Source organism: Dipodomys spectabilis, unplaced genomic scaffold, assembly GCF_019054845.1.
Source record: "Dipodomys spectabilis isolate Male_0828 unplaced genomic scaffold, ASM1905484v1 ptg000032l, whole genome shotgun sequence".
Lineage (NCBI taxonomy): Eukaryota > Metazoa > Chordata > Mammalia > Rodentia > Heteromyidae > Dipodomys > Dipodomys spectabilis.
Window position 1 is genome coordinate 13904546 of NW_024870709.1, and position 72089 is coordinate 13976634.

The following is a 72089-nucleotide window of genomic DNA, read 5'->3' on the forward strand; positions in this document are numbered from 1 at the left end:
TCTGGTCTTGACCTAAAACATTTTATTTTTATTCATTTGTAATGTTTCAAGCATCAGTGTAAATTCTAAATCATCTTGAGGAAAGATTTAATAGAATTCCAAGCAGTAATGAACTATACATACCTACATTTTTGAAAACTACTAGTTTAGTGCTATGACAATCTGGAATTATATGAAATAAATATGATGCTATACAGTTCCAGAAAATCAGTTTTGGCATAGTGAGAACCTATGTTCAAAAAAGATTACTTAATTTGAAAACAATGCAGTTTAAATTTTTCCTATAATGCATCATATCCCATGTTTGAAAGACTGTTCTCATTTGAAAGCATCTCAAAAACGTCACGTAACTGTTTTCAACTTTAGCAAAAATTATAACTACTTTACTTTTTGTGTACAGGTTGTTCCTCAAGCCTTATTCAGTCCCTTATCTTCCTGAAAAGATTCAAAGATAAGTGGCTACGTTTATAACTTTATTTAAAAATAACTGGAGTAAATAATATATGTTCTAATTTTGATAGTCTATAATAGTTTAGGTAAGTATAATGAGTATTCCGTCTGTAAATATTTATCTGAATTGAATGCTATTATTATTATTGCTCTCTTTTAAGGTTATAATTTTTATTTGAGTAGATTTATAATTCAAACTTTGTTCATTTTCACTTCTGCAAAACATTTTATAACATTATAGAAATAATGTTACTTATTCTAATGATTATATATCCCTGTTCAATTTTCAGTCACGACTGTTATTAAACAAGCTAGCTTCAATGCACCTGTGTAAATGTCTTTATGGTAGTCACACTGACACTGAAATTCTGCTCTACGTATGTGAAACTTGATAATAACACAAAGTAAACCCAACTGTGCAAAAACTGAAATAGATGTTAGAAGTGTTAGCTAAACACAAGGAAATATACTTTTCGGTCTAGATAATTATATAAGAGAAAACACATTATTTGTCTTTCTGATTTAGATTTATTTTACATAGAATGAAGATCTCCAGTTCCATTAATATCCTTATAAATTTCACAATTATATATTATTTTACAATAGAATAATATTCTGTTGTGTATATACAACACATTTTCTTTATTCTTTTATCTATTGATCAGCACCTAGACTGAATCCCTGGCATGGTTCAATCCCTTGGTTTGAATAGTTATGCAGTAAACATGGGCTTGCATTCATTTCATAATTTGTTTTACTTTAATTCAGATATATGTATCTCATGTTGAGGTGTTCGTATCCATGACCTTAATGCTTTAAGTGTTTGTCTTACACAGATTTATCTTTCATGCATATGTAAAACAACTTCTTCTATATCTGGCTTAAAAGGTCTAAGAAGAAAAATATCTAATTGAAATTAGAGCTTATTGCAATAAGAGGACATATTCACAATGTGTTTTGAGAGACATTTGTCAAATATTATGAAGCCTAGGAGTGAGATACTGTAAAACAATAATGGAGGAAACAATTAGCACTAGTTCGCAATGGCAACTACATTCATAAATTCATTTGGACTCTCAATTCCTTGACATATTTAAATTACCTGGCATAAACAACACAGTGATATAACAGAAATATTTTGTTCACCTAGATCTCTCACTCATTTGCAGGAACTGAAACCTAATATTTTCCATAGAATTTCATTGCTGACTAAGTGAATCTATAGAGTGTTGATCCTTGTTCTGGAATAGGTTAAAAACCTCTGGAGCAAGCTGGGTCATCCGTTTCTAGTGTTTATCCTTTTACTTCTGTCACACCATGATTTTGTCTTCTCCAAAGATTTTTTTTTGTTTATTTGTAAATAACTCTCCAATATTTTGTTGTTATTCACATTGCTATAACAAATTACTTGACACTGAGTATTACAAAAAGAAAAGAGCTTTATTTAACTCAGAAAGTTCAGAGTTGAAAAGTAGTCATGTCAAGGGGTTTATCTTCTGTTCAAGACTGTTTGGTTATATCATGTCTCAGTGGATAACATCACGCCTATGTGATCTGTGAGAGGTACAGAGATGTTAGAGAGCAGAAGGGAGATTAATATAGCATGCCCTTCTCTCAGGAAATAGGATGTCCTGAAAACTTGGTTGATCTCTTTTTCAGAACCGTGCTGACAATGCAATAATTAGTTTACACTCAGTCTCCCTCACCTTTTAAAAATTAAAATATTTCTCTAAACCACCATACTTGAAGACACAGCTTTGGTCAGATGCATCCTCTACAGACACACATGTTTCCAAACATGGCAAGTACCTTCAGCTAGGTAGGTGCTTATTCATCATCCATCACCATTCATTCCTGTTCTTCTTTGGTCTTTGTTCTCAGCACAAGGACTGGGCAAAACAAATAAGTTCTCCATAAGCAATGAAAGAGGTACTTGTCTATTTTAAAGTGATTTTTTGCTTCTAATTTTTAATTTTCATACTCAATACTTATCTATTTTATGCCAAATTTTCCTGTATCTTCTATGGGGTTACCGTTAATTATTTTAAACATGTATATGATTTTTTTATATCCTATATATCAGAATTCTGAAGTAACTATGGTTCTGAGAGGGCTATTTCTTTTTCTTTAAGGCAACTTCTTTGTGACTTGTTTTTCATATGTTCATCTTCATTGACATTTTATCTGTAGATATTTATGCAATCTTGCTTTCCTTTCTTCAGTGGGGACTTTTTGTATTTACTTTCGGTATGGTCATAGAGGTCTTATCAATGAAGAACTATTTCATACTTTTGCTTGAGTTATTTTCATATCCTCAAATGACTGAATTCTGAGCTCTAGTATAAATGATGATTCACTTGAAGTTAAGTAAGTAGGTCATCATGAAATGCTTTCATTCAAATTTCTTCATACATCTTAATGGAGCCAAGGTCAATTCAGGGAGGTTTTTTAAAGTCTTTCTTGGCTGCAATTTTCTTTTCTTCTTATCCCCCTTGCCAATTCTTCTTCACATGCTTATAGATTCTGTTTCTCTTAAGGATTCTCAAATCAATCCCATTTCTCACCCTTCAAGAGCATTAGGAATTGCCTCCTGTTCCAGACATTTGGCCCATTAAAACCCAGGAGATACGCCAGCCAAGTACTGGCAGTTAACACAAGGGAAATTCCAGAATCAGTTTTTTCTTAATTCTGTACATTCACACCTGATCTTATTTTTGCTGGAATCCATTGAATTTCATATAGTTGTCACGCAGCAGTCTTTAATGCCATTTGGAAGATATTTTAACCAGCAATTTCTCATAAGCTGCATTTAATTATACGTGGAAATTAAGAAATAGTTATAGGGATTTTTTTCTTGCTTCAATGCAGTAGCATTTCATCTGAACAGTAAGGTGCAAATTATTCTTATGTATATAATGAAATGAACTTGCTGTAGTATTTATAACACTAATGAAAGAAAATAGTACACAAATCAAAGGTAATTCAATAAACAAACAAACACTAAATAAGCTCATACAAAGGTGCAACAACTTGTCATTGTGACTATTATAATGTATCAGAAGGGTGGCATTATTTCCTATTTTACTATTTAGGATCTTTAAATTTCCAAATGGAAAAATAATTTATATGCTAATTTTTAAGTTTTGTCTATAGCTTCAAATGGGTAGAATTAGTTGCAATATGTTGAAAAATTTCTTGAAGAATTAACACAAGTGATTGCTGAAAGGATATATAACTAAATTTTCACCATAATTGTTATAATATATATGTACATATACATATGTATACATGTATAAAAATAGAGACAGTTATTGTAAATAATTGGTTTCTTTTGAGACTGAAAAGGAGATAATTTTCTGTGTGTAAAGGCTAATGAGACTAGGCTTGGAAATTCACATATAATCCCAGAACTCAAAAGGTTGAGGAGAGAGGATGACTTGGGCCTAGTTATTATACACCAATTTTGGTAACATTAAAAAAAAGAAAAATAAAACTGTCTCTAGAGCAAAACAAAACAAAACAAACAAACTGAATGGATTCAAGAGGTGATAGCTATTTTGAACTGCAATAACTGTTGCTAACTCAGCCTCTTCTCTTTTGATTGTGCTTGACCAAAACTAGTAGAGTATATACATCATACCAGAAATAATACTTTGGAGTCATTAGGTCACACTATGCTAATATCTATATATACATATATAGATATATATTTTTCCTTTTTATATTTAATTGTATTGTCACAGTGATGTACAGAGGGGTTACAGTTACACACATAAGGTAGTGAGTACATTTCTTCTAGAATTGTTATTCCCTCTCTCATTTTTATCCCATTATCCTTCCCCCAACTACTCCCCGTGCAAGTTGTACAGTTTATATCCAACATATTTTCTTGTGAGTATCACTGTTGCATTGGTTCACTCTATGTGCTTTGTCTCACCATTTCGTGTTCCCTTATCATTCCCTAATTCAGATAAATGTATATACAATACCCAGGGTACGAAAATCTCATACAGTGATAACAGGGGATAAACATTGGGGGGAAAGACACAAAAGAAAAAAAGAAATCACATAGTACATTAAAAACAATAACAACAACAGAAAACTCTTATTTCCATATCTTGGAGTTCATTTTGCTTAGCATCATCTTATACGGTCATATGTAAATAGCTATTGAGCTATTGTGATCCTCTTCTAGGACTATCCTAGACATATACTAATTATTACAAATGAGAGAAACCATGGAATCCATGTTTTGGGTCTGGCTTACTTCACTTAATATGATTATTTTTCCAAGTCTTTCCAATTCCTTATGAGTAGGGCAATGCCATTCTTTCTGATGGAAGCATAGAATTTCATTTTTTGTGTATATACAAATGTATACACATGTATATACATATATATACACATATATACATATCTAAATGTATACACACATATACATGCATACACACATACATATATGTATATGTATAAATATATATATACATATATGTATGTGTGTATCACTTTTTCTTGATACATTCATCTACTGTAGGGCTTGATTGGTTCCATATCTTAGCAATGGTGAGTAATACTGCGATAAACATAGTTGTGTTGGTAGCTTTAGTGTGACCTTGTTTGTGATCATTTGTATAAATGCCGAGAAGTGGAATTGCTGGGTTATAGGGGAGCTCTATGTGTAGTCTTTTGAGGAACCTCCATGCTGCTTTTCAGAGTGGTTGAACAAGTTTACACTCCTACCAACAACGTAGGAACATTCCCTTTTGGCCAAATCTCCTCAGTATCTGTTGTTATTAGAGTTCTTGAGTATAGCCATTCTAACAACTCAATGTTTTGATTTGCATTTCTTTTATAGCCAGAGAAGTTGAGCATTTCTTCTTCTGGCTGTTGGCCATTCTTATTGATGTAAGGTTTTAGGTGGAAAAAGGACCACGCAGAGAGGAATAAAAGATTGACAGGAAAGTTTATTGGGGTATGCTCCTAGGCGAACTCCCTGGTGGGGATCAGAGAAGTTGCACCCAGTGTAGTTGTAGCAGAGCTTTTACAGGCAGAGTAAAAGCAACACTTGTGGTGAGCCGGGACGTGTGGCATGTAGCTTATCTTGCCAGTCTGAGTGGTCTTAGGCAAGTGCACTGGAGGAATGGTTGACTCATATGGTGTTTTTGATGGGGAAAATGGTCTTTCCTGGCAGCATCCTGTTTTCTCCTTGCAGCCTGACATTTTTCCAGGCTGCCTACTTCTTCCAGCAACCTGACAATTTCCTCTTCAGAGAAGTCTTTCTTTAATTCTTTATTAATGGAACAGTTGTTTCTTTGAGGATTTATTTAATTATTTAAGGTCTAAATATATTTTAGAAATGAGTCCCTTGTCTTTTGGATAGCTAGTGAAGCTCTTCTCCCAATCTGTGGTGTTTATCTTTATCTTGCTAGCTATGTCTTTTGCCATGCGAAGCTCTGCATTTTAATGCAATCCCATTTGTCCAACTTTCTTTGATTTGTTGTGTTTGGGTCTTTATTAAGAAAATTCCGGCCTGTGCCAAGGAACCCTGGTGTATCTCCTATTCCTTCCTTTTATGAATCATTTTGATTTACAAACTCAAATATTTTAAGTATACAAAATACAATGCTGATGTCTGAAGGAATAGCCCTTGGATATATTTATTTCTTTAAATTGACCGTATATCCTAAAAGGACATGAAGAATATTTATGAATTCATGTGGTGATCTGCTTTAAAGCAGTATATATTCTATTCCACTGCTTGTCTGTTAGTTTAAGCATGTGTGTGTATATTTGTGTATATATCACATTAGATATAACTCTAAGAAAATAAAACTCATAATGGGTTCTTCCATCTCTAAGTGTGTACAACATTTTAAATAAGATAATTTCTAACATAATAGAATCTTACACATATCTGAAAAAAAATAATTCAAGGCAATTGTCTGTAAAAAGTTTGAGGAGAAAAACACATATTGATCAGTACTAAGCAGTAAAAATTTATTGCAATGTTGTCAGTTGCTTATTTCCAGATCAATACAAATCTCACCAAAAGCTCCTTAAATGCAATAAGAATCTGACAAGACCTTTTTGTCACAGATTAGTGTTAAAGCAATGAACGAGCCCCCAAGGAAAATTTTCTGTCTAGCTGAAATGCCAGCTGTATCCTCTTTCTTAAGCATTCTGAATGTATAGGAAATCCTTATTGATATTTATGTGTGTTCAAGGAAAAATAAGCTCATTTTTGTGCTGAATAATAAAAATGAGGATAACAACCTGAAAAATTAAGTATAAGTCCATTGCTTCTCTCGAAACTTCAAGATTTGAATAGCATTATATTGTTGAACAGAATTAGACAACCCTTAACTCAATGATTTTTGATAGTAGACTATCTTATTGATTCTAAATTAATAGATAATTAAATATTTTTCTTAAGCCATAAGAATAAATTTTGAAAAACTTTTATCTTTTTTTCCTAAGGATGAAAAGGTTGCAAATCCAACACAATCCTTTTTATTTTATTTTTTTCACACAACAATGCAGCCACACAAAATATTAGAATCTAATTTGAAACTGCAGAAGGAGTTCTCAGGCACTGGAGACTAGCTGCATTTCATGAATTCTGATAGAATGTAGTCATCTTGGCTGTGTCATGATGTCAGTATGCCTAAGAAAGCCCACTGAGGCATGCTGATTTCGGTACATGCTTCTTTTGGCATTTTCAATTATTTGGACAGAGAAGGAAAGCACATGAATCTTTCATGATGTTTATATGAATTTCATTTTATGATATGTATCAGTTTAACCATGGATAGATTTGTCTTTTTAATTAGAAGAATTTTTTTTTATTTGGAAAAATATAATGCTTAGTTAAATCTGTTGTTTTAACACCTTTTATACTAGGCAGATAAAAGGATACTTTCTCCCCAGTGGTAGGCCTGGTTTTTATTCTTTTTCTCCTCTCTATGTCTTTAGCTTTCTAATGTCTAATATTATCTTTTGTTTGTGTGCAACTAGTGGTATTTACTGTATTTTCTATTAATTATTACAATTAACTTGATTTTAAATATCATGTGAATATTAATATCTATGCTATAATACATTATTCTAATATCCAATACTGTTTTAAGATATGCAATTATCAAGTAAAACAGAATAATTCTGACAGTTATTAGAAAATATAAACCTATTAAATGCATAACTACGAACCTACAGTATATATATAATTGCATTAGATCTATCTCATTTATTTATGTATGTATTTCATTTTGTTGCTGTAATGAATGATGAAGACCTATACCAACATCAGTCTAAACACAGGATGCTGCTTTGTTACCACTACCAGTATTTAAAGTTAATGGTTTTCAGTTCCCTTAACATACGATGCTATTCCATAAGATATTCTAGACATAACGCTGGCAAGGGAAAACATGAAAACATATTTCACAAAGAATGTAAACAGTTCCTTACACTAGTTGCAATTCTTAGTCCTCCGTATGCTATCCAGAATATTATTTGTTGGAATAAAGGACAATGCATGTCGATCAATGGAATGGTTTACTTAGTTAACTATATCAAGAAGAAACTAGATTTTTTGTGTGTGAATATGCTGTACAGAGGGGTTACAATTACATGGGCAAGATAATGAGTACATTTCTTATCAAGCATTGTTGCCTCCTCCTTTGTTTCCCCTTCCCATCCCTTCCCACTCCCCCCTCCTCCCCCCCACCCCATACGCCTCCCTCCCCCACCAAAGTTGTAAAGTTCGTTTTTCCACATAATGACTTGTGCATCTCATTGTTGCAATGGATCCACTTGTATCCCTATTTAAACGATTTGTTTTTTTCCCTTCCCCTCCACAAATGATAACAACCTCAAATACAGTGAAAGCAGGGGTTATACCATGGGGGAGGGACATACAAAGCAACAAAGAGATAATCTTATAAATGTATTAGAAACTATCACCTGAAATAACAAAAAACCTTTGAATACATATCTTAGGGTTCATTTCCCTAACATCAACTTATCTGACCTTTTCTGCTTGACTCAGACAAACTAGACGTTTATACTGATGGAGTTTAAAAGCCACTATTGATGTCATGAGCCATAGTTGTAGGTTCTAATAAAATATGAAAAAGCATATTAATTACATAGAGGATTGTATTCCTCCAGGTTTCTGTAAATATTAAAGGACTGTTTAGCATTTTAAAGGTTCCTTGTCATTAAAATAATGGATAGCTATAATATACATTTTTGAAAAGAGAAATAGAGAATTAGTGTCCTTATTTGAGTATGTAATCATAAGTACACTATCTTCTATCACAGTTGAATTTCGAGTCCTGTCTTGAGCCTTTTTTTCTTATCTATCTGACTACCATTTCTAATCATTAGGCTTTCAGACTGGTTCGTTACCAGTTGGGTTTTTAGGCTGGATGTATATTCAATAGTAAAATTTGATAGTTCTCAAAATTCTTCAACTAGGGCTCAGATTGTAGCTTGTGTTGGAATACATTCATCTCTTTTCGTTTACAGCTTGTTTGTGGCTGTGGTCCCTCTGAGGATGAAGAATATGGCCACAAAGCCAAAAATGACTATCCCCTGCTTTTGTGGACCTCTGCCCTAGAAAATGAGATCAGATGAGGATCTTTTTTTTCCACTAGTTATTTCAAGTGGATGCATCAAAATGTATTCTGGAATATACTGCCAGGATTTAATGTCCCATTCCATCCTGCTCCTCTGCTTTCAGAGCAAGTATTACAAATCATTAAGTAAACAGATGATGGGACTAAAAAGAAAAGATTTTCACTCATCAAGGTAAGCATTTCTAGACATTGTGTTATTTCCTTTCATTAAGCTAGTCTTTAGGTAAAACTATTGGAACAAGAAAATGGATATCAGGGATTGACAAAAATTTAATTTTCAGGAGTGAATTTGTCTATTTCTAAACCAGTCACTAATGATGATTTTATTTTAATCTCAATTTCTAAAGAATCTTCAACACTGATAGAGCGTTAATTAGCTAGTATTTCTATTTAAGATGGTCATGTTGCTTGTAATTAACATGTTCTTAATTCTGGGGAAGTAATAGAGAATTAAGTTTCTATCCTTGTGAGTTTATTGCCTTTTGTGACTACTAACAGTTGTGCAAGAATCATTAAACAGATACATTTATTCACTGAGATATTATGCTCCTGTGGCTATGCACATGGAATAAATCAGTCTGAGCAGTCACGCTCTCCCTAAGGGCCTCCAATTGGGTTGAAATATCTTCCTGCCTGAAGTCATATGACTTGGAACCTAATCAAAATTTGGGGATTAGGATTCCTGAGCAGTTTTGACAGCCTGGGGCCAAATAGGACTGAAAAAAGAAAGTTTTGAGATAATTCTTATGCCAGTGCTATTTTCAGATACTGACAATAGTGGAAGTACATCATAATCTATTTTAATCTCCACTAAATCATATATGGCTTCCACGTACCTTGTCTATGAATCAGAGTGCATTTGTTTTATGTTTTCAAAGATAACTTTAATAGATGACGTACAAGAGAATAAACACACAATATATTAAAATGATTTATTTGGGGTAACTTCCATGACTTCTGTGTACCGCTTTATGAGACAATAGATTTCAAATAGAGATTCTGCTCATTTTTAAATACATACTATTGTATTCCTTTTTTCTGAGTAGGAAAAGAATATTTTACAAAGTAGAGATTAATCTTATAGAAAATAGCAATAAAAGGCTTTGCAATCACTAGATTTAAGAATAGTGAGGAATATAAATAATAAGTATGGGCTCTTGCATAGTAAGTTTTCTCAAAATTCCACTAATTTGCTATACTTTTTTATGTAACAGATACCCAAGAGTTGGTGGTTAGACTATCATGAAAAACAAGATAACATTTTTATTATTAATAAGATTTTTTAGTTGTAAAACTACTGTACAGAGGGGTTACAATTACATGAACCATGAGCAAAGTAATGAGTACATTTCTTACCAAGCATTGTTACCCCCTCCTTTGTTTCCCCTTACCATCCTTGCCCTCCCAACTACCCTCCTATTCCCCCCTCACCAAAGTTGTAAAGTTCATTTTTCGACATAATGTCTTGTACATCTCATTGTTGCAATGGGTCAACCTGAATCTCTATTTTAACAGTTTGTTTATTTCCTTCTCTTCCACAAATTATACCAATATCAAATACAGTGAAAACAGGAGCTATAGTGTGGGGGAGGGGCATACAAAGCAACAAAGAAATCATCTTACAAATATGTTAGAAACAATAGCAAGAAAGGAAAACAATTTGAGTCCTTATCTTGGGGTTTATTTCACCTAACATCAACTTGTCTGACTGCTTCTGCTTATCTCAGACATATACTAGTTACTGCAAATAAGGGAAACCATGGGACCTATGTTTCTTTGGGCCTGGCTTACTTCAATTAATATAATTAAAAAGTTTTATTTTTATTGTAAAGGTGATGTGCAGAGGAATTTCAATTATGTAAGTCAGATATTGCTCACGTATCTATTTGAACATTGTCAACTCTTCCCTCATTTTCTCCTGGTTGGTTTTATAGGTATGAAATTTGAGTGAGTTTCTTTGGTAACATCTTGGTACTTCATAATCATTCTTCTTGTTCTTTGGTACCATATGTACATCATTTTAGATAGTTAAACTGATTGACTGTACCCCTAAATCTAGGAGATCAATTTTTTTCTGTCATCTGGGTGAGAATTTTGATCCTTTTGTGTATATCTGCTGATGAGCATATTAAAGGTGGATTCTTCTTTCCTTTCCTTGTGCCTGCGATGAGATAGCACCAACAACAGCTGGTGGCTGGGGATTCCTCTCACTATTGAAACTTTAGTATATGACTAAATGTCATTCTCTGACAACATGGCATTTTCATGATAATCAGATTTTTCCTATGACAGCTAGCTTTTATCCAAGCGCATACAATGCAAAGCTTTTCTCCCCATCTAGATATTCTTGCAATATACACAGAGAATATTTATTTCATCCAATATCTAGTGTCCCAGAAGTCAATTTTACTATAGACTATTAATTGAATAATATTCTAAGACTGCACAGAATTTAAGAGGGATAATATACACTAGCATGAACATAACACACACATAATAAAAATAATCAATGATGGTGTTGATAATTTAGGAGACTAACAAATCAGCTTTGATGTTCTAATATAGTACAAAATATTACTTGATGGGGTTACTGAATATTTTACATCTATTCTTACCTCTGTAGTTATCTGCTGATAATAATATGAACCTCAAATTTTAAAGATAGGGAAAGAATCCAGGATTTTGGCACAAGAATAGGATGTAGGTTTTATAGCTATGTGAATTTTCGTACAACATATCATTCCTGTTACTTTCCTGAATATGTAAAAAAAAAAAGTATCACCTGTTTGATACTCACTAAACTGCAACTAGTATGGATTCTTCTATAGGTTTGATGTTTCTCTAGTCAGAAACTAAATCAGATGAAGCACATAGTTACTCACTTTTTAATACTAATTTAGTTTATTTTTTGTCCTTCAAGCTTAAATGGTAATACAACAGAAAGTTAAGTTTGCAAATATGGCTTGGATATTGTACTTGTATTCAAACAAACATCTTCAATAGATGGTTTGGAAGTCTTTTAAAGCTTCCATCAGTGAAGAATCCTTATGTTGCTCTATGAATTAAGGGAAGATTTGCAACATTGGTCAATGAAAGGCATGAAGCCTAACGTTAAGGAACATCTGCTGTATGCTGTTATGCCACGTGCACATCGTAAAACAAATAGTTGACATCAGTCACACTAAAAACAAAACAACAAAAAAACTTTCAGACTCCAGAACAAAACAGGTAACAGATGTTTCAGTCAGATGGTGGAACTAAAATATGTGTTATAAGTGGCATCTGAGGCAGGAAGTAAATAGGATTTATAACTTGTGTAGGGTTTAATTACACCATATTCAGCAAGTTTTATTATTATATTTAGTTCTTTCATCCAAAGGGAATGCATTGTTCCTCAGCATATCAATTGTGTTATGATGATCTTATCTATCAATATTAGTTTTTACCTTAACAATGAAAATTTTTTACATTAATTCAAATCACCTTTACATTTTTGTTCAATTATAATTTATATAACTCATTATGGGAAAGACAATCATTAGGATAAATATTCTCACCACCCAATTTAAAAAAATAAATGAACTTAAGAGAATCCAGAAAAATGACCATTATATGATAGGTATTTCTTAAACGTAGTAAATTACGTATTAGGTGCAATGATCTTATGTATTGATGAAATATAATTAGTTATTAGTATTTTTATAGGAAGTGTACCTTTTTCCTTTGCTGATGTCTTTTAAATATACATGTATAAAAAGCATAATAATGTAAGGATAAATTAGAAATGAGGAAATTAAGAACAATGAAGCTATTTATTTTCAGGTCTGAACCACACCAGAACATCATGTAAATGTCTTGAGGTTTTGCAAGTCTTAGTATAGCTAAACATTGTTATTTAAAAATATTTTTCAAAGGACAATGAAAATTTATTCACCTATAAATATGATAGAAAGCATAAATTCAGGTTACTTTGCTGTTCCAAAGAAAAAGAAATAAAGAAACGGTTTACATGAGCTCCTAGGCACAAGTGCCATTCCAAGCTGCTTCATTATATGTATCCAGGCAGCCGTCCTATGTGAATCTGCTTAACGCAGGATTATGTTTACTCGAATTTCTAACTCAGGGACTCATTGTGAATGCTATTGCTGTGTCTGTAGCTGTCTTTTTCCATCTAAAAACTAACACTGATGATAATTGCCTCGTCTTTCCACTGCTTAGTTTTTCAAGGAGTCTTTGACAAGGCGCCTGTATAATGTTTGCACCAGCCGTCATTTATAGAGACAACCTCACAAGTCACAAATAATTGGGACTTAATTGCAGGTGCACTCAGACCTTTAGGATATCAAAGCAAGAGGCCAGAAACCAATTGTGGCAAAATTATTATAGAATGCTATAGCCACAAAATGCATCAGAGAGGAAACAAAGAAATCTGGAAACATACGAAAAAGAATGTGCTTTTTAAAATATCTTTGTCTCCTGGAGTTCATTTTAATACATTTCTTTTCTCAGTTCTCAGTAATGCAGTCTTATCTGGTCAGTGTATTTGCCTCTGAACTGCTGCTGTGTTTCCTTTATTATAAAAACATTGCATGGAATTTTCTATTGGATGAAGTATTTCATCCTTTATTAGCTACTTTCCTCTATAGACACAGGACAGCCAGTAAAGATGTCATTCTTGTTCCCTGAAACAAGTAGATTAGTCTATTTTCCCATGGGGTTTAGCAAAGTCCTTCAACAGACGTGACTGGCAGAGGAAGAGACTGAAGATCCTGGCCCTAGGGAATAGATTGCTGACTTGATAAATCTTTGGGTCATAAAAGGTCATTGCTTGATGTTTGGAAGAAAGATTGACTTACTCACAAATACCAGCAAAAAATCTTTCTGTCGTGGCAAATATAAAGAAAGCAAACTAATATTGAAAGAACATTTGCAATTCTAGCAATGCTAGTACCCAAAAAGCACAGCAAAGTAATTTCAAATACAAATTTACTGTGAGTGAAATTTATACATTTTAAAGACATTGCTGAACAAAAGCATACTTCCCATTAGTTGTTTAGATCTCCAGTGGGCTGTGTATAAAATACATGGTGAGCCTCCAAACAGGAATTTTCAAGGAGAAGCAATTATGACCAGCTTCATGAAATGTTACTTTGAAATCTAAAGTAAAACCATGTGAAATTACACTAGGCTTTGATAAACCTTTCAGAAATTAAAAAGAACATCTGTTGACAATGAAATCTACTTGTTTATTATTAAAATGCACAAAATTCGCCATAATATTTGACTATAAAAGATTCAACATGAAAGATAACAGTTATTAGTAGAAAATTTAAAAAACACATGGGGATACAGCTATAAGTCCTCTTAAAATTAATATTTCAATTGTTGTTGAATGTTGAAAACAAATCTTATTACTGTTGTTGTTTTTCAATTCTGTTGTTTGAAAATTTAATTAGAAAAATGGAAATAGTGTGAATGTATGCATATATTTATTTGAATCTACCTTTAAGAAAGTTGCTGGCAATATAACATGGAACTATCTATATTTTTGTTTGTTCTTTGCTTTCATTTGTGTGTATGTGTGTGTATGTATGTGTGTATGAGTGTGTATACAAGTATTCTTTTGCTTGAGTGCCTACTAATTTAAAAAAAGGTAGACTATCTCAACTTTCCTTAATGACTGCTTTGTCTCTTTCCTTCATAGTGACTACCTTTCACATAATTCCTTTAAGTGGGAGCTGTATCTTAGAGAATCAATATTTCAGGATGTGCAGATACTTTATGCCAAAGAAAAAGAAGAGGATGAGTTGCCACTCTGAAAAAAGAGGTTTACTGCTAATAAAGGAGGCAAACACAGGTTATGACTAGAGGGGTCCTTGATAACACAGTTTAAGTCTTCTTCACATTTGCAACATTTGGTATCTAATTTGATGCACAGATAAATATACACACACAGATCGCTAGGATAATGAATCTGTTCTCAATATTCCTATATTTAATAAATGTCTGGACCCTGAAATTTATCCTAGAATGGATCTCATCCTAGAATGGTTTCTCATCAATATACAAGTTCAGAATACTAAATATATTAACAATAGTTCCAGTTTTGGAAATAAATATATAGGAATCAATCATATAGCAATTAGAAATGAAGCAAACATTCCTGTAAGTGCATACTATGGATATATGTTACCTTAAAAACACTTAGCAAAGTGAGATTTATGAAAGCAATATAGTAGTGTAAGACTGCACTTTCTGAAGGATTTTCAAAAACGTTCATGATAAATGTAAAGTAAGAATAGCTATGCTTTATTAGGCTTTCTGTATATCTCCAATCCTTACATACACTTCAATGAATATTAACTATTCAGTTCAAAATATGTTCTCTATGACTTACTTAATACACATTCTGTGTATTATTATATCCTGTGGTGTACTTGGAATCTGTTAACATGCTTCTGACTCAAGGAACAAATATGTAACCATCCTAACTCATAGGTACAGTTATGAGATAAAATACAAGTGTCAATAGGAGAATTTCTTTTGAGTTTTGTATGGGCAAGTAGCTTCTAAAAAGTGCAATCAGGGACATTTCAAGCAACCTTCAAGTTGATGATCATTCCTGAAAGTTTGATGCCCTGCATATTAACTAAAAATAATTAATCATGCTATATAGTCTGTGTAGAATCTAACTCTGGACAGAAAACTAAACCCCCATTTTAAGGATAACTGAAAATTATTGAATGAGACTCATGGAGAGAGAATGGGACTCAGAAAAATTGATCTAACATCTAATTTTACACGAAGGAAACTAAGCGGTATTAAGAGGTTAAATAATAGTACCATGTTAAAGAGTGCAAAAAGTCCTCTTACATCCCTTGTGATATTTGTATTACTCACCTTTGATCCTCATTCTAAAGACAATCATACTTTTCCTTCGGGTTGGAATTTCCATTTGCCACTTTGCTTCCTGAAAAACTGGAAAGCACTCTTTCAGACACAAGAACAAATTACCATATATCTTCTTGATTAAAAAAAATCAATGAGTATGTAACTAAATAAAGAATTGGAAATAGACTTTTGTAGCTTGGAAAATGCCCAAGTGCAGGAATTGATTCAAGTTTATTTAGGACAAAGATTGTGAATTTCAGTGAATCCTTACCTACAGCTTTCTTTCTAATAAGAACAGCCATAGACTCCACATGCCTAGGCCTGTATGTGTTTTTCACAGTGCCTTTATCATAGGAGCTTTATTTTACTATAGATTGACATGTGGTACTACTAACAAAAGCTACTCACATCAGAAAGAGCCATGTTTCAGTGTCTGAGCACTAGACTGTCTAGTTTCTAAGACATAGTCTGGTTAACAGAGTTTGTAGGTTCTGAGTTTCTTTCTTTTTTTCCTCTCTCCCTCACATATTTGAAGTTAGTAACTGCTATATAAAAGCATAAAATTGCATATACTCACACTCAATACATGTATATTTTAGTGAGGCTTGAATCAAGATAACCATATCTATGCTCATATTTATTATTTCTCCATGAATATAACATTTAAAATCCTTTTCTTACTGGGTACTAGTGGCTCATGCCTATAATCCTAGCTACTCAGGAGGCTGAGATCTAAGGATGGCAATTCAAAGCCAGTCCACGCAGAAAAGTTAAAGTGGTAGAGCACTAGCATTGAGCAAAAGAGCTCAGACCCTGAGTTCATGCCCCATGACTGACAAAAAATCCATTTGTTGTAGTTTTATATTTTATTTTATTGTAAAGATACTGTACAGAGGGGTTACAGTTACATGAGTAAGGCAATAAGTACATTTCCTATTGAGCATTGTTACCTTCTCCTTTGTTGTTCTTCCACTATCCCTTCTTTCCCTCCCCTCCATCACTGCTCCCCACCCTGCCCGAAGTTGTAAAGTTATTTCTAATATACTCTCTTGTGGGTATCATTGTTGCAATGGGTCATCCTGTGTTTTTGTTTCAGCATTTTGTTATTCCCCTCCCTTTCTCCAAATTAGACAAATGTCTATGCTAAATGCAGGTACCAAAATCAAGTACAATGACAACAGGGGATACACCATAGGGGGAAGAATATACAAAGGAACAAAATTTCACATGGTATATCAAAAAGAAAGACTGCTCGTGTCCATATCTTGGGGTTCATTTCACTTAACATCATCTTATATGGTAATATGTACTTAGCTTTTGTATTCATCTGGTAATAATGATCCTAGATATATACTAATTATTGCAAATGAGGGAAACCATACCATAATAGGATATTGTTGTAATCTGTAGTTATTTGACTGTGCAACAACAAGCCAGAAATTATAACTCCCATGTGACTATAGCACAGCATCTGTTGTTAGTCTCTCCCCATTCTTCCCTATCCTTTTCATTTTCTTTCTTTTAGTAACTATAACTGGATTTTCAACTTATAGTGCAAGTGCAATGTTGAATCTTGCATAGTGCTTTGAATATTTTGGAAAAATAGTAGCAGAAAAATGACTCAGGAATCTAATCACTATAGTGGCAGAGAACTATGGAGGTCTCATGGACACAGACTATTGGATGACTAGGAAAAGAAGGAAAGGTATGGACAGAAAGGCATAACTGGAGGTTTCCTGGATATGTAGCCTAGATGTTTTTCTTACTTTTTTAAACTGTGCATCCTTATGCATAGATTCTTTCATCTCACAAAAATCACTTGATGAGTCTCTCTCTCATTCAGTTGGGCACTGGGGACAATTATGTAGAGTTAGTGAGAAAATAGGGCCCACTCCTAGAGTGGTCCTCAGACAGGCTTAAAGCACTTATCCCCATCCCCATCATGAAAGTTTAGTTTCTGTTTTCCACTATAAAACTAAAACCATTTCATTAAAGGACAACATAAGATATTTGAAAGTATTTCCAAGTCATTTTCATCTCTTTACATGTAATGAATCTTTCTTTTTGTACCTTTTGCAAATAGCAAGTGAATAAACATTTCAAGCTATTTTGTAAGTTAGATGAGACATTATAATGATATGTGGTAGATTCTTCATACTCCCGTTAGTATTTCCTCACTAATCAAGAAAAAAATATTGGAAAAAAAGAGGGTAAAAATACATTGTTAAGTTATATTTATTGTGTTTACTAATGTAAGATTATAGGGCTCTTTATGAGGAAAACAATGTATATATTTAAATTAACTATGAGCTACAAACTATGTTTTATTGCTCAGAGCAATATGCTAAATATATTTCCCCAACAAATTATAAATAGAAATGTAAATATCACAATTAATAATAGACAGCAAAGGCATTTAGTTACCTCACAAACAGAAACTAATTTAAATATATTTATGCACAATAAACTGTTGTCTGGTTTCTGCTCAGGGTAATTAGGCAACCATGAAATTAAAGGGACTAATTTGATTACATTTCTCATCACGTTATAATTATTTTAGTGTTGGAATGAGAGAATAAATAGATAATAGAGTTCCATTCTTTTCCTTTTCCACTGATTACGTATGAGTTTTCAAACTGCATTTTATTTTTAAACTAAACATCCATGCCTGATGTCATATACTTAATTCTTAATTTTTATTTTTTTATTTATTTTTAATTTTTTGAACAAATAGGTTTTAGTTACCTCCCGATTTCCGTTAGTTTTATGTTGAAAGCATCATTTTTAAAGACGACAAAAGCCTATTAACAGTTTGGCTAGCATTCTCACCTCCTGTAAGTCTATGTCAGTTCTGACCTTTTCAATGAGACTTGCCATGACCAACGTAGTGAATGCTTTAACTAGGCACCCAGCCCCCTCCAAGAGCTCTGCCATCCTCTCATTCAAAAACTGTTTCCTTTCTATAGCATTTATCTTCATAAAACAGACGATACCACTTACTGGCGGCTTATTATCTGTTTCTCTCCTGGTAAACACCTGTCAGCAAAGAGACTTGATTTTCATTGCTTTTCATACATCTGCATTTATGTGAAGAATAAACGTGATATCTGATAACCAGGTTTCATTGGATCATATTTATTGCTTTAAGAAAAACAATTATAAAACTTAGAACTTTGCCTTAATCTAGCAGATATATAAAGTTCCTTTAAGCAAATTCTCTTCAGTCATCTCAAATCTTTCCATCAATCCCACTCAAATTGGGAGAGTACATTCATGTCTGAAGTCAGTTTAAAGCAGCCTATTTTAAATGGGCTCTATTTACGTATTACTGTTACAAATGTGAAACTGTCCAAATTTGTGATATGTTTCAGTAAGACAATGCAAGGTAGAGTGGTGAGAACATGAAGCTTCATTCAGATTGACAATGTTAATGGAAGGATAGATATCATCATCAAGTCTAGTAAATTGATGTGAACTTTGCAAACTGTGCCTTCAGAAGTTTAGTGATACTACGCTTGATTTTAGCCAAAAGGTTGAGAAGGAGGAGGCAACAATGCTTGATAAAAAATGTACTCATTACCTTGCTCATGTAACTGTAACCCCTCTGTACGGTATCACAATAAAATACTTATTGAAAATAATTAATTAAAAAAGAAGTTTAGTGACATATGTAGTGAATTTAGAAGGCAAATTAATACTTTTCCCTCTTTGTAATCTAATGATAAAAATTCCTTTCCATTATGAAGAATATTTAGACTAAAATGAGCTGTATCTAATTATTACATAGAAACGACAAAAATAATCTTGGGTAGAAGAAAAGTGTGTGATAATCTTGGGTAGAAGAAAAGTGTGTGTGTATGTGCTTTTATGTACATATATGCTATTCCAGAGTTTGGATTATAATTTATAATTTCTTCCCAATCTGAAGCCTGATGTAATCATTTTCAATTTGATCCAAAGGAAAGTCTGTCCTTTTCTTCTTGTTTGATTTACAAGCAATGCCATTAAACAAGAGGGATGAATGAAATGAAGTTCTTGATTTGGCCAACTTAGAACATTACCTATTTCTAAATTTTCATCATTTCCATTTATCCAATTTATTATTTTAATGTTTTGGGATATTGCCCTGGTGATAGACAACATTATTCTTCGAGATAAATGGTTATCTTTAAGAGATCTAAGAAAAAAATTACAGAATAATCATTCTGTTTCACTTTCTGGATAGCAGGAGAAGAAATAAAATAATTTGTGATGACAACTTATACAGGTTAGTTTTTTTTTGCCTTAAGGGTTTGTATGCATTTTATTTTCTTTTTTGCAATACTTTTATTGTAAGGATTCTCTACAATGGGTTTACAGTTACATGAGTAAAGTAATGAGTACATTTCTTATCGAGTATTATCACCACCTCTTTGTTTTTTCACCCTACCATTCCTTCCCTCCCCTAGGATACTTTTCAGAAAGGGAAATAATCAGACGTGGTGCTGGCTTAGGCTTATGAAAAGATTCCACACTAAGTTGACTTAAATAGCCATTTGTACTTTGCTAAAAATCCCATACTACTGACACTGGTCCATTTCTTGTTTTTTTTATTGTGAAAATACTGATCAGAGGGGTTACAATTACATGGGCAAGATAATGAGTGCATTTAATATCAAGCATTGTAGCCTCCTCCTTTGTTTCCCCTTCCCATCCCTTCCCATCCCTCCCCCCACCCCCTACCCAATCATCCTCACCCCCCCACCAAAGTTGTAAGGTTTGTTTTCAACATAAGACTTGTACATCTCATTGTTGCAATGGGTCCACATATATCCCTAGTTAAACGATTTGTTTTTTCTCTTCCCCTCCACAAATTATACCAACATCAAATATAGTGAAAGCAGGGGTTATACCGTGGGGTAGGGACAAAGTAGTAGTACAAAGCAACAAAGAAATAATCTTATAAATGTGTTAGAAACAATCACATGAAAGAAAAAAAATTGAATACACATCTTAGGGTTCATTTCCCTAACATCAACTTATCTGAGCTTTTCTGCTTGACTCAGACATATACTAGTTATTGCAAATAAGGCAAACCATGGGACCTATGTTTCTTTGGGCCTGGTTTAGTTCATTTAATATAATGTTTTCCAAGTCTTTCCATTTTCTAACAAATGGGGCAATGCCATTCTTTCTGATGGAGGCATAGAATTCCATTGTGTATATATACCACATTTTCTTGATCCAGTCATCTGCTGAGGGGCATCTGAGTTGGTTCCATATCTTAGCTATGGTAAATAATGCTGCAGTAAACATAGTCGTGCTGGTCCAATTCTTAAATGTATTTGCCCAGGGTTTGTTTTCAGAGTCTTGTTTTAGACAACATAAGCCCACTGTAAGACTTACAAATTTTAAAGAGAGAAGAGAATGAGGATTCAGATGGGATTTCAGGACTAGAGACAAATCCACACTTGTGTATCCATGTATTTCCAACCATGGGCTACTAGGCATTATTGATGAACGTGACATTATCTTTTTAGAAGAAAAAAATAGATTGGTTTTACATAAAATGTCAAATGTGAATTTTCAATTTTTTGAAGACTTGCTCATAATCTTATGTAATTACAGCTGAATGTTATCAAGCCCAGGACAGAGTTATGCCATCCTAATATAGTTATTTTCTTCCTCAGAGCAAGATAAAGATGACTATCAATTCATAGTAAAGGAAATAAGCTTTAGTCCTGAGTCTTACTGAGTGTTGATATTCAAGCCCATAACCACTGCTCACTATTTTCCTGAGAATGCTGTAGATGGCAAGCTGTTTTTCTTGTGAGCCACTTAGAATTTTTTTCTTGTGACCTTCAAGAATTGTTCTTTATTCAGCCACCTGGATCTTCTAGTGCAGCTGCTTTTGCCCCCTGACCCTGAGTTGCCTCTGAAGTTTCACCTTTTGGTCTCTGCCAATCTGGATCTCATTTTCTTTCTTACAGCCCCCAGTGCTAGCAGCTTTTGCAGAGGAAAGAGTATTTCTATGAGTGTTAAACCTCATTAATTAGTCAGATTGGAGAATTTTCCCTCTAGGTTATTTTCTCAAATACTATGAAAGCAATGATATCAGGTCTGAGTCATTCTAGGATGAAACCAAAACCATTCTCAACCCACATACTGTTGATTCTTATTTTCTTTTTTTGAAGGAACTATTTTTTTCCTTCAAAGCACAGAGTATAATTCCAGGGGCTACAGAGTAGTAATATTACTATGCACAAAGAAAGTAACTCCTAACATATTTTCTAAACCATATATTAGAAAGAATCTTCCTACATGATGTTTCTTACTGCTTCCTACATTCTGCACAAACTATATACAAAATGTATTTGTATGTGTTTGTATGTGTGGGAAATTAATCTACATTAAATATAATCATCTGTATTCATTTTATGTTAAAATAACTCAATAAGATGTTTTATATATATATTTTCTTTAAAAAATTTTTTTATTGTGAGAATACCGTACAGAGGAGTTACAATTACATGGGCAAGTAACGAGTACATTTCTCATTAAGCATTGTTGCCTCCTCTTTGTTTCCCCTTCCATCCCTTCCCATACTCTCCTCCTCCCCCCACCCCCCACCAAAGTTGTAAAGTTCATTTTTCGACATAATGACTTGTACATCTCATTGTTGCAATGGGTCCACCTGTATCCCTAAACAATTTGTTTTTTCCTTTGCCCTCCACAAATTATACCAGCATCAAGTACAGTGAAAGCATGGGTTTAACCATGGGGGAGGGACATACAAAGCAACAAATAAATCATCTTATAAATATGTTAGAAACAATTGCATGAAAGGAAAGAAAAACAAAAAAAAACATTTGAGTCCTTATCTTGGGGTTCATTTCCCTATCATCATATCTGATCTTTTCTGCTTGACTCAGACATATACTAGTTATTGCAAATAAGTCAATACGATTTTTAGAAGCTTATAAGACAATTTTTTTAAAAGAAAAGAAATTCAAATACCTCAGTGTTTGCTTTAGGCTCAAACTTTCTATTAAGATGCTTCTCATGTTTCCAATGAAAATGCAAATAGTACTACACAGAAGAGTTCCTCAGAACCTTGAGTTCTGTTAAGACTCCCAATTCAATTACCAAATTTCCTTGAATATAATCCCAAGACAACATTTCCTTCAAAGGTTGATTCCTGTGTTCACCTCTGTTCCTGGACAAGTCAGAGCTGCCAGCTTGTGCCCCAGTGGTGGAGCAAACTGATGTTTTCCCCATCTGTTCTAGTAGTTGTGGTACAGATTCAATAGCTGCCTGCTATTATGACCTTTTCTGTATTCTAGGCTTTTCCTTTCTCCCAGGATATGAAATTTTTAATTATTCAACAGAAAACATTCACTTTGACTAATTATTTAACACAAAATAATTTTGGTAAGCCTGTGCTTTAATTTTCATGTATTTTATGTATATAAATATATATGATCACCAACATATATTTATGCATATAGATATAATCAGTAAACTTGTTCAACCAATTTGGAAAGCAATATGGAGGCTCCTCAAAAGACTACATGTCGAGCTCCCCTACGACCGAGCAATCCCACTGTTGGACATTTATCCAAACAATCATAAATGAGGCTATATGAAAGCTACAAGTACACCTATGTTTATTGCAGCATTATTTACCATAGCTAAGATATGGAACCAACCCAGATGCCCCTCAGTAGATAAATGGATCAAGAAAATGTCATATATATATATGGGAGCGTTTGAGGAGGTGGGGAGGGAAGGGATTGTAGAGGAAAAACAAAGGAAGGGGTAACACTGCTCAATAGGAAATGTACTCATTACCTTACTCATGTACCTGTAATTCTTCTGCACAGTATTTTTACAATAAAAATATATACAAAAAAAGACTACACATAGAGCTTCCCTATGACCCAATAATCCCACTTCTGGACATTTACCAAAGAAACATCATATTTTTAATATACACATGACAACTTATTCAGATTACCTTACAGTGAAAATAAATTCATCAGAAAACTCATATGTTAACTCACATTACTACCCTAAGGAAATTTCTATGAAAATGACAATACTTTTTTATATGTATCTGTCAAAATTCCTTAATGGACACAGGTATGGTAGTCCAAAACTTTAGTCTCAGAACTCTCAAAGCTGAGGTAAGCTTTGACAACATAACAAGAACTTTACTTCTGAGAGAAATACAAATTCATAAATTTGTTTTACATTAACTTTTTTCTTATTATTAACTTTAAATTATAACTTCAAACATTTGATCAGAGCTACTTTTTAAAGTTCTATAACTAATGAAAAATAATAGTAGTAATAGAACCAGAATGTGTTATTTAGTTTATATTATGAACCTTTACTTTTGTGTCTACTTACTTAAAATGGAAGGTATGCCTATACATTCATAACATTAGATTGCATAAGATATTTCTCAACAAACCGTTCATTATGTATTCTTATAAGCACTATGAATAGGATAATTATGTGTCAGGCAATGTTAGCTGACAACTACTCAGGAGACTGAAATATGAAGGATTTGAAACCATTCCCACAGAAATGTCAGAAAGACACTGCCTCCGGAATCATCAGAAAAAAAATCCATTCTGAAGATGTGGTAGAACACTTCCAAGAAAACAAGCCAAGCAAGTGTGAGGCCCTGTAAAATCAAACTCTAGTATCATTCACACACACACACACACACACACACACACATGTGTGTGCTTATATCTATAAAACACATACACTATATATGTTTACCTACATATATATATATATATATATATATATATACACCATACATATGTATACCATCTAACAAAATATATCTACATATATATGTAGATATCTAAATATATACACACAAGTGTGGGCATATATATGTGTGTATATATATGTATGTATATATATATATATATATATATATGGAACTGCATGAGCAATATGTTCTGCTTCAATCTTTTTCTTCAAATAGTTTATCACCACTTGACATGGTGTATGTAATTTGTTTAAGTTTTTAATGTTTATGTATAATTTATATGAAGGGGCCTCACTGTGGTATTTCCATATACTGTACAATGTCACCCAACTTTTGTTCAGTACCTGTACTCCTCTTTTTGTAATGGAATCTTTGTTGTCCTACTTTTATCTCAAATTAATATGACATTTGATATCTTAGTAAGTAGTAAGCATTCTACAAATATTTAATTACTTCTCCCTAAATTACTGTTGAATATATTCATAAAATAGTCTGACAAATATGTCATAAAGGAAGTTTAAAATTCTCTCTAATTAGCTTTAAACAATGAAGTTTCTCTCATGTACTAAAATGAATCATTATGTTTTTGATTGAGTTCCAAAAGAAGTGTTGGTTACTATTTATTAGGAAAATATGACATAAAATATGCCAAAGAATTGCATTCTTAAGCAAAATGAGACATCTCCCTGATGATCTATGGAAGCTGAGTTGGGCAGACAGGACCAAACTATTAGCTTTCAACTCACTTTGGGCACACATTTAAATGTCTGGTTTTATAGAATTCATCAACTCCTTAACTTAAGCTACAGATACATTTCTGGCTTCTTTTTGGTAGTTAATTCAAGATAAGAGTCTCAAAGACATTATGCCTTGGCTGGCTCTGAAGCACAATACTCTAATCTCAGCTTCTTCAGTACATAGGATTATAAAGCATGAGCCACTAGCAGCCAGCTTGCCCTCCCCCTTCTCTCTCTCTCTCTCTATATATATATCTTAAATTATCATTTGCTTATTTGTTTTGTTTTCTTTACATGAGATTTCTTTCTATGTTTCCTTTTTATGTGTCTAACCCTAAACAAATGTATTTTAAATATGTATTATTGGAGAATCTCCTATGGATTTTTTTTTTTTGTCGGTCATGGGGCTTGAACTCTGGGCCTGAGCGCTGTCCCTCGGCTCTTCAGCTCAAGGTGAGCACTCTACCAATTGAGCCACAGCGCCACTTCCGGTTTTCTAGTGGTTTATTAGAGATAAGAGTCTCACGGACTTTCCTGCCCAGGCTGGCTTTGAACTGTGATCCTCAGATCTCAGCCTCCTGAGTAGCTAAGATTACAGGCATGAACCACCAACTCCTGGCTCTCCTATGGATTTGATTGTCATCATATATCTAGACTAGATCATTTAATTCTATTTCCTTCAAAATATTAATCAAAACTTATAAAGATTTAGACGCTAGTCTAGTCCCAGCTTAATCAACAGCTAATAAGCATGACCCTATTACTGAGTTCACATGTAGAAGAAGAGAGATTAAGCAGTTATAAATAATCAAGATTTGCAATGGCATAAGAACATTTAATGTGTACTTAATGCTATCTCAGTGAAAGAACCAGATATATGGAATCTTTAGTGAAGAAATTTTGAGGAGAGTCTTCTTTATGTCCTCTAAGTGTGGGAATGTTTACTCTCGAAATTCCAATCAGTAGAATCTTCATAAATAGAGGAAAGATCATTATGGAACTATTTCCAGAAATGGTTACAATGAGGAAAGCTACATTATAACACCCAAAGGCTTCAAAGACATTTGTAGTTTCCATAATGGCAGAGAATGAGTAAGGAAAGAAGGAAGTATTATGATAGAGTTCAGCAGATTCAAATGATTTTGGATGTACTATGATAAATTTAGTATGACATTTATTTATATAACTTTACTTTTGGTGAAAAGTTCTTTAGTTACTCTTCATTTCAGTGATACATATTTGAAGAAAATCTAAAAAGAGATATGATTTTATTATATCATTTGAGATGACTCTAATGCTTTGGGTCTGAGATGTGTAAAAATATCATGTTAAAAAAAGGTGGATTAGAGCTGTTCATACTGTAAGTTGAACAAGAATTAGAGAGAGATTGGAAGGGGTCAGGGGCAGCCTATATGTTTGCTGTGCATTGACATACTTCCTCCAAGAAGTTCAGCATCCAGTAACACAATCATATACAAGATTCATCCAGGAATTAGCTGGATGGAGGACTAGCTCAGAGGACTCCTGACCCTTCAGTGAGTGCATCGACCAGCTTAGAACCTATTCTTCAACATGTGGTTTTTGAGGGAGAATACTATATTATCCAAACCATAATATTCTACTCTTGGCCCACAAAAGGCTCAAGTTCCTTCTTAAAATACTGAAAACATTCCATTAATCTCCAAGAGGCTCCAAAGTCTCAATAGTTTCAGCATTTGTGAAAGTTTAAGATCTCCATATATATATATATACATGAGAAAAACTCTTATCTGTAAAGCCCTTGTAAAATGATAGTATACAAACTGTTACTTCCAATCCATGAAAATGGAAGGTAAATTTTTATACAAAAAAGGAAGAATGAGATAACACTGTGGAAGGGCAGACCAAAGCAAGAAGAAACCCAGAAGACAAAATCTTTTCCTTATATATCCCATGTTGGGTAACCAGAACATGATTATGACATGAACTCCGAAGTTCTTGGAAATCTGAGGGGAAGCCTCCACAAAAGCCTGCCTCTTGTGTTCTGCGCGTGTACAAATGCTGCCTCATGTGGATGATCACAAGTTCTACTGCCAAAGACAGAAGTGTCTGTGCCCTAACTTGAACCACAGCTGCAGTAACTTCATGGTGTCTGTGCTGCTTTCTGAACAAGATGAAAATGAATCTTGGGAAAACAATGCTGTAGGTCCGTGTATACTCGCAACACACTCCAGAGTGGCTTTGCTCTCATAGCACATTCTGCCAAATGAGTTCTCATTTTCACCCCTCATTGGGTGGACACGTTCTTGCGCTTTCCTCAGATGAACCCGGGGATATTTACTACTATTCAATTGAAAACTATGTGGATTTTGTCTTAAGGCTGCTAATCTTTTCAGACCTCATGATCTCCTTAGTTCTAAGATTTTAATATTTGTTTGGATTCATGGTCTAAGAGGTTTCCGTTCCTGGACAGATATATCCGTTTCTTTGGACTGAGGAACAGACAGAGCATGATAGTGAATGTGTGATAGAACAGAGCTGTTCACTTCAGCATGATGAAGAGGCAGAGAACAAGGCAGGAAGGTGGCAAGGGACAAGGCATAGCTTTCCAAGCCAGACCACCAGTGATTTATTTCCTGCAAGTACCATCTTTTTCTTCCAATAATAGAATCACAACATGAATCCATGAAGAATTAATCTATTGACAAGGTCAGATCCCTCATTATTTAATCACTTTCCAATGATTCTCTCTCTAAGAGAAGGTGTTTCTCTCACTCCTGGGTACAATTATAATGCCATTGAGCTGATGATCCCAGAGCCCTTTAAGTTCCTCATAATGGCAGACTTATAAACAGAGAAAATTATTCCATCACCAATAACACTAGAATAAACCATCATGATGAGATGGTCTTTCTAGATAATAATAGGTTAGGAAAACAAGTGTTTGACTTTCATTTAATTGCCTGTTGCAATGCCATGCTGAAATTGCCCACTTTCAGATATTTAGACTTGCAGATGACACGTGCCATTTAAACTAGCAGGATTCCTCATAAAGGTGAGTGGAAGATGATCATAAATGTATAACCTGATAAATAACTGCATAAATAGGGAGATTTACAAATTATCTTCTTTTATTTTTTCACAGATATCATAATAAAATATAAACTTAAACACTGGCAGTAATAAATAAGATATGTAAGAGTATCCGAGTCATTTCTGAAAATGTGTAGGACATAAAAATGTCTAAAGATTGATCATTTCTTAGGATTCCTTTCACCAAGCATGTGTGCTCATTCTGCCTCACCTGTTAATTATTTTGTTCCAAACCATTTACTCCTTTGACCTTCATGGTTGATGATGAATTCAGCAACGGCTTGACCCACAAGCTTATGGTGAATCTGAGAGCTTATAGTCAAACACTGATGGATAGAGAAAAAAACAAGCAATTAGACACAAAGCATTCTCCTAGGGATAATCCATGGTGCAGGGATTATTCAGTCAATAGGCATCACAGTGAAGCTGGACTTGCCTTCCTCATTTTCCTGTCTTGTCTTCTCCACCTTCTAGCTTTTCTTGGACAACTTTCTAAATTTTTTCAAATGCCTTTGAATTTGGGGACACACTCTCTACTCCTACGAAGCCAAATGCCAACACCAATATTTTTTTGGTCTAAAATTTTTAATAAAAATTTAATATGAAAAAAATCAGACAATACATCCAAAGGTTTCTCTTAAAAATGTACCATAGAACACCAGTAATCAAAATTGTTCATTTATGTTATAAGTTTAATGCATACTACTTGTCCCTTGTGCAAATACATATGAAATATGTATTTTATGTACTATATATTTATGTAATATGTAGCTATAAAATATAAAATATTAAAAGGTAGCATGCTTCTCCCAGTATTCTCCCAGTGGTATTGATTCTGGAAATCTGGCTTGCATCATGTACAAAAAAAAAAAAAAAACTGAGAAAACAATGCAACAAGAATTTGAAAAAACAAGCACATATAATTAAGAAGAATAAATTTCACTGTTTAAATTTCACTTCAGTGCCATAAAATCTAAAGCTTAATCAGCATTTACTCATTTCAAAGTTGAAATTACATAATATTATTGGGATGATTTCTCACAATTATATAAGACTTTGCAGAAGAATTATCTTATTGTGCTTTCAAAGATTTTACAATTTTTCTTGCAATATTATCTCATTTGTTTTACTCATTCTGAAATTCTTAATTTCTTATATAAATTTACTTATTTACTGTGTATTAAATACACTTCTCTGTGTGTTGTATAAATGTTGTCCTCCATAACCTTATTTAAAATGGAACCATACTATCTCTGAAATTTTTATATTCTCAGAATATATTCATACAAATGACATGCAATGCCTTGGAGGAGAAAACTGTATTTAAAATACAGTATTTTTACAATAAAAATATAAACAAAAAGGAAATTGCTTGGATAAAAAAGTTCTTTCCTTTCAAAAGCAAACACAGAGAAGGGCAATTGTGTCACAGGGATGCCAGCTCAGGTAATGACCTGGATTTTCTTACAATTGGTAAGAAAAATGACATGGGCTGGAAAGCAAAGAGAAAGAGTCATTTGAAAAAGCAAATCAACAACAAATCAAAGAAAGGTTGGACAAATGGGAATGCATGAAATTGCAGAGCTTCTGCATGGCAAATGACATAGCTAGCAAGATCAATAAAAAGCTCATGGACTGGGAGAAGATCTTCACTAGCCATACAATGGACAAGGGTCTCATATCTAAAATATACCTGGAACTCAAAAAATTAAATCCCCCAACAACAAGTCCTCAAAGGAACAACTGCCCAATAAATAAGTGGGCTAAAGACTACAGAGAGAATTCTCTGAAGAGGAAAGAAGGATGGCCAATAGACACATGAAGGGTACTTTCTTTTGAAAATATTTTTATTATTATCTTGAAATTGTTGTACCAAGGACTTGCCATTTAACAAAATAGTTCAAAACTACAATATACTCAAGAATGTTTTCTAGAATGTTTGCTCAGCTGTAAAATTAAGGGTTTGGGATTGGAATGAATTCAAAGTTCTCGCCAGTTCTGACACATTGTAGGCTTATGGAGCCAATAAGGAGGAGACAGACCCTATAGGCAATGAAATTCTATGTTTTCATCGTGAAGAATAACATTGTCTCATTTATTAAGAAATGGAAAGACTTGGAAAAATTATAGTAAGTGAAGTACACTAGACCCAAAGAAACATAGATTGCATGGTTCCCCTCATTTTTTTGGGGGGGGAAGTCTGGTCGTGGGGCCTGAACTCTGGCCTGGGCGCTGTCCCTCAGCTCTTCAGCTCAAGGCTAACGCTCTACCACTGAGCCACAGCGCCACTTCCAGCTTTTTTCTTTTTGCTTATGTGGTGCTGAGGAATGGACCCCAGGGCCTCATGCATGCAAGGCAAGCGCTCTACCACTGAGCCACCTTCCCAGCCCTCCCATCATTTTTAATTATTAGAATGTGTCTATAAATCTATGAATAAACCCAATAAATAGTAAAAGACAAAAAAATTACACTTGGGAATGATAAATTAAACAGAACTCTACATATTCTCACAGTGAGACCAAAAGAGGATAATCTTAGGAGAGGATCACAAGGGCTCAATAGTGATGTGCATATGATCATATAAAATGGTGCTTATAGAAATGAACTCCAAGAAATATAAATGAGGGGTTTTTTTGTTTGTTTGTTTACTTTGTGTGTATGTGTTTCTGTTTTCTCCCTTTCATTGCTGTCTTCAATTTTTGTACCTTTCTTTTCTTTTATGTAAGTTTATCTGATTTGAGGAGGGTAAGGGAAAGCACAGAAATGGTGGAACAAAGGGTGAACTAATTCTGCAGTGATAATCTCTAGACAATATGTTGGAAATGAAATATACAACTCGGAGGTAAAGGGATGAAGGGAGAGAAAAACTGGAAGAAAACAAGTGAAGAGGTGACACTCTTCTAAAAGAAATGTACTCATTACTTGACTTGAGAAACTGTAACCCCTCTGTACATCACCTTTGCAATAAAAATTTAAAAATACATATATGAAAGAATGCAATAGACAAGATTGCTTATGTTATATTTAGTTTAAATTCAGACTGAATAAAACTTTAATGTATTTTTCCACCTGAATAACACTGTCATGATAAGATTATGTGTTAAGACCTTATAGTGACTTAAATACTGATTGAAGTTACGTTTTAATTTTTTTCTAAATAAAATTTCTTTAAAAAAATGGAATAAAAAATATCCAGTCAATACTGAAATTAGAGACAAATTTTCATATATGTTAAAGAATGAGTAGACAAAGTCACATTTATATAAATAAAATGTATATTTTTTTATTCCTACCAACTGTGGTGAAGGGTATCTCTCTCTCCAGTAAGTAGTCACATTTTAAATTAGTCTAATATGATGGATGGAAAACACTGATAATTGAGGCTAGATGATGGCCAACTGATAAACTGAGTTTATGGTAATAATTAAATAGGTAAAAATTGGATTACAGTATGTTGACTCCTGTTGAGAAAATGTATTTTCATTACTGTGAAATGACTTCATACATAAAAATATGGTGATTAGGTCACTTACACAGGTGTATCCTAATAAACCATCTATTTAAAATGAGGAATGTGCTGGATTTATAATGACATATGACTATGGTATCAGATAAATTATTTCTGGTATCCCTAGGGGGGAATTAAAAAAATCTGTAGGAACCAAATGTCCAATTATCCTTAAAAAAGATATTCACTACAGGGTAATCTGTGGCTTATTTAACAAATCATGTGCATTTTAAATCAAAAGGGAAACATACTATAATTTTTAAATTGTTGTAATCAAAGTTTTTGCTCTGATAGTCTCTTTGTGGTTGTGGAGAAAAGGCCAGCTTTGAGAATCAGGGTAGATGAAGGATTACTACACCTAAGCCTCAAGATGTAACAGGAGTGATAATGGAAAAATAATTTTCCGTTGCAAAGCTCTGGAGGTTTTCTTAGGTGAGGTATAATTGGAAAGCCTTAGCAATCCACTATACCAATTCCAAATCAAGATTGTTAATCATAAAAAATGTAGATACTCCAAGTTCACCTTAGGAGACTAACCGATACCATAATGGTGTGGAGAGAAACAGAAACCTGTTTTCATTTTAAGGCTTTCCCCAGGAATAAATATTTCTGAGGGAAAAAGTAAATCCAGCCTATATTCATTATATTAGTTTTTAGATTGTATTAAAATGAATTCAATACTTTTAAACTTGAAGAATTTTGTTATTATTAAGCCCTTACAACTTTCAGATGTATACTCTTAGGATAACCTAATATTTTAATTAGGAAAAATATAAATCAAGTGTTTCAGAGATATACTACTTCAAATATTATAAATAAATGTGTAGACTAATTATTTTCTGACACTAATATTTTGGGCCACCAAGAATAACTCTTAGCACTTATTTATGCTAAGTTGTTATGGTATAATCTTCTTGAAAAGTATTTCTTATAGAGACTATACAAGCCTCCCTTAAATATATATATATATATATATATATATTATACATGAAAACATAACTCATCTTAAATTTTATGCAGACATGAACTAATGATATTGTTGTTGTTAAAATATAACAAATTCTTAAAATGTATACCTCTACCTAATATAGCATTGGTTAAACAATTATGTATATGCTCTGATGCAAATATTTACAAGAGTGTTCTTAAGTTACTTTGAGAATGAGAGCCTGGAATGTCATATTTCTAATACAAAATACACCCTTACATTCTGAAGTGTTTTCTATATCATCACTGACCTTTTCTCTTTCTTGCCCACTCTCATTTGTAGTGTGAAGTGGTAAGGAAAAAAAATGACAATACCAATTCACATCCTTGGAACCCAACTGGGATCAGCTGCTAGAGATATTTCTGATGAAAACTAAAGAAATAACCTGCCTCAAGAGGGCTTTCCAGCTCTAACAGCAGGCAACCTATTCATTTCTGCAATCTGCAATATCCACAAAAATAATTGTTCTGCAATTTTCTGACTTAAAAGGTGATTTTAACAATACAACATATAATATACTCATGATTTTATTTTGTCTTAGAATATTGTCAGCCTATATGGTCACTTCTATGTATTTTTATTGTGTTTCAAGTAACAGATTATCCTAAACATAGTGGTTCTAAGCATTAATAATACGAATATTTTATGAAATTTAATTGTTAATGTTTTCCAAGACAAATTATTGTTTTGTATTAATTAATGAATGCTTGCTTTTTATTTATTTTATTTACTATTTCCTGCCACATTACTTATATTCATAAGAAATACTTTTCTTGAGATGCAAAGAGAATATATTCTGTGAATCTATAAATTCAACTTACTATGGATTGTTTCTTAGTTGTAAATTGGTGTGGTAATTTCAATAATATAATTATAGAGCAAAGCTGTAGGAATTAAGAATATAATAATTGCCCATATTTTCTGTCATCTACTTACATTCTCACAAGGATTTTCCCTAATGAATTTATAGACATCAAAGTTTGAATACTTTGTATGGGCTAATTCTTTGTGTAATTTTGTATGCATCATTTTCCTCTTGAGACTTCTGTCTTTCAACCCCCTGCTATAATTTTTTCCTCAACATAAACAGGAACAAACCATACAGAACAGCAAAAGCAATAAAGAAAAGAGATATAGGGTTTTGAGCCAGTTCAAGATGTCCCTAACTGCTAGCTGAAGGACCCTGACAGTACTGTTCATTATTAGAGACTTACTTTTCTAGCATAGTAGACTGTACTCTGTAAATAGATCTCGGAGTAATTTTAAGTTGACAAGTGAGGCTGTTACTGGCCCATGTTTATTTCTAGAACAACCACAAACTTGAATGAAAGAAAAAAAGACAGTATATTACTAAATCAATAACAGTCCACACAGTAAAAAAAAATATTTATGACATTCACCAATCCCAAATTTGCATAGCATTGTTATAAAGGTATTAATTTGTTTTTATAGCAAACAACTCTAACTATGTACTTGTAAAAAGAAGCTTAATAATTAGAGAGGATAATAATTTATGATTGGATAGCCTCAACTGTTTGGCCTCTGGTGTGGTTCCCAGTGGCTGGTAATCCGGTGAATTGGAAATGAGCTGCAAGAAGGACCAAGTGCATGGGTCAGCCTTGCTTCATAGCAACTGAGTCCTGTAAGAACTAAGAACTTGCCAGACCAGTACCTCCATGACAAAATTAATTGAACTTGCCCCTCCCTTTAAAGTTTCACTGCTTCAGCTTTGCCATGTTGGGTCTCAGTTAATGTTTTTGTATTTTGAAAGTAGTTGGCCTTGTCCTCGGTGTATTTATATAGCCTTTCCTCTGTGTATTTATCTTCTCTGTGATTCTTCTTCTCATTAAGAGCCTCAGTCTTCTTGGATTAGAGCCTCACCATTATGTCCTGCTTTATTCTTAGTTACATTTGTAAAGGCTCTATCTGTGAAACACTCATACTGAGGTGGACCCTTCAGTGTGTGAATTATGGGAATTACATGATTCATTCTTTTTGATCTATGAACATTTTGATTATGTTCAGGAGAATGATAATTTGCCTTTCTAAAGTCCCCTATTTTAATTGGCATATTTTCCTCTAGGTTTTTTGTCAAGGGCCGTCTGTCATTTTCCACCTAGGCTATGCATCTTGGCATGTGTAATAATTTTTTATGAATTGGCCACTTTTTATATGAAAAATCGGAATTTTCTTTCCTACCTTTACAACAATGCTCCGATGCCCCTCAGTAGATGAATGGATCAAGAAAATGTGGTATATATACACAATGGAATTCTATGCCTCCATCAGAAAGAATGACATTTCCCCATTTGTTAGGAAATGGAAAGGCTTGGAAAAAATTATATTAAGTGAAGTAAGCCAGGTCCAAAGAAACATGGGTCCCATGATTTCCCTTATTTGCAATATCTAGTATAGGTATGAGTCAAGCAGAAAAAGTCAGAGAATGTGATGTTAGGAAAACGAACCCTCAAATATGTATTTTAATGTTTTTGTTTCTTTCATGCATGTGTTTCTAACACATTTATAAGATTATTTCTTTGTTGCTTTGTATGTCCCTCCCCCACAGTGTAACCCCCACCTTCACTATATTTGATGTCAGTATAACATGTGGAGGAGATGGGGACAAACAAGTCGTTTAAGGATTCAGGTGGACCTGTTGCAACAATGCGAAGTACAAAATGTCATGTCAAAACCAGCTTTACAATGTCGGTGTGTGTGGGGGGAGGGGGGGTATGATTGGGTGGGGGGGGGAGAAAACAAAGAAAAAAAACACAACAACAAAGAAAAAAAAAACAACAATGCTCTGTTTTTCTTTTCTCTCTAGCAACTAGTGAACTCATTAGTCATCAATTTTATCTTGGTTTCACTATTAGCCAATGGTATAATGTTTTACATGCATAAATAAAGTCTGTCGTCTGACAAATGTTGAGGGGATGCGGAGAAAGAGGAACTCTATTGCATTGCTGGTGGGAATGTACACTAATATAGCCACTTTGGAACACAATCTGGAGATACCTCAGAATGCTAAATGTAGACCTCCCCTATGACCCAGCCATACCACTCCTAGACATCTACCCAGAGCAACAGGAACCAGTGTACAAAGACACATGCACCTCCATGTTTATTGCAGCACTGTTCACAATAGCAAAGATTTGGAAACAACCCAGATGTCCCAGTACAAATGAGTGGATCCAAAACTTGTGGTACCTATATACAATGGAATATTATGCAGCCATTAGAAAGGACAAAATAATGGCATTTGCAGGGAAATGGATGGAACTAGAGATTATTTTGAGTGAAGTAAGCCAAGAACAAAGAGAAAAACAGCACATGGTCTCCCTGATATGTGGATGCTAAAGCCGATATGACAAAGTAACAGGACTCAAGAAACAAAGGACAGCCACCCATTTTGTCATATCATTGCTAAATGACTCCATGTTCTGGACCATATGTATGGTAGATACATGCTCACAACAGAGGGAAGCCAGGAGGAACAGAATAAGTGGGAACAGCCCACAATAAGCAAAAGGAAAGAAATGTAAACATCATCTGATGTGGAAAAAAATAACTTATGTCAAAGCTTATAGAATTCACAAACTGTATAGACCATGATAATGACAATTTGCCTTGTGAAAATTAAAATGTGTTTGTGACTCTATCTAAGTATCACTAGTCCACAATAGTGTGTAATATGTGATATTCATGTAATCACCTAATCTCAATAAAAGAAAAAAAAGTGAGAGAAGGGATGGATTAAGAGAGATGGGTGACAATGTTGTTAGACACTTTGTACTCATATACTGTTCTGTAGAATGGGAACTTCTTTGTACAACTACTTAAAGATAATGAAAAAAATTAATAAATAAAACCAAGTATGTCATGTGAAGGCCTCTACTGAATTACACATGTGGTAGAACTCAGAAATATCCCATTTCATCTAAGCTTTAGGGATTGTTTGTAAGCAAATGTTGGTCATTTGTTGTCTGGCTTTAGGAAATCTACTTTCAACAGGGTTTGTTCTGCAAAAATATTGTTAATGTAGAATTTTGACACTTTAATTATTTTCCTGTTTAGATCCCTGTTTATCCTGCAATGCTCAGTGACCTAAAATTCTCAAACCTAGATCTTTATGACATCAATTATAAAGGATCTGATAGAACTTTTTATTATGTCTTAGGTTAGAGTAGCCTAGAGAAATAACTGGTATATTGGTATATCCTACAATGCCTAGGATTTCCCTTAACGGAAATCACAGATCTTCCCTGTTGTCCATTGGCAGAACAAATGTGTTATATATAATTTATGAGTTTTATAATTGATTACCTTGGATCCTGGTCTCTTCTGCATAACTTGAAACAAAAGTGTAATATAAGAATCATGTAATGCTCTGCTTAGATTGTGATAAGAAATTGTCCAATTAGAAAATAATCAACAAGAAGTAAAGTTTATCATTATCTTATGAATACCAAGGGAATCAGATTACATTTTTAGTAATATGATGTGGATACAGAGAATATTATATGACAGTCAATTTTGATCTATAATAGTAGACTGCAGTGCAATTGTCAACTAATGTTCCTTTGTTTAGACATTAACTCTTAAATCTTTTCTTTTCTTCATATCATTCTTTTTGGAAAAATCTCATTATGATTCTATTATTACTTTGAAAATGGTAAAAATGTTCAGTATATTTAATTAATTCAATTGTTCTTTAAAATCCAAGTTCAGGTATATATTTAAGCAATCTTAGAACAATATTTCTAGCCTATCTCTTGATCCATGGAATGCCTCTGTCACAATGTATTTGCCATATTGGGAAACTACAGATAGTCTAAACTATCTAGACACTTGGAGGGAGTTGATGGTGTATCTAGGTAGTAAGCAAATGAGTAGAAAACACTAATGTCATTCTAGGAACTGGGCATTGTTTCATATGTGACAGAGAAAACAGAATTTTGAAGGGCCTGAAGATAGACTTACCAAAATCATACCCACTTTTAAGGAGGATCAAAGTGATGGGAAGATGCAAGATGTACTAGAAGGTATGATTACCAGTCTGAAGGTGGATGCATCAGGAAATTGACTATAGACATGAGGAAGAAGAATAAGGAAGAGAAACTTCTCTTTTTCTTTCTTTCTTTTTTATTTAGGTCTAAGACAAGGACTCAAATTCAGTATGTGATGCTGTTGCTAGCATGCCACCAATTGAGCCACAACTCCAACCGCTGCTATTTTTGAAATTTAACACAGAAAGTACTTTTCTTTTTCTAATGATTATTTTTAAAACAATTTTTTTCAGTTATATATGTATATGTATTAAAGATACTGTACAGAGGTGTTAAAGTTACATGAATAAGGTAATGAGAACATTTTCTATGGAGCATTGTTACCCCCAACTTTGTTTTTCCCTTACAATCTCTTCCCTCCCCAACTCCTTCCTCCTCCCACCCCAAGTTGTAAAGTTCATTTTCAACATAGTGCCTTATACATCTCAAATTGTTACAATGGGTCAACCTGTTCCTTTGTTTCAGCATTTTGTTATTTCCCTTCCCCTTCCCAAATTAGAAAAATGTATATTCAAGATGCAGGGCACTGGAATGAAACACAGTGAAAACAGGGGTTGTAACATGGGGAAAGAACATACAAAAGAAACCAAAAAAAAATCACACAGTACATTAAAAACAACAGTGGCGACTGGGGGGGAGGGGGGAAGCTGGGAAGGGATGTGAAGGGTAAACAAAGGAGGAGGCTGCAATGCTTGGTAAGAAATGTATGCATTATCCTGCCCATGTAATTGTAACCCCTCTGTACAGTATGTTCACAAATAAAATAAAAAACAAGAAACAAACAAACCAAAAAAACAACAGTGGCAGAGATAAAATCTCTTGTGTCCCTATCTTGGGGTTCATTTCACTTTGCCTCAGCTTATATAGTTATATGTACATAGATTTTTACCTTTTCTATTTGTCTGGTAAGATTATCCTAGACATATACTAGTTATTTGCAAATAAGGGAAACCATAGGATCCATGTTTCTTTGGGTCTGGCTTATATAATATATATTTTTTCCAAGTCTTTCCTTTCCTAACAAATGGGGTAGTATTCTTTCTGATGGAGGCATAGAATTCACAGAGAGAGAGAGAGAGGAGAGAGAGGGGGGGGGGGAGAGGAGGAGAGAGAGAGAGAGAGAGAGAGAGAGAGAGAGAGAGAGAGAGAGAGAGAACACACATTGTCTTGGTCAATTCATCTACTGAAGGGAGTCTGGGTTGATATCATATCTTAGCTATGGTGAATAATGCTGAGATAAACAGAATTGTGCTGATAGCTTTAGTATAGCCTTGTTTGTTTTCATTTGGGTAAATGCCCAGAAGTGGGATTACTGGGTTTTAGGGAGCTCTATGTGTAGTCTTTTCTGGAATCTCCATACTGATTTCCAGAGTGGTTGAACAAGTTTACACTCCCACCAACAAGGAAGCAGGGTTCCCTTTTGGCCACATCCCCTCCAGCCTTTGTTCTTTTTAGATTTCTTGATTATAGGCTGGGGTGAGGTAGAATCTCAATGTTTTGATTTGCAATTGTTTTATGGCCAGAGAAGTAGAGCATTTCTCCATGTGTCTATTGGCCATTCTTATTTCTTCTTCAGAGAAGTCTTTTTAAGTCTTTAGCCCACTTATTAATCAGGTGATTGTTTCTTTGAAGATTTGTTGTTGGGGGATTTAATGTTTTGAGTTCTAAGTATATTTTAGATATAAGACCCTTATCTATTATATGGCTAGTGAAGTTCTTCTCCCATTCTGTGGGCTTTCTATTGATCTTTCCAAAACAATTTCGGAGGTAGTTTCTTTTATTATTGTACTGTAACAGAAAGAGTAAGCTCAACCCCTAATAGAAAAAAAAAGATTTATTGTAAAGTAAATGTAATTCATTAATATTAAAATTATATGATATTAAATTTAATATGAAATTAAAATGAAAGTGATACACATTACTAACATCGAATATATATTTGAACATGGTATTATATTGTATTGCATTATATTATTTTATTTATCTTTACAATAGTCATTAATTTTGGTACTAGCTCATTATTTTACAGATAAAGATGGTTCCAAACTGTCCTGAAAATCCAATTGGCAGGTTAAGGTAGTTATTGAATGAGAGTTCTAAGAAAATTCTTACCATTTATTCATCCTTACAAACATGTATCAAAAATTACAATATTAAGAAGCAACAAAAATATTTGTAAATTTCTTTTTTTTTCTTTTCTTTTTTTATTTTGTTGTTGTGAGAATACCATACAGAGGAGTTGCATTTCTTATCAAGCATTGTTGCCTTCTCTTTGTTTCCCCTTCCCATCCCTTCCCATACTCCCCTCTTCCTCCCACCCGATCCTCCCCCCACCCCCCACCAAAGTTGTAAAGTTAGTTTTTGGACTTGTACATCTTATTGGTGCAATAGGTCCACCTGTATCCCTAGTTAAACGATATGTTTTTTTTCCCTATCACTTAATTCAGATAAACAGTATTATGAATTTTGTACCTGCTTATCTTATTTCTCTTTCTCTCGTATAAAGGATCATGGCATTTTTCTCATAGTATATTTTTATTGTAGCCAAATGACTGTTAATGCAGACAACAATATTTAGTTTTGCAAGTGTAGTAGTCAGAAACCTTACTAAATCACGCCTCAGCCTTTGGTAAAGAATGAAATCATATCTTTAATTCAGTTAATCCATTGACTAATTCATTTAATCAACTACCTATCTTTAGGAATATACATTCAGATTTTTATGATAATGAACAAAGAGTCTCTGGTCTCAGGGAAGGAAAATGAGGAACTGTTTCTTGTTTTTATTCTTCCTTCTATAATGAAATCTGTTGCTTGATAAAGCAATAAAAGAGCCTCCAAGGACCTTGATTCTACAATGAAGACGTAAGGAATGGCTCTTTTTTTTTTTTAATTTAATTTTATTTTATTTGAGAACATACTGTACAGAGGGGTTACAATTACATGGGCAGGATAATGCATACATTTCTTACCAAGCATTGCATCCTCCTCCTTTGTTTACCCTTCACCTCCCTTCCCAGCCTCCTCCCTCCCCCCCACCCAATCATGCCCCCCCTTCCCCCCCCACACCCACATTGTAAAGCTGGTTTTGACATGACATTTTGTACTTCGCATTGTTGCAACAGGTCCACCTGAATCCTTAAACGACTTGTTTGTCCCCATCTCCTCCACATGTTATACTGATATCAAATATAGTGAAAGTGGGGGTTACACTGTGGGGGAGGGACATACAAAGCAACAAAGAAATAATCTTATAAATGCATTAGAAACACATGCATTAAAGAAACAAAAACATTAAAATACATATTTGAGGGTTCATTTTCCTAACATCACATTATCTGACTTTTTCCACTTGACTCATACCTATACTAGATATTGCAAATAAGGGAAACCGTGGGACCTATGTTTCTTTGGACCTGGCTTACTTCACTTAATATAATTTTTTCCAAGTCTTTCCATTTCCTAACAAAAGGGGCAATGTCATTCTTTCTGATGGAGGCATAGAATTCCATTGTGTATATATACCACATTTTCTTGATCCATTCTTCTACTGAGGGGCATCTGGGTTGGTTCCATATCTTAGCTATGGTAAATAATGCTGCAATAAACATAGTTGTGCTGGTAGCTTTAGTGTGGTCTTTTTTGTAAACATTAGGGTAAATGCCCAAAAGTGGGATTGCTGGGTGATAGGGGAGTTCTATGTGAAGTCTTTTGAGGAACCTCCATACTGCTTTCCAAAGTGGTTGAACAAGTTTAAATTCCCAGCAACAATGAAGTAAGGTTCCTTTCTGTCCACATCCCCTCCAGCATCTGTTGTAGTTAGAGTTCTTGATTTTTGCTGTTCTAACTGGAGTGAGGTGATATCTCAATGTTGTTTTGATTTGCATTTCTTTTATGGCTAGGGATGCTGAACATTTCTTCATGTGTCTATTGGCCATCCTTCTTTCTTCTTCAGAGAAGCTTCTCTTTATGTCTTTCGCCCACTTACTTATTGGGCAGTTGTTTCTTTGAGGATTTGTTGTTGGGTGGTTTAATTTTTTGAGTTCCAAGTATATTTTAGATATGAGACCCTTGTCCGTTGTATGGCTAGTAAAGATCTTCTCCCAATCCGTGGGCTTTCTATTGATCTTGCTAGCTATGTCATTTGCCCTGCAGAAGCTCTGCAACTTTATGCAATCCCATTTGTCCAACCTTTCTTTGATTTGTTGTGTTTCCGGGTCTCTATTCAGAAAATTTCGGCCTGAGCCATGGAGACCTAGGGTTTCTCCTATTCCATCTTGTAATGTTTTCAGAGTGTCTGCTTTGAGGTCAAGGTCTTTGATCCATTTGGAGTTGATTCTGGTGCAGGGTGATATATAAGGATCTAGCTTTAGTTTTCTACATGTAGTTAACCAGTTTTGCCAGCACCATTTACTGAAGAGGCTGTCTGTCTTCCATTCTATTGTTTTAGCTCCCTTATCGAAGATTAGATGGCTATAGGTCTGTAGGTTCATTTCTGGGTTTTCAATTCTATTCCATTGGTCCTGAGGTCTGTTCTTATGCCAATACCAAGCTGTTTTGATTACTATGGCTTTATAGTAGAGTTTGAAATTTGGTATTGATATTCCTCCAGCAGTGTTCCTTCTGTTGAGGAGCGTTTTTGCTATTCGGGGTCTTTTATTGTTCCAGATGAATTTTTGGATTGCCTCTTCTATTTCCTTGAAGAATGAGGGTGGAATTTTGATAGGTATTGCGTTGAATTTGTAGATAGCCTTGGGAAGTATTGCCATTTTCACGATGTTAATCTTTCCAATCCAGGAGCATGGGAGGTTTTGCCATTTTTTAAGTTCTGTGTTGATTTCCTTTTTCAAGATTTTAAAGTTTTCATCATAGAGGTCCTTCACTTCTTTAGTTAAGTTAATTCCTAGGTATTTTATTTTTTGTGGGGCTATTACAAATGGAGTTGCTTTCCTAATTTCAGCCACACTTTTCTCATTGTTGGCATACAGAAAAGCCATTGATTTTTGGGGGTTAATTTTATAACCTGCTACTTTGCCAAAGTTTTGACTCAGCTTGAGTAATTTGGGAGTGGAGTCTATGGGATTCTTTAAATACAAGATCATGTCATCTGCAAAGAGGGAGAGTTTTATTTCTTCTTTCCCTATTTGGATCCCCTTTATGTCTGCATCTTGTCTTATTGCTGTAGCTAGGCATTCTAATACTAGATTGAAGAGAAGTGGAGAGAGTGGGCATCCTTGTCTTGTTCCTGAGTTAAGAGGAAATGGCTTTAGTTTTCACCATTGAGTATAATGCTGGCTGTAGGTTTGTCATATACAGCCTTTATTGTATTGAGGAATGTTCCATGGATTCCTAATTTTTCCAAAACCTTCATAAAGGGGTGTTGGATCTTGTCAAATGCTTTTTCTGCGTCTATTGAGATAACCATGTGGTTCTTATTCTAGCTCCTGTTGATGTGATGAATAATATTAATTGATTTGCGTATATTGAACCAGCTTTGCATCCCTGAAATGAATCCTGTTTGATCGTGGTGTATTATTTTTTGGATGAATTGTTGAAGTCGATTGGCCAAAATTTTGTTGAGAAGTTTTGCATCAATGTTCATCAAAGAAATGGGTCTATAGTTCCAATCCGTCTACTGGATTGGGGTTTATCTTGCTGCTCTTTTTCAAGGAGGTTTAGATGTGTCATTAAATTGTTAGTTTCAGATCTCTTACATAGCAGGACATTTAAAAATACTAAAGAGTTGTTTATTTTTTTTTCAAATCCAAATGTGAGACAGTTATATAATATCATAAATACACTCAAGAAATAAGCATGAGAAATAATGGAAATAAGAAGCATCAGTTTCCTAAGAGTAAAGAAAATATAAGGAAAATGTTATGCTGGATTTTTATTTTCAATGTTGATCACCTTCTGGAAATTGCCATGGTTTGCCCTCCCTCCCTTCCTCTCTCTCTCTCTCCCTCTGTCTCTAGAGAGTTGTTTAAATGAATGAGAGTTATAGGAATTAAGAGAATGGAAATATTGATCTCTTAGGGAAAAAAAATTGAATTCTACAATTATGTGAGGCAAGTATCCAGGAAAGCCCTGTTGCTCTCTTTGGGGGTATTTAAATACTTGAAGCGACTATATCTTTGTAAACTTGGATTTTAGGGCTTTTTGAAAATCAGTCCCAAACTAGGAAAAATACCCAGATTACAAGAATCCTTGGTTATTGTGCTATGGAATTTAATTTGGAAAGGAATGGTATTTATTTTTAATAATAACAGCATAGATTTGAATGTATTAACAACAAATCATAGCTTTGGTTTGTTATCAACAATAAAATCTGTGATCATTTTGAAATGAAGCAACTATAGGGAAATTTAACACATATAGGGACGCATTTTACAGGGAAGCAAAGGAAATGATAACAAAGCACTAAAAGCGAACTAGAATTCAAGTTAAAAGAGATGCGAACAGAATGACCCAATACATTTTGTAAAAGATCCTTCTTCAGTCAATGTTAAAATGCTGTTTTTGTTTTCGTATCTTTTGTTTGTAGGTAAGTTTATCTGTTTGGGGGAGAGTCAGGGAAGCACAGAAATGATGGGAGGAAGGGAGCAGAAGACATCCTAGACACTATTTTGAAAATAAACTATGCAACTTGGGGAGGACCTGGATTGGGAGGGACAAAAAAGAAAGATGCCTCTGTTCAAAAAGAAATGTACTCAATACCTGACTTACATACTTGTAGCCCCTCTCGACATCACTTTTACAATAAAAATAAATGAATTTAAAAATAAATAGTTTCAGGAAAAGGGAGATAAAAATAAGATGGAAATTCTATTTAGAACTCAGACTATAAATTAATCCCTTATCTTTTAGGGAAGCTAGATGAAGGATGAAATCTTGTAAGTCCAAAGCACACCTTGGACTCTTATTACAACTTGTACTGATTTCATCAGTATGATCACTGACTACTTTTGTAAAAGAGACAGGAAAATTTAATCACCCAATGTTACCTAATATTTCAAGAACAGCAAGCAAAATAATATTTCTATTTAATTGGAAAAAGATATCCATTTGCACAAAACATGTATTTAACCCTTTGTCCTTCTTTGATTAACCTGTAAAACTTGAATAGTGTTCAATGGTTTGTATCATAAATTGCCTTATAATAAGGGGAGAAATAAAAATAGGCATTCATTGATAGAGTTTCATTTAGTATCCTGTCTTTATGACTTCTAAGAACAAGTCTTATAATGTATTCTCAAATTAATGTAGAATATTCAGAAATTAATATTAATATCAAAATAAACAGAGCTAGCAAGAAGATGTTTATTTCCACAGAGTTCAAAAACACTTCTCACAGATGTAATTATCATTTTCAAGGTACCAGTAGTTTTATGTAATAATCAAAAGCAGTTACTTTTAAATTTTACCTGTTTCTTTATTCTAAAATTATCTCTCCTTCCTAATACCAGGGTGACCTGAGAGTGAAGATGCTGTGGGACTTTTTCTTTAAATACTGGCACTGTCTCTTTTATTTTTATGAGAATGGAAAGTTAGGTCCTACTGAAAAAGAAAATTTGATATAAATATGCTATTTTTCAGATGTTCTAATTAATAAGAACTTGAGTACTTAATTTCATTATAATTGTTAATTAATAAGCTTAGGTACTTAATATTCATTTTATTTTTGGTTTTTGTTCATGTTTTTCTGCCAGTCCTGAGGAATGAACTCAGGACCTAGGTGTTCTCTGTGAGGTTTCTTGCTTGAACTAGAATTTTGACAACTCTACCACTTGAGGAACAGATTCACTTCTGGCTTTTTGTGTATATGTGCTTAATTGAAGGTAAGAGTCTCATGAATATTATTGTCTGGGCTGGCTTCAAACCAGGATCTTCAGATGTCAGCCTCCTGAGTGGCTAGGACTATAATCATGAGCCACTGGCACCCAGCCTTAATATTATTTTCTTGAATACAGTTTTAACTGTGTTCAAACTTTGCCTTATTTGTCTTGCTCATACATAAGGTAATGAACATCATTTTATGATTCTCACTGAACTTCTTTAACTGTTACCACACTTTTATTTTCCTATAGTCATGTTCATAAAATATCATTTGACTGTTTTGTAAATATTTGTGAGTGGTAGTAAAATTAAAAAAGGAAACTAACAACATGATTTTCTTTTTTAATTTATACTAGGTCAGAAAAATAATTGCATTTGTTTACCCACTCTCTTCCATAATCTGCCCATAGACCAGTCTACTGTAATTGTGTGTGTATGTGGTGTGTATGTGTGTGTGTGTGTGTGTGTGTGTATGTAAGAGAGAGAGAGAGAAAGAGAGAGAAAGAGAGAGAGAGAGAGAGAGAGAGAGAGAGAGAGAGAGAGAGAGAGAGAGAGAGAGGAAGAGAGAGAGAGAAAGAGAAAGAGAGAGAGAGAGAATTTCTGTGCTCTTCCAGACAGGGTAACTTCAAAATATCAAATACCCATACTCATCTCAAAATCTCAAAGACAAAATTCAGTTCCTCATGGCTGTCAGAAGCAATTATTCTTTTACTGCTTACTCAAGCTGCATAAATTGTTTGTCTCATGGTCACCTTCTTCTGTGTTTAAAAACAGGGTTAGTAAAATCTTACTTTGCTTATCAGTTTTCATGTACTGGACTTCATAAGGCAGTATTTTTATAAGGCTGTCACCTATACGGACACATTAAAAAGGCCAAACCTAGCCTAGCCCATGTTACAAAACTTAAGTCTAACTGTATTTCTCTCCTGCATCCTTTCAAAACAGAGTTGAAGCAAGGCACCGGTGGCTCACGCTTGTAATCTAGCTACTCAGGAGACTGAGATCTGAGGATCGTGCCTTAACTCTGGCCCAGGCAGGAACGTCCTTGAGATTCTTTTTTTATATATATAAGATTTTTATTGTGAAAATACTGTACAGAGGTGTTACAGTTACATGACCTAAATTGTAAAGTTCATTTTCAACATAGTGTCTTGTCCATCTCATTGGGTCAACCTATATCCCTATTTAAACATTTTGTTTTTTCCCTTCCCCTCCCCAAATTATGCCGACATCAAATACAATGAAAACAGGGGTTATACCATGGTGGGGAACATACAAAGCAACAAAAATTCACATGGTGACTTATAAATACTTTAGAAACAATAGCAAGCAAGAAAAAAAAAAAAAAACCACTGTGTCCCTACCTTGGGGTTCATTTCGCTTAACTTCATCTTATATGGTCATATGTATATAGCTTTTGACCTTTTCTACTTGTCCCAGACATATACTAGTTACCTTATTTGCAATAACTAGCATATGTCCTTGAGACTCTTACCTCCAATTAACCTCCAGAAAACTGAAATTGGCGCTGTGAATCAAATGGTAGATTGCTTGCTTTGAACTGAAGAGCTGAGGGACAGTGCCCTGGCCTAGAGTTCAAGCCCCACGATTGACAAAAATAAACAACCAGAATTGAGGTTTTAGGACTACATTATGGTGACTATGTTATGGTTCCTAATACATCTGTATGTGACATTTAGAATCAATGCCTCTGTCTCTGTCTCTCTTTGTCTCTCTGTCTGTCTGTCTGTCTCTCTTTCTTGAAGTTCTCATTGAAAATAGTATGGATAAGACAATTAGGAAAGATAACCAAGTTTCCTTCAGCGTCTATACTAAGCCAGAGGCTTTAAACACTTTGCTCGTGCACCCCTCTCCAATGCAGCTGGAATTTATTAATCTTATTTAATACGTAGAAGCATGTCCCAGGGAAGGTCACTCACTTCACTACTAGCACATGGCTGATAGATGGATTTAGGCTACAACTATTGATCTAATTGCTTGCAAAGCATCTTTATTTTAGCTGCTGTTTAATGCCTTTTGCATTTCTTTGTATCCTTTATCAGGTATCATATATTTTCATGTCCTGGTTATCAATAACCTTTCTAATGAAAATCATTTGAAATATTTATTTTACACCTGTGACTAGCCCAATGATTTCCCTGGAAGTTGTTTGGCTAGCCTGTTGTTATCATTTGGCCCACTTTGACAAAGGCTCTGTAGTAGATCTCATTTTCAGGGAAGTGCCACGTCTGCTTGTGAGTCTTCACCAATGGCTGCTTTCTTTTCCAGTGTTTCCTATGTTGTTTCCATCATCTTCAGAAACATGGGTGTCATTCAGTCTGTTGCTTCAGTAGTTACATAGGATATTTTCCAAATACTACTACACAATGCTGATTGCAATATTCAGTAATACCCTCTTCTTAAGCTTGGGAATGAGGTAACCAAGAAAAACACAGGTCATTATTGTCATTCTTAAAAAATTCCTCAGATATTTTTCTTTAAAATACATTTTTGATTGTGAAAATACTGTATAGAGGGGTTACAATTACATGAGCAAGGTAATGAGTACATTTCTTATCAAGCATTGTTGCCTCTTCCTTTGTTTTTCCCCTACCATGCCTTCCCTCCCATCTCCACAACTACACTCCCCATCTCCCCCGCCAACGTTGTAAAGTTTGTTTTTCAATATAGTGTCTTGTACATACTTGCAATAGAGGTGGCTGTATCCCTATTTAAACAATTTGTTATTTTTCCCTTCTTGAGTCCAATATGCTGTTGAGAAGCTAAACACTTAAACATCCTTTATCTACAGCTTCTTAGTCCTGACTCTAATTATCTTCTTATTCCAGATTACTTTTAAAATCATGTGTCCCATTTCAATCACAAGAAAAATTAAATGTTGAGTTCTTTCACCATTTCCTCAAGCACTGTGATATGAATTCCTGTCACAAAGACATGCAGTACTTTTTGCGAAAAAAATGATAATTTATTTTGCTGCAGTACAAATGTCCACCAAGATATTTTCTAAGATATAAAAACCTAGTGATCTTGCATGAGTCATGTACCCTGCCCTTGTAAATAGAGGAGTTGATTTTAAAACAAAATATTCCATACAACGTTTTTGTAGTGTGTATGTGTTTGTGTGTGTGTCTGTTTACACCCATACATTGTTTTGGACACATATATACTATTTTATTAGTAGAATAAAAACATATTTTACGGTATGAATCTTATTTATATTAGTCTTTTATATCCTAGGTGTCTCATTGCAAATTTGAAATTATCAGCATGTGAAACACTGTCAATAGCTTGTTCCCTAATCTATCCTGGAAAAGAATGTAGAATGCTTTGTAGCCTTACTAAAAGATTTTAGGATGTATGACTTTTTAAACTATGCTCCTATTATTCGATTTCTTTAGTTATAATGTTTCTTATTTTATTTGGTACATTTTTAATACTTAGTTAAAATCCTATTGTATCATGGAATGAAAGATCTTCCTGAAAAAGTAAATTATTGGCAATAAGCATTCTCATTCAAAATATATCTTACACATTGGACAAGAAAGGAGTTCTCTCCGTAAAGAAGAAGCATGTGTTCCAAGATACATATAATTGAAGAAAAATGGAAAATTTCATTCAGAATCATGGAACAAATTTACTAACAGCTCTTGTAATAAAAGTGCATAGGCTGCCCACTTTCTCTAGCTGTGTGTTGCTAAGTCATATTGATAGGTCTAACAAACGATTAAAAAACCTATTCCAAAATTATTTGTATATTCCTATACTGATGGTTCTAAGAATCAAGGAGAAAATAATCACTGTATTGATAAAACACACAATTGTGTATGTTTTGTGGATATAAAATTGATACAAAGATAATTTATATATATATGCCCATTTAAATTCCTTGGGTTAATAAGTTCTGAGTGGAATTACTTTGGGCTAGGCAATTTGCCATGGTTATTATGCCTCTATAATACTTACAGAGACGGGAGTGACTGAAATCAATTTAGAAACCACTGCACAAAGAAATTGAAAAGCCCACTGTACATACTTGTTGTTGGAAAATCGCCAAAGCAGTGGGCAAGTAGACGCAATTTGTGCACAGGGTGTCCGTGAGTGACAGACTGAAGTGCATATGAGGGTGTGAAAACAGGTGGCCAGGGATGGCTGGCATCAGTGGAACATCTGGGCCCTGAAGTGTGACTGCATTATTTTCCTGCTCCCAATGGAGGCGGTGCTAATCATGCACACAGAGCCTGGCATTGTTTAGCATCCTTTTGTTCTGTAACCTTTGCAAGGTATCAGAGTACCAGCGGAAACATTCTTTTAATACTAAAAGCGCTAAATGTCATCTTTAACTGCTTTGAACCATATCTGAACTTAGGTAATTTTTTGTATTATTAGGTATGCACTTCTTAAGTTGGCTGCTCATCGCTTTTTTTTTTTTTTCTCTTTCTGCTCAAGGCTAGCACTCTAACATTTGAGTCACAACACTACTTCCTACTCTTTCTGAATAGTTTACTGGAGATAAGAGTCTCACAGGGACTTTGCTGCCCAGGTTGACTTTGGAATACATACCTTGCTTGTCTTTTCTATGTTGTAAAGTAACTGCTACACAAGTTCTGGAATCAAGAAAACACTCTTTCTGTCCATAATGGGAGAATATTAAATGTATGTTTGGACTGAACTAAAATTTCAATGATACAATAAATAAAAATGATCAATACTAAAAGCAATTAGAATTGGTATTTTTATTTGCTTGATCTGTGGGACTAATTATTTATAAACTAATTATACTGACATAATTACAAGCATTAAACAAACTTTATAATTGTAAGAGAAGTGGGTCTTAAAAGTAATGATGTTTAAAATCCGTTGTCTATTGATTTAATAGTTCTGGGTTAAAGACCAGGCTTAAGCCATGTTCACTTTTACACTTCTGTGTAAAAGCTAAACAATCCAACTCTCAGTAGAGAGTTAAACAATGGCTATTAGCAATAAGGATAAGGATATAATATCCAAGTTGCTATTCACTGGCAGAAAGTTCCTCCCATTGTCTGGCTTCAGTCCCTCCTGCTGTTGGAAATTTTCTCTCCCATGATCCCCCCCACCCCTTTTCCCTTGGAAAAGAAGGATATCCATGAGAAAATGTGAAATCAGAAAACAATACAAAATTATTGATAAAGGGCAAAAGCTCTTGAAAAGAAAAGCAAAGGCAAAGGCTGACCAGTGTAGTCAGCCTTTTCTATCCTTGCTGAAAAACAAAAGAACATCTCTCCCTTAGTTAAGTTTACCAAGCTGGCAGCTTTGTAGAAAGCTACTGATAACCTTGAGGCTTATCACTAGCTGCACTGAGTTACTGTATTAGTGAAGCTTATAATAAAAGTCAATCCTAACAAATGAGGCAATGTCATTCTTTCTGATGGAGGCAGAGAATTTCATTGTGTATATATACCACATTTTCTTGATCCATTCATCTAATGAGGGGCATCTTGCCCCATTTGTTAGGAAATGGAAAGACTTGAAAAAATTATATTAAGTGAAGATAGCAGGCCTAAAGAAACATAGGTCCTATGGTTTCCATTATTTGCAATTACTAGTATATGTCTGAGACAAGAAGAAATGGTCAGATAAGTTGATGTTAGGCAAAATGAACCCCAAGATAAGGACTCAAATTGTTTTTCTTTCTTGCTATTTTTTCTAACTTATTTATAAGATTATTATTTTTTGTTGTTGCTTTGTATGTCACTCCCCCGCGGTATAACCCCTGTTTTCACTGTATTTGATGTTGGTATAATTTGGGGAGTGGAAGGGAAAAAAATGAACTGTTTAAATAGCAATACAGGTCAACCCATTGCAACAATGAGATATACAAGAAGCTATGCTGAAAACCAAACTTTATAACTTTGGCAGGGAGGGCAGGGGGAAGGGGGTGGGGAGGACAGATGTGGTAAGGGGAACCAAAGGAGGAGGCAACAATGCTTGATAGGAAATGTACTCATTACCTTGCTCATATAATTGTAACCCCTCTGTATGGTATTTTCACAATAAAAGAAACATTAATAATTTTTAAAATAGTCATTCCCATAAAAGAGACCACCACATCCAATGTTGTATTTTGACTTCTGTAATCCAATGGTATGTTTGGACTTGTTGTAATCAAGTATCAGCAGTGTTAATAACATTGATGGTATTGGTCATGCTGACCCAGTCATGATTTTGTTTTACCCATGCTCTTGTGACCAAGGCTATATTTTGCCTTAATAAAGTCCTTAGCTCCTGTAACTGAGGGTCTTGGAGACTCGTTTGAATCTGGGGTATTGTAAAGGGGAATGTTGGTTTGAGCGGCATTCAAGGATAAGACATTGATTAATGATGATGAAGTTACAATATAGAAGAGTGAGTTCTGAAATTCTGTTATAAAGTAAGAAGACTATATTTAATAATAGTGTATACTTCAAAGTAACTACTAGGAATTGTAAGTGTGGATCAATAAAAAAACATTATAATAGTGGTTATTATCAATTAAAATTATTTAAAATATCCTTACTTTTTCTAATGTGAATCCAGTTTTTAAAATTCTTTATACATCTGAAGTTATAATATTAAAATCTGCATATTTTATTTGCATTATTCTTATGATGGATTTGTTGATGGATTTTTTGACATTATCTCATTTATCAATTTGTTTATTTAGTATTACTAGGGTTTGAACTCAGGCTTCCACACTGTAATGCTGGTGTTTTACCATTTGAGAAATACTGCAATACATCTTTATCTTTTTCTTAGGCAATATTCTACTAAGAAAAGGAGAAAGTTTGGTTGTTTAGACTGTACTCTCTTCATTATCTTTAATTTTTGTGGATGAATTCTCTCAATTTGATAAACCGAATTGAGATATAAAATCCATTATGCTCTTAGATACCATTGTAAGTTGATTAGAAGCTTCTGTAATAACTTTCCTGATTTTGACAGTTTTCACACAGGCTCCTCTCCAATCATTCTAACACACCTGGGTTCTGACTGGGAGATTCCCCTGGGATCCTATTGTATAACCATTTTTCAGGCTACTCATTGTAACATGAAGAGAGCTAAGATGAAGTCAGTAAATATTCTCATGCTGCACATCTCAAAACATTTGTCACACAAATATTTCCTCTGTGCTCTACTATCTAGTTATATCAAATAAGTCACAAAGTGCAGATGTTAATAATAACTGATTATAAGACATACTCCTGGTCATAAAGTTTTATGGCTTCTGGAAATTGTTGCAATATTTAGATAGACTCTGGAAGAAACTAGCTGCAATCTCAGGCTGGTACCAGTAGCTTTATGTGGTCATTAAATATCAAGATGTTACCATCAGTTTTCTAGAACCTCAGGTTACTATTACTGGAATACCCAGAGTATAGACATTCCCTAATTTACTATATCAATATTTGTAGGAGATAGATGTTTGAAGATACGGGATAACTTTTCTATTTTACAAATTATTTTATAATACTAATTATCTATATTTATAGAACAAGATCTAGTTTACTGAACACTATATTCATTATCTGGATCAATGCCTGTCAGATATAGTAGTATCCAATACATTCTTTACTCAACAAAACAGAATATTTGTGTTCAAATAAAAATGATTAAGCCATCATTTGACACATACATATTATGAATCTACTATATTCCTGGCATTGATTTGGGTACCAAATAAAACATAATAATTATAAGAAGTGTGTGACCAACATAAATTACATTTTGTAATGGGAAAATGGACAGTAAGTAAATTTTTAATCAAAACAATTTAGAAAACAGACATATGCTACAAAGAGTGCATCCGTTACTAAGTGGAAGTTGGTCTTAGGTAAGTGGATGGCTGGACAAGGGGATATGGGAAGTTCTATTTAATTGCATTCAGTAAGAATGAATACTTTATCCAGGTGATGGAAACTTCTACCTGTTATCCAAGCTACTCAGGAGGCTGAGATCAGATGATCTCAGTTTGAAGCCAGCCTGTTTAGGAAAGACCCTGAGTCTCTTACCTCCCATTAATCACCTGAATTCTGGAAATGGAGCTGCAGTTCAAAGTGGTAGAGCACTAGTCTTGATAGAAAGAGCTCAGGGACAGTGTCCAGGCCTTGAGTTCAAGCTCCATGATGGTGGGAAATAATGAATACTTTGAAGATGACACCTTAGCATTGATTCCTCAGTAGTGGTGCAAATATCTGGGAAGAAGCAAAATCAGCAAATGTGAACTATTGAATGTCATCAGAACATCATTAATAAAGAAGAAAACAGTGGGATAGGCTTTGTCTATTAAGCTTATTTGAAAGCTTACTATCAGGCTACTAAATTGTACATATAGTTGACCATGGTTGGAAAGCTCAAAGAAGGAGAGGTAAAGGATTATATCTGATCATTTCTCTCTGCTTGCTCTGGTCCATGTTGGAAATGGTAAAACTGGATGTGTTGAGGAGAGGATAGCTTAGGTTAAGAATAAAACTAGCTTACTTCACTTAATATAATTTTTTTCCAAGTCTTTCTATCTCCTAACAAATGGGGCAATGTCATTCTTTCTGATGAAGGCATAGAATTTTGTGTATATATACCACATTTTCTTGATCCATTCATCTACTGAGGGGCATCTGGGTTGGTTCCATATCTTAGCTATGGTAAATAATGCTGCGATAAACATAGCTGTGCTGGTAGCTTTAGTATGGTCTTGTTTGTTATCATTTGGGTAAATGCCCAAAAGTGGGATTGCTGGGTCATAGGGGAGCTCTATGTGGAGTCTTTTGAGGAACCTCCATACTGCTTTCCAAAGTGGCTATACAAGTTTTCACTCCCACCAACAAGGTAGTAGGGTTCCCTTTGTTCACATCCCCTCCAATATTTGATGTTGGCATAATTTGTGGAGGGGAAGGGAAAAAACAAATTGTTTAAATAGGGATAAAGGTGGACCCCTTTCAACAATGAGATGTAAAAGATGTTATGTTGAAAATGAATTTTACAACATTGGCTGTGGGGGGGTGGGGCGGAGATGGGAAGGGATAGGTAGGGGAAACAAAGGAGGAGGCAACAATGCTTGGTAAGAAATGTACTCATTACCTTGCCCATGTAATTGTAACCCCTCTGTATGGTATTTTCACAATAAATTAAAAAAGAATAAAATTAGCAAGAACTGTATAGATTAGTGAAATGTGTTTGCTTTTTTTGAGGCAAGTTGGTGATGCAAGTGTATAGGGTTTGGAAAAAAGAAATATCTTTTGTGTCAATGGTTCAGAAAGTACCAGGATATTTTAAAAACTACTTCAGGGTTATCATTTTGCTCTGTCAAGTTGAGGGTAACTATTTAAAACTGGAGTGAATTTATCAAAAGGGCAGCTATGAAAGTTCAGAAAGAATGACTGAGATAAAGGGTGGAGGGGTGGGGAATATGGGAAGGGATGGTAATGGGAAACAAAGGAGGAGGCTACAATGCTTGATAAGAAATGTACTCATTATCTTGCCCATGTAATTGTAACCCCTCTGTACAGTATTTTCACAATAAAAAAACTGATTTGGTATTAATTCATTTACAAATGTAATTAGAATTGTGATTGACTAATAACACCTATTAGGGGACAGTGATACTAAAATACTATCATTTTCAGAAATCTGATATAGGAAGAGAAACCAACAGGGAGAATGAGAACAAGCAGCCAGTGACATAGGCACACTACAGTTCCGTAGCTTCCAAAAGTAGAAAATGGTTCAAATAGAAAGAAATGTAATTGTCACTTAGAAGTTTAGATGAGGACAAAGTAATGGTAGATATATCTCATTGTTGTAGTAAGGGGGAAACATTGTGGTGCTTTGGTATGACAATGGTAGACATGGATTGTCCGGAGAACCATTTCTGGGTTTAATATTGAAGTATGATGCAGACATGTTTGTAGCCTGTTGAAAAGGGCATAGCAAATATCTGCAGTTGAAGAAGCAGGAAAATTAGATAACATGAAAGTTGAGTACTTGCAAAGTATTAGTTGAGAATGTGGGTGTAGTAGCACAGTTGCCAATTAAAATCTCACTGTGATTTCAGTAGAGAACACCGAATACTGATTTAGACCAAAAGATCAAGTCCTAGCAGATTATCAGTCCTAGTAGCTTTCATTTTACATATAGCATATGTGGTAAAATCTTCCAAGAATAAAGAGTCTATGGGGGATTTTGGACAGAGATGAGGTTTCAATTATTTTTTCATAAAAGTGATATTGTCGAAGGAATACAAAGAGATTGTCTAATAGTTTTAAGTGCTTCTTGAGGTTTGTGGTTTTGATGTTTAAGAAAATCCACTCAGCACATTCAACTTCTCAACTGCAGCCAAGGAGTGCTTAGACACTGAGTTAGAGCAAGAACTGGAATTTTTCTATAAGAATAAAGAAGATGGGGTAAGAAGGTAGCTCAGTGGTAGAGTGCTTGTCTTGCATGTATGAGGCCCTGGATTCAATTCCTCAGTGACACATAAGCAGAAGAAGTAGGAAGTGGCACTGTGTGGTAGAGCACTAGCCCTGAGCTGAAGAGCTGAGGAACAGTGCCCAAGGCCCACAACTCTCTCTCTGTCTCCCTCTCTCTTTCTCTCTCTCTCTCTCTCTCTCTCACACACACACACACACACACACACACACACACACACATACACAAAAGAATAAATATTATTGGGTGTTGGTGGCTGACACTTGGAATCTTATCTATAGGGGACTGAAAGTCTCACAGTTCAAAGCCAGCCTGGGCAGGAAAGTCCATGACACTCTAATCTCCAATTAACTACCAGACTACTGATAGTGGTGTTGTGGTTCTAAGCAAACGAGCTCAGGTTCAGTGCTCAGGCCCTGAGTTCAAGCTCCACAACCGAAAAAGTAAAAATAAATAAATGAAACTAATAAGAAAGAGAAGATAATTAGCTAAATGTCAAATCACCAATGAGTCAGAAAACAACAGAATTTATCTGAAGGATCTGAGTTTTGAGTTTTTGAAAAAGCAAGTGAGCAACTTGGCTTTAGGTAATAATGTAGAAAAGCAGTGTCATCCTGAGTATCTGGCCTATGTGAAGGGTATTTCTGTGGGACAAGTGCTGGGGGGTGGGGGGTATATGGGAAAGATGGGGGGTGGGGATACATACAGTACATACATCACCCAATATTATTGTAAAGGAAATAACCTTGGGAGATAGCCATTTATCAACTGGTCACAAAGATTAAACAATTATATTTTTATAAAAATGTATTTGGACATATATAGAATGATTTTTAATGAGAAGAGCTGAATTTCTAATAATAGCTGTAAAGTACAGGGTCAAGAAATAGGGAAAGAAAGAGAAAAGACAGATGGACTGAATGCTATATGTCATGCTTAATTTAGGGGAAATAGTCTTAAAAAGTCACAGACTGATCTGGTAGATAAGATGAGGCTATCTATAACTGAATAACAGTAATAAAACTGTGTGACACATAAAATATGACATATATGTCTGTATTTCCAGTCTATGTTTTTTTTTAATTGTGAAAATACTGTGCAAAGGGGTTACAATTACATGGGTAAGATAATGAATACATTTCTTATCAAGCATTGTTGCCTCCTCCTTTGTTTCCCTTTTTCATCCCATCTCCCCGCCCCCTTTTCTCCCCCTTCTTCCCCCGCCATGGGCCAAAGTTGTAAAGTTCGTTTTTCTACATAAAGTCTTGTACATCCCATTGTTGCAGTGGGTTCACCTGTATCCCATTTAAACAATTTGTCTTTTCCCTTCCCCTCCACAAATTATACCAACATCAAATACAGTGAAAACAGGAGTTATACTGTGGGGGAAGGACATACAAAGCAACAAAGAAATCATCTTATAAATATGTTAGAAACAATCACAAGAAAGAAAAAACATTTGAATCCTTATTTTGGGGTTCATTTCGCCTAACATCAACTTATCTGACCATTTCTGCTTGTCTCAGACATATACTAGGAATTGCAAATAAGGGAAACCATGGGACCTATGTTTCTTTGGGCCTGGCTTACTTCACTTAATATACTTTTTTCCGTTCTATTTTATTCAGAATCATTACATGCATTTATTATGAGAAAACCCCCTAAACATGTGATTTATCATGTTTGTACAACTATTCTTTAATTTTATAGAATCCTAAGTAAAATTCAAATATTACTAGAGGCAATAAAGAACATGTAAGGCAAAATTCCATTTTGTCTATAAATAAGAATCTTTAATAAATGTTAAATCATACTACAACTTTAGGAAGCTTAACAGTGTTTCATATGTAAAGTTGAGCATTAAATTTCACTAATGGTACAATTTTCTTGTTAATTTATTCTTTACTTAATTGCACATAATTGTTTGAATAAAATCTCATGTCTCTTCCAAACGAGAAAGTCATTGTCAAGAAATATATTCAATTCCAACTAAATGTTTTTTTTTTGGTTAAGTGCTAAAGAAATTTGAGGGTAACACCAGCATACTACATCTAGAGTCTTTTGTCACTACAATTTGAAGCAATAAAGTATAGGTGCAAATGCTTAAAACCTATTAACACTTTCCAGTCATGGAATGAATTTTAGTATGAGGAAGAAAAATAGAAACAAAATCAATGAACACATTTCTTTAGGCCAAAAATGATGGCTCATACCTGTAATTTCAGCTACTTAGGAAGTAGAGATAGAAAGGAACGGGATTTGAGAGCAGCCTGTTGAAATATAGATGGGTTTTAATTCAATTGTTGGCAAGTGTTATTCCAGCCATGTGGCAAATACAACTAGTAGGACCACATCTAGGCGATAAGATCCTCTGTAAAGAACAGTGAAAGCCAAGCGGAACCAGGACAAGTTTCAAATGGTGGGACACCTGCTTAATAAGCAAAATTCTCCACATCCAAGTCATAGTACCTCCAAAAAGTTTGTAAGTAATTCATCAGCTACAATCATTGAAAATACTGTCTTGTGATTTAATACTAAGTAGAAAGCAGTTTGAATTTGAAATGATTAATTGTAAGCATCTTCTTTCTAAGAAAGCTTTGTTAATAACTACATGAAAAACACTGGCAAGAGAATATCCATTGTCAACCTGTTGTAGAGCAATCTTTCCATTTTCCTCTTGTTACATTTTTATTCAATTTTGGTAATTATTAAACATGTATGTATGATTACAGTGAGTTCTAAAGACCTAGTCAAATTAAAATGGGAAATGACTGAAAGATGACCTAATCTAGACTTCACACTCAAAGAAATAGTTTGATTTGTTATTATGTTTTAAGAAATTGCATTTATGGAATATCTGAAGGATATGTTCCCAAGAAATGAAAAACTTCTGAGTACAGAGAAAATGTGCAAATAGGTGATAATATTTAATCTGTACAACTGAGTTCTGAAGAGACTAACTTTCCTCATTTCAAAATAAAAATTTTAAATTTTTTCTTAAATTTATATAAAAATATTCAGCAAACTTTACATGGTCATGAAAAAAGAAAGATACTCTGGTGATTGACAAATAATCCAAAACTATATTAGACTACTTCTGAGCATTTTATAGTTTCACTGCTTTTCAAAATAAGACATAAATCTTCCAACTTCTATTGTGCTAATAAAACATTTTAATTATATCTTCAGAACAATATGCCAAAATGATAGTAAAAAAGAATGTTTTATGTTTCTGTGACCCACTTTCTTTCACTGTGAATGCATGCATCTCAGTGTGGTCACAGCTTTATAACCAGACAACAACTAATCAATTCTTTAGGCTCATTCTCTGTGTTTCTCTATAATTTGAAGCCATCCTGACTAACTTTTAAGAGGAGTAACAAGTTTTCTGATTTTTTTAAAATCATCACTCTCACTAAACTATCTACAATCTAATCTGACTCATTAGTGGCTTTAGCCCCTGATTTCTCAGGAGGGCCAGTGTTTGTTTTGTTCTTTCCAGAATCACCCAGCAGTGTGGAGACTTATGGACTTCTTCATTTATACATGGCCATTATTGTAAAGAAGTGATTTTCTGTATGGTCTGTAATGCCCTGAGAGAGCTAATTTAAAATTTCAAAGTGCCAAACTTTGAGGAAGAAAAGAAAAAATAAATCTCTTTTTTCCAATATATCTTGTTATGCTTATTTCATTAACAAATCACTGATGCTAAAAATTCAGATGCTGAATCTTCCTGTTTCACAATCAAATCCCATCACAAACATCATACAGACATATGGGAGTTTTTTATATATACCTTCATATTTATGTTGTTCTTTTTATATAAAACTTCTATATATATATATATATATTTATTTGGATTCTACAACAAACCTAATGATGATGTTTATAAAAGTGTAATGTAATTGATATCTATCCATATAAAGTTTTCAGTGCAAGGAATAAAAACATTCATCTCCATAAAATTAAATACTTAGAAATAATCAATTTAGATTTTGCGTTCTGCTTTTCTCCATAATATGCCTTGACATATAAAATATCTAGGAATGTTATTTCTTCTTCTTCTTCTTCTTTTTTTTTGTCAGCAGTGGGGTTTGAACTCTTTCCCTCAGCTCTTCAGCTCAAGGCAAGTGCCCTACCACTTGAGCTACAGTGCCACTTCTGGCTTTTTGGTGGTTAATTGGAGATGAACTTTCCCTGCCCAGGAGGGCTTTGGACCCCAATCCTCAGATCTCAGCCTTCTGAGTAGGTAGGATTACAGGTGTGAGCTACTGGTGGCTAGCCTAGGAATTTTATTTTTTTGCTTTTGTTTTCCCATATAAATTATATGAGATGGTTGCATTTGAAACATCAGCTTTAAACCTTCAGAAATAGTATGATTTGTTAACTCATTGTTACATTTTTGGATACTAAAAGAATTATTCTCACACTGCTTATGAAAGAAAAGTCCTGACACCATATATCTGTAAAAGATACACTGAAATTTATGTTTTTATTGTAGTGGAAACATGTTTAACTTCTTAACATATTAGACACCCTCATTTCCGAGTCTTGGACAATTTTTCCCTCTTATAACAGTCAGTGATATTAGTGGGGTGGTTAATTTGATGTACTGACTTCAACTGGATTAAGACTACATAGATTGCTATTAGAACAGTATTTTAGGGTATTTCTGAGAGGTTTTCAGAGAGACTGACATCTGAATCAGTAAAATGTGTACAGAAGATCGATCCCTACTTCTAGTGTTACTTCTAGCAACGTTCAATATGCTGGGGATAAACCTAACAGAAAAATATAGGAACGTAAATTCTGTTTTGTGACCTGAATCCTTTAACTCCTCTTAACCTTCTACTTTGGAGCTCTTTGTTCTTTCTTGGTTTGCACTCCTGCTTCTTAAGAATCATACCGATGACCAAGATTAACAGTAGTTGGAGCAACCTGATTCTCAAGCCTTCACTCTTGAGTTCCGCTACTGGCAGTGTTTCTTGGTTCCGCAGAATGCAGATGGTATGTCATGGAACTTCAAGTGCCCATAATAGCATGAGCCATCTCTCATAACAAATCACTTCTTTAAAAACACCCTATAAATATCCTAACAGTTCTTTTTGTCTGGAGAATCTTGACCCAAGCAGTGAATTAACAAGATGTAACTTTTGTCAGAAAATTTTTCTAGAGAGCCTGTTGGCTTTGGATTGTTAAAAAATTCGACTTTTATCATAGTAGGCTGAATTTGAACTATAAATTTTCCACAGTGGACCCAGTTAATCAAATCTATGTCCAAACTAGATTTTAGGCAACATATAAGATAACATGCAAGTTCAAAAGAATCACGATAAAATCAAAACACAACACAGAAAAGTTTCAAGAATGAAACCTATGCATAAGGAAAGAGAGATAAGAAAAAAAGAATATAATCATATCAGAAACACAAATTAAAAGGGATTAGACATTCTAACACTCAAAATGTCCTTCTCTCTTGGAGTTAATTGAAGAAGGTATTGTTTTTGGTAGTGTAGTTGTATTGTAGGAAACAAGGAACCCTATGTTCTGTGGCTAAGCATATCACATAGTAATCTCACTAACTCTGTTTTAACTAAAACTAGAATGTAGGGAAATTCTAGTAAATTATTTAAACACACACATATATACACACAACACTAACAAAACTCACTTGCCACTTGTATTGGTCTACATTTGAAATAACTATGTTAAGAAACTGTTGACATCAATATGACTATGTGTCAGAGCTCTCTTACATCTGTCATCATTATCCTATTTGGGTCTCTTGGATAGAATTATACCATTTAAAAATGACTGAGTTATACTGATAAAGCTTGACTGTAGTTAATATTTCATAAGAAGCTACTAGATATATTTGAAGGTAGGCTGATTGGAAATAAATACAAATTATATAAGCCTCACACATCCACAAGACTGAAAGATGAAAAACCTTAATACTGAATTGTTATTCCATATTATATTATCTCATGAATATCATTTATAATATAAATAGTGACTTTCTGGTCTTCTAAGAGAATATATATTTTGACAAGCAGTATGGAAATATTTCTGTAGTTCCATTCCTAAAAACCTATATGAAAGCATAAAAATACGAAATTGCTATTTATTAAATTTTGTCAGTAATATCAATCAATTTTTTCTCCCATTTTATTGCTAAAGTCTTACCTCTGGGAAGGCCTAAATTAGGAGGTCTTCTTGTGATTCTGTTGCCATTCAACTCACGCTAAGTAGAAGCATGCGGATCGATTTTTGGAAAATACAACAGTATAGTCATCTTGAATCTGTTGTTTTCAAATATGAAATTGCAATGTAGGAAAATCTAATGGAATATCCACATATTACTAAAGTGGACATATGTGGACAAATGATTAAAACGAGAAAATTCTGCACCGCTTAAAAAATCCTTAGCTAATTTTATAAGTTACAATCTTTTCCCCCCACACAATAGAGGCTATTTCAAAATCCATTATGTATTTGATTACAAAATCACCATCTTTTTTCAAAATCAATTTTGTTGTGCATCTGCTACATAATTAATTTGAGATATATCAGTGAAATCACATCATGAAGTCTTTTTAGCTTTTCATAGTAGCTTATTTTTTAATTACCATTTATAGTGATGTACATTAATGTATTATAGCTAAGTGGGTTGAAATATATGCAGTATAATTGCTGTCAAACTATAATTTCAATATAAACTACAATTAACCATTGAAAATCCTGGTTTTCAAATTTATACATCTGATGTATAAACTGGTGGTAATATCAAAGTCAAAGAAGTTGTTTAAATCAAAGAGATAAAATTTCAAAATATTTTATATAATGAGATAGTACATGAAGAAAGAAGCAATAAAACATTAAATTTGTAGTTCTTTATAACTACTTGATGCTTTAGATTTTAAATCAACTCTCTAATTATACTGTTTACAAATCCATTTAAATGATATATGTTTTAAGTAAACTTAATATCCAGTGATAGTGTTTGTTCATTGAAGTGAATTTTATTACAGTATCTTAAAATTTGTCTCTTCCTAGGAATAGTAATCATTGTAGGAGTGTTAGTAATCAGTGCTTATTCTATTAAAATGGATAAGCCCTGATATTCTGTAGTAGACAGAGTAATAAAATATATTAGAATGCACACACATACATATTCAGCAAGAGATGTAACCTCCATAAATAGTTCCAATGAGAAAACTTTAACACATTAGTCTTTTTAAATTATTTAAACATTGTAAAAATTATCTCAACATGCTCATCAACCAGTGTAAAATGCACAAATATCTATTTACAAAGGAAATTATGTTACTCTTACAATTTATACACTATTTTTACCACTGCATACAATTACTTAGTGATAATTTTAAAAAATAAAAAAATAAGGAATCCTGTTGTCAGTTTAAGGAAATCCTTTTCCCTCACCAACTGTGAAATCTGATCTGATTTTCATCCTCTGTCTTCATTAAGAAGAATCTTATTGTCACTTTTTCAAAAGTGACAATAAAAGTATAAAACCTTCAATATAAAACCTTGTTTAAAAAGCCTGTATTGTCTTATGTTTATTTGGTGATAAGTTCAATGTCTTTCACCTGTTGTAATAAACTTGACTTCTTTTGTAATTTCTTTAAATAAAGTCTATCTAGAGCCTCTTCAATGCATTTTTAAAAGTTAGATATTTCTCTTTTACAAAATATTTTTGCGCTCTAGGGGCCATTAATCTAGATGATGATAAACAACCTCCAATACACAGGGCAGTCATAATTCAGAAATAATTACCCAGTTCTTCTAGTGGTATAGCTGACAAACACTAAAGAGTTATTGAAGTCATTCATGTCTATCTTTTCTTTTCATCTGCAGTAAAGAAATTATGCAATTTTGAATATTAATTATACTACATGTAGATTTTTTTGTATTGGTAATCTGTATTCTCTGCTAGAATTGGGAAATTTCACAGTCACACTAAGTTGGAGGTGGTGCTTCGGCAATCAATGTCTACCCATCTCAGCAATAGCTAAGAGATCTCACTGGAGATGCTCTTTTGACTGGACACTAGAACATACATTCCTGAGACTATAGGCATGTGCTTCTGTATGATCAGACGAAAGTGATGGTATTTGGCAGCAAAGCAGTAACAGAGGACTGCCAATCCAAAATTCCTTCTAAACTAAGGAGCCTCTTCTAAACTATACAGTCACCATCTCAGTATCAAAGAAGTATCAAGATTGTACAGCAAGGACTTTAAGAGGGTTCTAGTTACTGAAACCTCTACTCATAAGTTTGAACTTATGGGGAACTAATTTATGAAAAAATACTATAGACAACAAAATATCTCTCTTTGTGAGTTGTTACTCTGAAATATAAGATAGATGATAGATAAACAAGTGGATAGGGCTGGGAAGGTGGCTCAGTGATAGAGTGCTTGCCTTGCATGCATGAGGCCCTGAGTTCAATTCCTCAGCACCACATAAGCAAAAAAAAAAAGAAAAAAAAGAAAAGAAAAAGCCGGAAGTGGCGCTGTGGCTCAAGTGGTAGAGCACTAGCCTCGAGCTGAAGAGCTGAGGGACAGCACCCAGGCCCAGAGTTCAGGCCCCACGACCGGACCCAAAAACAAAATTAAAAAAAAAAAAAAAACAAGTGGATAAAGGTAGGCAAATATACATTTTAAACATAGATTACAAACATAGATAGATAGATAGATAGATAGATAGATAGATAGATAGATAGATAGATAGAGAGGATAGATAGAGAGGATAGATAGAGAGGATAGATAGATAGATAGCTAATCAGATAGACATTGAGTATTTCTGGGAATTGAACTCAGGGCTTCACACTTGTTAGATAAGTACTCTACTACTTAAGATCATCCCCATTACTCTTTGCTTTCAGTTTGTTTTAGATATGTGACACTTTTGCCTGTCCTCGAAGATAATCCTCCTACCTCTGCTTCCAGATAGCTAGGATTATAGGCATTACCACCTCATCTTACACATGATATATGTATAGGGCTACAAGACCACACAAAGGTTAAGAGTTATTTAAAGCTGAATAGAAGATAGAAGACACAAGAATGAATAATATAATATTATATGTAAAAATTTGACATAGTCCAATTCTAAACTATTGAAAGTCCTTTAAAAAAGAGCAATTGCTGGGTGCTGGCTTATGCCTGTAATCCTAGCTACTCAGGAGGCTGAAATCTGAGGATCATGGTTCAAAGCAAGCCCAGGCAAAAAAGTCCATGAGACTCTGATCTCCAATAAACCGCTCAGAAAACTGGAAGTGGCTCAGTGGTTCAAGAAGTAGAGTGCTAGCGTGACCTGAAGAGCTGAGGGACAACATTCAGGCCCAGAGTTCAAGCCCCATGACCAAAAAAAAAAAAAAAAGAGCAATTATCACTGCCTTACCTACTTTATTTCATAGAGAGTGAAATATTAGTTAGTTTGAAAAAAAGGGAAAAGAGATGCCAAGTTAGAAAGACTGAAATAGCACAATGCCATAGCGCAGAGACAGAATATATCAGCCTGGTCTGATGCTTACACAGCTTGTGTTGGGAATTGCTTGAAATACTGGGCTGCTTGATCAGACTTTAAGTGATTCAAAACACGTTTTAATGCTCTTATTTACATAGTCTCCATGGTTTCTCCTTTTTTGCATGGTGCTCTTCTTTCTTTTGTCTAAAATAGTTTATCGTGGGAAGTCATTAAGGTTTTTCTGCATGTCTACTGTGTGTTTACCCCATGCTACCATGTCACTAATGCATCCCTCTTTTTTCTCTCTGTAGTGTTCCTGTGCTCATTATACTTATCACCCAGCTTTGCAATTGCTTGTTTACTCCTCTGTGAAGACTTTTCTCTCTCACTAATCTCATGGTTTCTGCTACAGTGCTTCATGCCCAGGGGAAGTCAATAAGCATTCCTGACTCACTCTCTCTGTTTAAGAGCTTTAGGTGAAATAATTACCTTTCTGTAATTACAAACACACCCACACAAAGCAAATGCTAAAAGACAAGGCAAATATAGTCAAGGCAAAGTGTCAAAGGCAAAGAAATCTTTTCCTTCCTTTATTGACTTTAGAAAACATTTGTAATCTATTTCAATTATGGAATGCACAGTATTTTCTACAATTATTGAATATCATTGTTTATTCAATATAGAATATTGATAAGGCATTTTTGCATAAAAGTACTATGTTATTCAGCCACTCTGGAAACAAGATTTAACATTTTGTTAAGTTACTTTGTAATATCTGAGTTGCTATTCACTGGCAGAAAGTTCCTCCTATTTTCTGGCCTCAGTCCCTCCTACTTTGGATATTACTCTGTCCCTTGAACCCCCTTTTCTGTGGGAAAAGAATAGCCATGGGAACAAAATTATTGATAAAGGGCAAAAACCTCTTGGTAAAGAAAAACATAGGCTATAAAAACCCATCCTACCCTGAGCTCAAGGCCATTCTCCTACTTTCTGGGTGGTAGCAATCGGTCCAGGTACGGTGGTAATAAAGCTCCTTTAATTGGTTGTCTTGGAATCTCTTTTGGATCTAGGATATAATAACTTTCCTGGGTTTGTTGTTTTCAGACAAAAGAAATTTTAAAAGAGAAATGTAAACCATAGCAACTCCATTGAAAGTGATCAGGGATATTACATGAGCTGATACATGGGAAATGATATATGTCTGACAATTTTAAGTGCACCATAAGCATCAACTATTATATTATTATAACATACTTTAAATACATTTACTCTTTAGTTTCTAAGATACAAGAAGTCTTTGTAATAGTTACTGCATTTCTACAATAGTTGATCTGTATACTTGAAAAGACAACATTTTAAAATGATAACTGCAAAATATTTGCTAGAGATTATGTCATTCCACGCTCCTCTTTCCCTACCTTTCTTATAAGTCAAAGTTTTTACCATTTAATTTCCATTCCATGTGGCTGGTGTATAGACTTACAAACAAATGGAATGGGGAAAAGAGAAAGAGAAAGACATTTCCCTATCCTCATTCCTCCTATATTACTACGACTTAGCAAATTCACTGAAGGGAGCTTTTTCTTGTATTATATGCTATAGTAGAGAAAGATATTGTGTTAGGTTTCTGGCTTTTTTTTATTTTACCATTTTTGTTCTTATATTTGTTTTTATTTATGCCTACAACAAAATATCACAAATTTAGTGGCTAAAATGATAAAATCAGCAGGTGCTGGTGGCTCACAGATACTCAGGAGGCTGAGATCTGAGGATCACACTTTAAAGCCAGCCCAGGCAAGGAAGCCTGTGAGGCTCTTATCTCCAATAAACTCCTCAGAAAACCAGAAGTATCACTGTGGCTCAAGTGGTAGAGTACTGAGGGACAGCACCCAGGCCCAGAGTTCAAGCCCCATGGCCTACAAAAAATAAAATAAAATAAGATAAAACAGCAAGATAAATCTTTCATATTGTAGTTTACCTTTCCTTCCCTGTGTTAGGATTCAAGGGTGAACAGGGTTGCATTCATTTTAGGAAGATCAAAAGTGCAAACATCACCTGGCCATTTCCAGCTTCTGGAGGCTTAAAGATTCTTTAGTCCATTTCTAAACCCTACTAGTCCTCCTGAGACAGTGCCACTTAATTTTATGTTTCTGATATCCTTGTCCATGCATGGAATCTTACTAACCAACCCATTCGAGGGTGAAAGGACACTACAGCATGTAAGGAAAACAAATTAACATCACCAAGGAAAGTCTAAACATAGACCAATAACGCTAGAGGAAAGTAAGGGGCACTGAATTGACCTAGAAAATTGGATACAAAGTGGGCAGATTCTCTCTTACCTGCTCACTTCAAGCTCATATTCCTTGGAGTCAAGCTCATGCTGAGCTCATTCATTCACAAAGTAGCTTCCATTCAAAGTGTCCTGTCACAGTGATGATGCCATTGGTGGTAGTAGTAGAGAATTTTTTTTGGTCTCTATCATTTTATTTTTTATTATATATATACATATATATGTATATATATATAATGTTGTACAGATTGGTTACACTTACATGAGTAGGGTAATGAGTACGTTTCGTAGCGAGCATTGTTACCTCCTCCTTTGTTTTCCCCCTACATCACTTCCCTCTCCACCTCCCCAACTCCTCCTGCCCACTCCCCACCCCAACATTGTAAAGTTCGTTTTCAACATAGTGTCCTGTACATCTCATCCTCACAATGGATCAGACTGCATCCCCATTTAAGTGTTCCACTATATCCCTTCCCTTCCTCAAATTACAAAAATGTATATACAAGATGCAGGACACCAGAATCAAATCCAGAGAATGTTCTTAGTTCAATTTTTTTGTTTCATGGACTCACCTGTAGTTTCTTAGCTTTCCGTTCATTCTTTATTCTTTTGATTCCTACATTTCCTCAAATCTCTCTTACCAGCCTATGAATCATTGCAGAGATTTTTTTCTCATAAATGTTTATTTACCTTGTAGTCATATTTCATTTTTCTCCCATACAACTGAAACTAATGTATATATTTATTATAAAGTGTACATCCTTCAATATAATTTGAGCTGTAGCAGGGTTTCTTTTTTTGTTTGTTTTGTTTCTGAATTTGAGACAAAAAATCAAGAACTAGCCAGTGAAATGGATCGTTAAGCTGTATGTTTTATTAGAAACTAATATTGCTACAATTACTTTTGCTGAGTTAACCACATATTAGAATAATGATTCACCAGAAATACATCCATTAGGAGTTGACATGAGGAATTGAACAGTAATTACTGACCAATAGTATTCTCTTACAGAGGCTTAATAAATGAACTATGTTTTCATGATTCTATAGAATGACATTTAGTTTCACCGTTTCCTATTTGTTCAGGATTTAAATGTCACTTAACAACAACAACGACAACAGCAAAAGCAAATCAAAACTTGTCTTTCCTTTTTCCATACCATGTCTAGAAGACCTTTGAACAACAACAGAAGTATGTACTCTATACAGGTGATAAGGTACTAAGATTCGTACTTATAAAACAGTGATTATAATTCTCCCTCTATTTTTCTCCTTTCCCTTTCTTATGCATACACTCATTCTTCTCTATTATCTTCTTCTTTGCTTCCTCTCTCCCGCTAAACACACACACACACACACAAACACCACTCATGCACACACATATTAAACACTACTTTACAATCAATTCCCGTTATTATTTAATGGTAAGTATTTGTATACTCTTCAGTGGTAATTTACCATTAAAGAATAAATTCTATATCTGGCTAAATCTAAAGGAGTTAAAAACCCTAATATCTGACTGTTTAATAAAATAGTTTACACAAAATATTATTGTTTTCTTATGAGTTAAACCTTATTATAAATTTGTACTATTTATTGTAAAAAAAATGAACACAAGATCCAAGTATGTGCAATTCAAGCTATATTCTCTTAAAAATAACATATTTTGTTCAGGTTCTAAGCAAAAGATTTCCAGCTTTTCTGAGTTCTGTGATTAGAACAAACATGAGCTATGTATAGCATTTTATGAGTTCATATTATAATCAATCCACTACCATTAGACTCTGTAAACAAATTAGCCCTAAAATTGGTGAAATTTATCATAGACTCCAATAAATCTTCATGCGTTATTTGCTCTGCTCTCTTTAAACATGTGCTAGTACATCCGTTTCAGGCATGCACATAAGGATTAGCCTTTCCAATCACATTGAAGGCCAGATTGCTTAACTACAGCACACAGTGTCATGCTACAGATAATCTATGCCCTTGATTAATGTTCTTATAATCAATTGCTGTCTGGAAGTGACTCCCTCCCATCACACTCTTCACAAAAAGAGCAGATGGTATTTAAAAGGTTATGGCAAGAGAGCACTTCAGAGGTCAAATGGAACATCGATCAAGTGGGCAGAAAAATTGCCTTTTCTCTTCTTCTTTCTTCTTATTGTAATAATCCATGAGGGAATGGGGTGTATGAATTATAGTATGATCTATATTTCAAGCACTAAGATATTTTCTTGTTTCAAATTTCTATGTTGTTTTGGGTAATGAACCTGGAAATTGGATTCCTTGTGTTACTATAAAAAATTATACCAGTATGAGCCTCAAACAAATAATTCTTTGATTCAAGAAGATATTTTCAAAAATGTTTAATAGAACCATAGGGTTCCATCTTAATAAAAACTTTTAGATATAGTGTGTCTTGGATCAATTTTTACAGTGCTAATGGATTTATTTATAGAAAATTACATTGAGTTTTCTTTTTATGTGCAATTGTGTGCCATGCTTTATATATAGATTTTCTTTCCCTTTCTTCCTATCTTTGATATCAATAGTGACAGTCTACATATATTTCAAAGAGATCCTTTTAATTGGTATGCCTAGTTCTAATTAGGTAGAATCAGGCTCGGAAGTTTGCAGTTCCATGTACAAGTACAAACATTGAAACCCAATAAGAAAAGATCAGTATAACATTGTCTAATATCTGAAATGTTTCTGTTCCATAATTTGGCATCTTAAAATACATAGATGCACATGATCTTACCATGAATAAATCACATCTACATAACATGATTGTAATAAAGATGTTTCTTATATAAATAAATAACCCAGTGGAATCCTTATAATTAAAGAGAAAAAGATAACATTTAATATGACAGTAAAATGCTTATTATTTGTCAGTTACAATATCAGGTTAGCCCAGAATCACTTACTGAATATATAATTTGTACCTATGTTTTAAATACTTGAAGCTTTAAGAATTTGGACTGTGTTCCAAGTTATTTAAATATTGTTAGGAGAATTCAATATATATAGATATACATATATATGAAAAGTAAAGTGATAGTATTTGACATATAATTGGTTAATTGTCAAGTGAGAAGCTCTTACTCTAATACAATTTTGATGCAATTTAAAAAGAGATGCTTTTAGTCTACTAGACTGGCCAAGAAATATTTTGAATTCCTGAGGCAAAGATGAAAACAATGAACAGGACTAAAGAAATAGACAGAAGCAGGAAAAGTATTCTAGAAAAGAGAAAGAAAGGCTCAAAAGCAGATTATCTCTACAATTTTTGGTCCAGCTCATTTCCCAAAGAACCAACTGGGTCCAGATGGGAGAGGAACCTAAGTGTGGTAAAAAAAAAATGTTTTCTTTGAACATTGTAAAACTTACAAATTTTTGATCAAGAGTTTTATTTCACATAACTATCCACTGTTCTTTTCTAGTGTTATATAATCTCTCCATACTAACTTTTAAACTTACCTTTTGCAAACATACATGGCTTTTAGCAATGTCTCAACTACTAGCGTCAATTCACTTAAACCATATTAAAAATACTTTCCTATACACTACTATGAGGCCATTTGTATGCAATTTTACTAAAGTATTCACTTGAGTGAAAAGATCAAAGGCCCCGGGAATATTATGTATTAAGAGAGAAGGCAGGCACAATCAGGAAAGTGTCAATGATAGACTGATTATGAGACTTTGAAGGCAACTGGCCTGATGAGAAAATGTTTTCCAGGAGTTTTAAACTTCTGTGTGAACCATAATATAATACGTAGTATGTTAAGCAATATAAAATAAGGTAAAAGTGACATATGACACTAACCCAGAAATCCTCTGTGAAAAGACTGATCCAGGTGTTAATCCTGGAGGAAAGTATGATC